The sequence below is a fragment of the Macaca fascicularis genome, chromosome 4 (assembly GCF_037993035.2).
Source record: "Macaca fascicularis isolate 582-1 chromosome 4, T2T-MFA8v1.1".
Taxonomy (NCBI): Eukaryota; Metazoa; Chordata; class Mammalia; order Primates; family Cercopithecidae; genus Macaca; species Macaca fascicularis.
The window spans coordinates 145987355-146058447 of NC_088378.1; the positions used below are offsets into that span (position 1 = coordinate 145987355).

Sequence of the window (71093 nt, forward strand, 5' to 3'; positions counted from 1 at the left end):
TGTGGCACGTATTTGCATAATGTTTAATTTAAAAAATTTATTCTTTAAAAATCTTCAGGATTATGTCTATTTTGCTGTGCATTTTCTTTCACTTTGCTTTATCTTTCCAGGGTTGAGGTTGGGTTAAAAGGTGTGTTGGTTTAGTACCTCTGTAAGACCTAACTAGAGTTCTTTCACTTTTCCAAGGTAAGAACATTCCTAATTAGAATTAGGAAGAAACTTTTATTTTTTTTTAAATAGGAAATTAAAGAAGATGTAAATAAAAGAAAAGGCATGTGTATTAGTGAAGGTTCTCCCCAGGAACAGAGCCAATAGGATGTGTGTGTGTGTGTGTGTGTGTGCATGTGTGAGTGTGTGTGTATATATGTATGTATACAGGAGGGGGGATTTATTTTCAGGAACTGATTTCTGCAACTGTGGAAACAAGTTTAAAATCTTCTTGGTAGGGCAGCAGGCTGGGGACCCAGGGAAGAATTGATGATACAGCTGGAGTCTGAAGGCATTCTGCTGACAGAATTCTTTTTTCCTTAGGAAACATCAGTTTTTTTCCTCTTCAGCTGATTGAATGAGGCCCATTCACATTATGGAGAGCAATCTGTTTGACTCAAAGTCTACAGATATAAGTGCTTATCCCACCCAAAAAATACCTCTACAGGAATATCTAGAATAGTATTTAACTAAATATTTGGGTACTGTGGTCTAGCCAAGTTGACACATAAAATTAACCATTACAATATCCCATGTTCAAAGATTGGAAGACTTAGTATTATTAAAATGGCAATTCTGCCCCAAAGCTATCTAAAGGTTTAATGCAATCCCTATTAATATCCTAATAACTTTTTTTTTTCAGAAATGGAAAGGCTGATTCTAAAATTCATATGTTTTTGCTATCAAAAGAAAAACAGGCTGGGCTTGGTGGCTCACGTCTGTAATCCTAGCATTTTGGGAGGCAGAGATGGGCAGATCACTTGAGGTCAGGAGTTCAAGACCAACCTGGCCAACGTGGTGAAACCTGTCTTTACTAAAAATACAAAAATTAGCCAGGCATGGTGGTGTGTACCTGTAGTCCCAGCTACTTGGGAGGTTGAGGCAGGAGAATCACTTGAACCCGGGAGGTGGAGGTTGCAATGAGCCAAGACCATGCCACTGTACTCCAGCTTGGGCGACCGAGTGAGACTCCATCTCAAAAAAAAAAAAAAAAAAAGAAAAACAAAGTTGGAGAACTTGTACTTTCTGATTTCTAAAGATACCATGAAACTACAATAATAAAAATAGTGCAGTGCTAGCATAAAGATAGACATATAGATCAATGAGAGTTCAGGAATAAAGTCATATACTTATGACCAATTAATTTTTGACAAGGGCCAGCAAGACAGTTCAATGAGAGAAAGAATAATCTCTTCAACAAATGGGGTTGGGATAACTGAAAATTCACATGCAAAACTTTGAAAGTGGATCCCTACCTTATACCATACAGAAAATCTAAATCAAAATGGATCAAAGACTTAAATGAAAGAGCTAGAACTACAAAATTCCTAGAAGAAAAAATAGGAATAAATCTTCATGACCTTCAATGTGACAATGGCTTCATAGATATGACACTAAAAGTGCCTGCAACAAAAAGAAAAATAGACACATTGGACTTCTTGAAATTAGAAACTTTTGTGGATCAGAGGACGTATCAGAAGAGTGAAAAGGCAACCTGAAGAATAACAGAAAGGCCGGGTATAGTGGCTCACACCTATAATCCCAGCACTTTGGGAGGCTGAGGTGGGCAGATCACGAGGTCAGGAGTTCAAGACCAGCCTGGCCAACGTAATGAAACCCCATCACTACTAAAAATACAAAAAATTAGCCGGGAGGCAGGAGAATCACTCGAACCTGGGAGGTGGAGGTTGCAGTTACAGTAGATCATGCCACTGTACTCCAGCCTGGGCGACAGTGCAGGACTCTGTCTCTTTTTTTTTTTTTTTTTTTTTGAGACGGAGTCTCGCTCTGTCACCCAGGCTGGAGTACAGTGGCCGGATCTCAGCTCACTGCAAGCTCCGCCTCCCGGGTTTACGCCATTCTCCTGCCTCAGCCTCCGGAGTAGCTGGGACTACAGGCGCCCGCCACCACGCCCGGCTAATTTTTTGTATTTTTAGTAGAGACGGGGTTTCACCGTGTTAGCCCGGATGGTCTTGATCTCCTGACCTCGTGATCCGCCCGTCTCGGCCTCCCAAAGTGCTGGGATTACAGGCTTGAGCCACCGCGCCCGGCAGGACTCTGTCTCAAAAAAAAAAAAAAAGAATGACAGAAAATATTTATAAATCATATATCTGGTAAGGGTCTAGCGTCCAGAGTATATTTTTAAATAAAAACTCTTACAACTCAACAACAAAAAGAAAACAAACCAATTAAAAATTGGGCAAAAGACTTGACTAGGAATTCCTTCAAAGAAGATATACAAATGACCAACAAGCACATGAAAAGATGATCAACATTATTAATTATTAGGGAAATGCAAATTAGTGAGATACCACTCCTTACCTACTTGGATGACTAGAATTAAAAAGTCAGGTAATAGCAAAGTGTTGGTGAGGATATGGAGCAACTGGAATCCTCATACATCGCTAACAGGAATGTAAAATGGAAAAGTTTAGTAGTTCCTTAAAAAGTTAAACATAGAATTACCATATGAACTCACAATTCCACCCTTATGCATATAATCAATAGATTTAAAAGTAGGTTTTCAAACAAATACTTGTACATGAATATTTATAGTATTGCTGTCACAATAGCCAAAAGGTGGAAGCAACACAAATATCCATCAACTGATAAAGGCACAAGGAAAATATAGTACATCTATACAGTGGAATATTATTCAGCATAAAAAGTAACGAAGTACTCATATATACACAACACGGATGAACCTCAAACATTATGCTAAGCAATAGAAGGCTGACAGTGTATGATTCCGTTTAATGAAATATCCAGAATAGGTAAATTCATACACACAGAACTTACATTAATGATTGCCAGGATCTGGGGAAAAGAACAATGGGGAGTGACTGCTTAATGAGTACACAGTTTGTTTTTGAGGTGATTAAAATGTTTGGAAGTGGATAGACATGATGATTGCACAGCATTGTAACCATACTAAATGCCACTGAATTGTATCATTTACAATGATTAATTTTATATTATGTAAATTTTTTCTCAATAAAATTAATGAATACAGATTAAGTATCTTATTTTGCTGATTCAGTGATGGAATCAGACAGATGTTGTAACCAGTTTAAAGGGAAAGTCAAAAAACACAAACTTATATGGAGTAGAAGAATTAGATTGGCAATGGAGAGAAAACTAGTTTTTCCACTGTGGGAGGAAAGTTGTGTTAGTTCATTTTGCGTTGCTATCAAGGAATATCTGAGGCTGGATAATTTATAAAGAAGAGAAGTTTATTTGGCTCATGGTTCTGCAGGCTGTACAAGCATGGCACCAGCATCTGCTCGGTTTCTGGTGAGGCCAAAAAGAGCTTTTACTCTTGGGGAAGTTGAAGCAGGAGCAGGCGCCTCATGGTGAGAGAGGGAACAAGAGAGAGAGAAGGAAAGCCCTAGTCTCTTTTTAAAGTCCAATCTGAGATTCCTTGTGAGAACGCTCAGGTTTAACAACCAGATCTCTCACATGAACTCATTACTGTGGAGAGTACACCAAGTCATTTATGAAGGATTTGCCCTCATGATTCAATATGGTAAAGTCTTTTGTTTATTTATTTTTGTTTGTCTATCTTGCTTCCTTGAATTCGTTTTAATCATTGTCTTTCTAAGAACATTTCATGTCACTCCTCTCTAAAAATTCTTCACTGAATCTCTGTTATTTTGCAAAGCTTTAAATAAGATTGACACCATATATTCTGTGTCATCTTCTGTCATTCCTCTTAATTTACTTCTCCCTTCTTTCCTAAATATAACAGGAGGAAGGGAGAATTCTACTTCCTCATCTTTCAAAACCAGGCTGTGAGACAGTCTGCAAATATGTTAATAATGGAGGAAGCTTCCTTTCTTTTTTTTTTTTCTTTTTCTTTTCTTTTCTTTCTCTCTCTCTCTTTTCTTTTTTTTTTTTTTTTTTTTTTGAGATGGAGTCTGGCTCTGTTGCCCAGACTGGTGTGCAGTGGCATGATCCCGGCTCATTGCAACCTCTGCCTCCTGGGTTCAAGTGATTCCCCTGTCTCAGCCTCCCGAGTAGCTGGCATTACAGGCACATGCCACCATGCCTGGCTAATTTTTGTATTTTTAGTAGACACGGGGTTTCACCATGTTGGTCAGGCTGGTCTTGAACTCCTGACCTCGTGATCCACCTGCCTCGGCCTCCCAAAGTGCTGGGATTACAGGTGTGAGCCACTGCACCTGACCTGAGGCTTCCTTTTAATGTGTAGGTTGAATCTGGAGTAACTGACAGGTGTAAGGTAGTGAGAGTTTGATAGCTGATTTGTGTGTTCCACTTAATATTTCAGACAGAGGTTGTTTAGGGCCACTTAACTAAAATGTACCTGAGAACATATTTGTTTCTCTCTGTGCTTTTGGTAAGCATAGAGCAAGAATAACACTATAACATGTAATATATAAATCTTCAGATATTTTCAGCCTTCATTGAATTTAGTTTGCAAGAAAGAGAGAATACTGTAGTATTCAAGTTTGTATTTTTAGATACTTAAACTTTGAAGACATAGCTTAATCAATTGTTTACAAATTTTTCAATAGCAGCATTCCAATTTGCAGGATCCTTTAAATATCAGTCTTCTGAGAAGTGAAGCAGAGGCTTGTGACAATCTTTTTTGCTCATATTCCTTTGAAAGTAGGTGGGAGAGAACTGCTATGAATAAAATGAGAAAGCAGAATTCAGATTTACTCTGAAGTATAAACGATTTCAGGCACAGTGCAGGACTACTTTTACAGCAGTGAAAAGACAATGACTCTGGTGGAACTCTGATAATAACCTTTGAAATCTCTTTAGATAAAACTGAGAAACCTAATGAGTCAGCCAGTGCTACAGAGGGTACACTTTAGTTTATGAACTGCAATGCCACTTAAGATTCAGGAAAGTCATTCATTTGTGATTTATTTCCTCAATATATAATTGAGTCCCTAGATCCTAGATGTACAAATAAGACAATTCTTAGAGTCATACAAAACCGAAATGGTGAGAAAATAAATTTCACCATTACTCTCTTATTTTCAAAAATCAAAGTGAATCAGACTCCAAGCAAAATGCCATGGCTTATTAATTATTTGCCTGACACTGATAATCAAAATCTATCATGTGCTGAAAATGATGGCTATCAAGGTTAAGAGGCTGGAGACTGAATGTCTATGACAGAATTTGAAATATTGCTCTCTACTATGTATTACAAGATTTTTTTTTTTTTTTTTTGGTACAACTTATACACCCCCAGTCTTACCTGTCATCAGCAAACCCATTGCTTTTTACCAACAGAAACTTTATTCATTTTTCCCTTCATCCCAACTCTTTCATATTGTGATGCAGTTACCTGGCAAGGGACTCCCCACAATTGTGCTAATCGCTCAATACAGATTTCACAACCTATAAATTCCTTAATGCATTTTCAACTTATGTATTTGCAACATACTATTGAAAATATAAAATTGAACAACTAAGGCCCCGCTGGGATTCGAACCCAGGATCTCCTGTTTACTAGACAGGCGCTTTGACCAGCTAAGCCACAGGGCCCCTCTTGGGCATATGTTCAGATATATCATATTTATAACATTTTTGACAAATTATCAGTTTGCCAAAAGTGTACTTAATTTTGTGACAAAGAAAGCACATCTGTGTTTCTGAACCAGCAACAAAGCAGAAATTCCAACACTTAAAAAAATACTTTTCTTCAATGCAGGGTTTTAGAATTTATTTCAAATTGAAATGAGTGAAATTACTATTTCGTGGTGACTATCTCCCCCTACAGGAAATATTGGATATCGCAACATATTTTAAACATTTCTCTATTCGTACATTCATTTTGTCTACAAATGTTGAGTACTGCATTTCAGGTAGTTTTCCAGGTATTGGAGATTTTATTCACTGAAAACAGTGAATAAAACAGCAAAATTTTCTTCCATTATTGAATTTATGTTCTACAGGGAGATAAAAAAGCAAAATTTTAAAAATTGGCCGAAAGCAACAACAAAAAACACCCCAAAACAAATAAACCAACTTAAAAAATCCAACAAGAAACAAAACACAAGGGATATGAAAACCAATCTCTTTATTGCTGGGTTATAGCACCCACCACACTACCTTCTGAACTAATTCACTGCAATTGAGAAAAAACCATTATGCTTCCATTTTATCTAATCTGGCACAAGAAAGTGAGCCTAGACCAGGACACAGTGATGCAGTGGAGATTTGTGGTCATGCTGATTCCCACTCACCCAAACTAGGCACTTTGAGATCCTCTGTTTCAAAGAGAGCTTTGGTCTCAACAGGAGATCTGCTGTTAGAAACAGTAAGTTAGGTGTAAACAGGGAGTTCTGCTGGATGGGTATCTTTGCTTCTGCCATAGTCTTGTTCTGCTCATTTGCCTGCTGGGTTAAAACAGACTCAATTTCTAGACCCACATAGACTGTAAAACTGCGTGGATGATACAGAGAATTAGAGAACAAAGTAGAGTACAATGTGATAGCCCTCACAGGACGCTGTGGGAACCTCTAACTTGGGCCTCACAGAGTTGCATGACCTTTTATCTCAGGTTCTATGTCGGTTTGATGAATGTAGAAGGAGTCATGGAATGTTTAGCTGAATGCAGCTTAGCATGGGGAAAAGCAGATGAAACCAATATCCTGAAATATTTAAATAACTGCCTGGTGCTTTGCATATGCATTGCTTAAGCATCCACAAAATGCAAGACCCTGGAAAGATGAGAAATTACTTAGGTTGAGGTTGAGTTTTTATTTTTTAACCAAGCCTGGTGTTGCTTCTGATTTATTTCCTGTAGGTCATGAGCTTCTACTCACTACCTAGCTAATCACAAGGCCAGGATATACAAATTTTTTGGCTTTCTTGGCTGAGGTTTTTTGTTAAGTTTAGTTATTTATTCCCTGACTTCTGTTTCTCACTGACACGTGTTTCATAAATCTTGCTATGGTGTAAAGCCCTGGAAGAAAAACCCTTTGTTTCTCCTTTTGGAAATCTTTCCAAGATATGAGCAGACATTTCAACATAAAGTAGGTGCTGGAATGGTGTGGCTACAGATAGATTGCTGCACCCTTGAGAGAAATTAACACTACCAAACCGCTGTTTAAAGTGTTTCATCTGGATTTCTGCTGACATTAGAAGGAAAGTTCTTTTCCTGATTCCCTGACTTTTGGGGCTATCCTTTCTAGAACCTACCTTTTCCCACAACATCTGTGTCTTTCCTAAACTTATGGCCTATCATAGCAAACATTTTGGCCAACATCTGCCTTATAAAAAGCCTTGCTCAAATCTTCAAATAAACCTCAATCCTGAGGACAGACAAAACCCTTCTTGTTATTGTTAGAACTACCTTATCAGCATCAAAGAAGCAGAGGATTGTGGTCAAGTTAAATAGATGCTGAGTCTGGTAAAAGTCTTCGCAATATTACTACTGTATGAAGGCCTTCCACCACTTAAGTAGCAATGATATTTATTTATTTAACTCCAAAATGGCTTATTTTATCATTTTGTTTGTTTGTTTGTTTGTACCTTACTAAGATAGTGCCATCATGCATTTAACACCCTTAAATCTTTAGAACAATTTTAGAAGGTGGTAACTTTCATTAACTTCCATTGAGAGATGAGAATGATAAGACATAGAAATGTTAAAAAGTAATTTCAAGACCATGGATGCCATAGGTAGAGTAAGACAATTTTCTTTCTGAAAATGTGGTTGGCAGATTGTATAAGATACTTCCATACCAATATTAGTGCATTCATAAAATGCAAGCTTTTAATCTCACAATTCCCCTGTTTAGTTAATACCAGATTTCTAGCAATGCTCACTCAAAGCTGCAAAACAATATTGTGAACCACAGAACTTTACACCTCTAAGATAAACACGTGCTTTGCACCGAGTATCATATGGTACACGTCAAGCAAGCTCTCTACTTTTCCAGCAAATCATACAGCACGGGTTTTGTTGATCCCTATTACTCACCTGTCACTATAATTTTATTCTGTGATAGATCTAGGACCCTAGCTCTCTCACTAAGAGGTAGCCAGCCTCTGAGTCAGAGTCCATAGATTTCTGCTACTCAGGCCAGTAAGATCTGAGGAAATGTGTTCTGGAGAATTGCAAGATCAAGATGTTTATTGCTTTAGCAGTTTTATCATTCACTTGTGGCAAGTAATTGACAAGAACTGATCCTTTGGGGTCAGTACATGCTTGGTCCCTGTCTTCACTCTTGTAAGACTGAGTCAAGATAAAATAGACTAAAAAGAAAATTGAAGTCGAGTGTGATACAAGTGAACATGAATAACCACTGTAAATGCTATTAAATTACTGTGAAGAGGCCTAGAACCTGACCTGTTGGAGAGATGATATCTGACAGTATAAGGCAGCTCAGCTTAATTACAATATCTCTGAGTTTCAGAATCCATGTCAGTGGACAGTTGGAGAATAAATGGGGGCTATTTTAGCCCCAAGAAGGAAAGAACAAATCTCTTTTGCTGAAATTTTGGTAAGTTGCTAAAAGTATGACAACGTTTTTTTTTTTTCTTTCTTTCTTTCTTTCTTTTTTTTTTTTTTTTTTTGACAGAGTCTCACCCTGTCACTCAGGCTGGAGTGCAGTGGTATGATCTTGGCTTACTGCAACCTCTATCGCCTGGGTTCAGGCAATTCTCATGCCTCAGCCTTCTGAGTAGCTGGGACTACAGGCCTATGCCACTAGGCCCAGCTAATTTTTGTATTTTTAGTAGAGACGAGGTTTCACCATGTTGGCCAGGCTGGTCTTGAACTCCTGACCTCAGGTGATCTGCCCACCTCCGCCTCCCACAGTGCTGGGATTATAGGCATGAGCCACCACGCCTGTTTGAATACTAGCCATCCACCAGGGCCAGGAGGGACGAAGTGCCATTAATGTGTTCTCAGAGTGCTGTGCTACTAACTAGAACTGGGCTCATGGAAGCTCCTCTGGGGATCTGCCTGTCTCTAGCCACCTCCTATTGGTCCCAGGTAGCACCAACTACTTCTTTCCAGCCACCTCCCTATCTCAGATCAACTCTCCTCCATTCCCACCTCACCCAACAGTGTACTTGGCCCTTTAGAACTCATTCTAGAAACTGAACAGGCTAGAAATGGGGGCTGTTCTTCTGGGCCGCCATTTCCCCTCCTCAAATTCCTTCAATTACTCAAATTTCTTTAATTTTCTCCAGACGATCAAAGGTTACAGTTTCTCAGCATTGGCCCAGCTAGGATACTTAGAAACGCGTGATTAATAATTTGTCTTTTGTGTTTTAAGAAAGATCTCCACAACAAACCTGGATCCCCTTTTGAACAGTCCTTTCCTCATGCCTACCAGTGTTTGAAAGTAAAAGTTTTCCATTAAAAAAAAAAAAAAAATGACCTCAGTTTCTTTACATACAGCCAATGCCAACAAAACTGTAGGGCTTGGGTAGGGGTGGGAAGAGAAACTTTGGAGAGGGAAAAAAAGAAAGTCAAGGTGACAACCATAGACACTCTCTGCTTGGCTGACTGGTTGGGGCACCACGATGAATACTAGCGTTTTTTTGTGTACAGATTAGATCATGAGTCAATTCAATTTTGCATGCGTTTTTCTGAGACTATCTCTACTCCAGCACGTTGCAAAAGTGAGCGCACACGACGTCAAGATACTGCCGTGACTCGGATTCGAACCGAGGTTGCTGCGGCCACAACGCAGAGTACTAACCACTATACGATCACGGCACGCCACCAGAGGCCGCTGCCTGGAGGGTTCTCCCTTTGCTCATTTCTCAGGAACTATTTTTGTCATCTAAAGAATGGTGCACTGTCTTCCGTCCTTATTTACACACCTACCCAGTTTACTTCCTTATCCACTCCCTGTCCCCAGTATTTTGCTTATGGCAAACAAGCCAAAGGTGACACGAATAGTTTCATTATACGGATTTTTCCCAGCGTGGTGGTTCTTTTTTGGGATTGGTAATATTGTGCTTGTAAACTTACTAGTCTCACTTCTATCGCCAACCCACGCATGTCTCTTGCTTAGTTTAGCAGTGTGGTCCTCAGATCTTTGGCAACAAAAGGAAGAGGGCGCTACTTTGAAGTGGACCTGCCGGATCCCATTTTTTGCCAAACTAGTCAGAATCTTTGGGGGCTTGGCATGGAATCTGGCATCTCGACAGGTGCCAGAAGTGAGTTTCTCGTCACGAGGAACTATGTAGCTTCGTCCTGACCCAGGCACCTGTGAGAAGCCCCTGAGGCGCTGGCGCACTCAGCCTGCCCACCTGAGCCGTCAGGAAATGTCCTGCGGCGCTCGCACCTCAGAGTGAAATTTCTTTCTCCCTCTCATACCTAGTTTGCCAGAAGGGTGAGATAAGAGAGTGCCTCTCCTGTGGCTCCAAAGCTCTATGGGACTTCCCTCCCGCCCCGCTTGCTGTTTTAGGAACGCAGCCTCTAGAGTCAAGGTCCTGTCGTGTTTTCCCCTTGATACTAAATGTTGTTTTTTCTGTAAAATCATTCTGGTCTTAAACTCCTGAACTCAACTGATCCGCTCCCCTAGGCCTCCCAAAGTGCTGGGATTACAGGAGTGAGCTACCGCGCCCGGCCTCTTCTCTTTACCTGGCTAAATTTGTTTAATGCTTCAGCTTCAACTCAAGGAAGCTTTTTCAAATCAAGGAAGCTTTTCTTGACCTCCCGTCTACACGCAACATATGGTTCCTTTTTTTTTTTTTCTTCCTTCCTTCCTTCTCTCTTTCTCCCCTTCTCTTCTTCTCTCCTTCTCTCTCTCTTCTTCTCTTTCTTTTCTTTCTTTCTTTCTTCCTCTTTCTTCTTTTTTTTTTTTTTTTTCTCAGAGTCTCGCTCTGTTGCCAGGCTGGAGTGCAATGGCACAATCTTGACTCATTGCAACCACCACCTCCCAGGTTCAGGCCATTCTCCTGCCTCAGCCTCCCGAGTAGCTGGGTTTACAGGCGTAAGCCACCACGCCGGGCTAATTTTTGTATTTTTAGTAGAGACGGGGTTTCACCATGTTGGCCAGGTTGGTCTCCAACTCCTGACCTCAAGTGATCCACCTGCTTCGGGCTCCCAAAGTGCTGGGATTGCAGGCGTGAGCCACCATGCCTGGCCACTTGATTATTTTTCACTTTTCCTTTAGTGCTCCTATATCAGTTTGTAATGTATAATACCAGAGTTATTTGATTAATGTCAGCCTCCCTCCTCCTTCTCCAGTATGCCCCAAGACGAGGTTTCCATTTTGTTCAATAGTCTATCATTAGGGCTCCCCATTTGGTAGGTTCTTTATCAATATAATTTGACTGCAGAATGAATGAATGGATGGGCAGAGATTACAATCCAAAGCTATATAAAAGCAACTTCATCCAGCAGCGTCTGGCCCAGTTCAGCAGGCTTGTCTTTTGACTTTTGATGGGAAAACATTGGTAATAATTTAAAGAAAGGTTGGGAGGTCAAGACAGGAGTATTGCTTGAGGCCATTAATTTGAATCAAGTTTGGACAACATAGTGAGACCCTGTCTCTATAAAAAAATAAAAAAAAATTTAGCCAGGCACAGAGGTGCATGCCTATAGTCCCCATTACAAGGGAGGCTGAGGCAGGAGGATCACGTGAACCCAGGAGTTTGAGGTTGCAGTGAGCTATGATTGTGCCTCTGCGCTGCAGCCTGGGCCACAGAGCAAGATCCTGCCTCTAAAATAATAATAAGAAATTTAAAAACGAAGGGAGTTCAAAACCACAGTTGCAGCTATCCATAATAAAGCTCAGCAAAGCCAAAATAACGTGCTTAATTTCCTAAAATTTTCTTTATCTCCTTTCCTCTGTCTGGAATACACAAAACTATTCTAATTACTAACAGCTTTACTGAATGAAGAATTACCTGTTTCCTAACAATTTTTTTTTTTTTTGAGACGGAGTCTAGTCGCCCAGGCTGGAGGGCAGTGGCGCAATCTTGGCTCACTGCAAACTCCGCCTCCCGGGTTCAAGTGATTCTCCTGCCTCAGCCTCTCGAGCAGCTAGGACTACAGGTGCATGCCACCATGCCTGGCTAATTTTGTCTGTTTTTAGTAGAGACGGGTTTTCACTGTTTTAGACAGTATGATCTCGATCTCCTGAGCTCGTGATCCACCTGCCTCGGCCTCCCAAAGTGTTGGGATTACAGGCGTGAGCCACTGTGCCTGGCCCTAACATTCATTTTTTTGATCAGGGAAGAGACCTAAGGGCTTTCTCAGTATCAAAGACATGAGCTCCATCAAAGAAAATGCAGCCAGTAAGAAGGAGAATGCAAGCTGCCTCTGTCTCAAGTCTCCTTGAATTGAATCTCTCTTTTTCCTTTGCTTAGGGCCTTCCTCAACCCCATTCAGAAAGCTGCTGTGAATGAAAGTGCTTTTCAGCATTTTCTGCTGGGATGTTTTTGGAAATTGGGTTGATCTGCATGTGCTTCTCCATAAAAAGACAGAAAAGCTGTATCTTTGATGTCACAGGCCTAGAAAAAGGCCTCTTTCCTCGTGCTTATTTTGAAAGGACGTTTTGAATATTTAATCTAACACATTCACTACAGTGATTCTGAGAAGAATAAGAGACAGGCTGGCACAGTTGAACCTACAGTTCTACCTTTATCAATGCCATGCAGTCTTCTACGTCTGAATTTCTAAACTTTCTGTAATAAATAATTTAAAACCCTCTTTCTTTCAAGGGAATAGTTCAGCAATATTTTCCTTCTTCTCCTGTATTATTTAAAAAAATTCTATTTGATCTCTATAGGATCTTTCATTTCAGCATTCAAAGCTTTTATTTCTTTCATCTGAAAGACATGTTCTCTTGCTTTCACTTTTCCTTTCAGCTATTGATAGTGCTGTCTTTCACTTTATAGCCGTATTTCCTCAAAGTGTCATCAAACCCCTATCTTATTTCTTTCATCTCATTTCTTTATTACGCTCCTTCATTTTGCTTTCTTCTCCAACATTCCACTTAAACTGATCTATTACATTTCACTAGTTGAAATGGCTATGTTAGTCCTCAACTTATATGATTTCTCAACACTATTTGATACACTGGATTTCTCCCGCCTCTTAGAAACTGCTATGGTCTGAATGTATTCCCCAAAATTCTTATGTTGATAGTTAATTGCCAATGTGATAGTATTAATAAGTATCAAAACAGTGGCCAATATGTAGAGCCATCTCTCTATATCCAGAATGCACATGTCCAGGAGTCAAGATGTAGAGGTGTGAGTATCGCCTCTCATTATTACTCAGTGATCCATTTGGACAATTTTGTATCTATCCCTGTGACCTTGATTGAGCTCTGAGGGAATGGGTGTCTTTATGCCCAGTGGATAAATGTTTCCACTAGAGAGCAATGTCACTTTTCAGATCAATTGAAACTTGAAAACTGCTTCTGGCCATTTTAGTCTTTTCATGCCACTGAACCAATATGCAGGGCAAAGTGTCCCTCTACTTGGAGTCATTGCTCCCAATTTCTAGGAGGTAGTTTGATGTCTGCTGTACAACGGAGGTTAAAGAATACAAAAAACAAAAAACAAACAGAGAAGTCTGTAAATGTTTTTTGCCCACAAGCTATGGTCAATTAAAAATTGTGACAATGAGATAAAGACCACAAGGACACAGATCCCACAGGAATAAAGGCATACTTTATACTACTGTGTAAAGAATTCAGCCAATGTGCTGACGGAAGTCAGGAAAACAAGAAATGAATTTTATTTTTATTTACTTATTTTTGAGATAGGGTCTCATTTCATTGCCCAGGCTGGAGTGTAGTGGCATGATCATGGCTCACTGCAGTCTCAACCTCCCGGGCTCAGGTGATTCTCCCACCTCAGCCTCCCCGATAGTTGGGAGTACAGGCATGCGCCACTATGCCTGGCTAATTTTTTGTATTTTCTGTAGAGTCAGAATCTTGCCATTTTGCCCAGTCTCATGTTGAACTCCTGGGCTCAAGTGATCTGCTCCCCTCGGCCTACCAAAGTGCTGGGATTACAGGCACGAGCCACCACACCTGGCCTAAGAAATGAATTTTAGAAGAAAGCTGTGATTACTAACCTAAGCCTCATGATTAGCTACAGAAGCAAGGTTCGTAACAGCTTGTATTATGTTAACTAAGTACTTCTCGCTTTTTACCCCAGTACATTCTAGGAAGGTGACAACTAACATTTTAGTTTTAAAGTAGGATTATGAACAAACTGGCATCACCCCCATGAGCTGGCTGTGATTTCACAAATTCCATGTTGGAATGCAATGTAGACTTTTCACTTGTGAAAAGGATAGTACATGCCAAAGGACAAAAGGGATGGACTGCGCTAGATATTTACTTTTGCCAGCCTAGATTCACTGTCCCCTTCTTTCATCCTGTGTTCCTAGGAGGTTGATCTATACATGAATTTGATCCTTGCCTTTTGGCTTCTGGTCGAATTTGGCTGATGGAAAGTAAAAATATGTCAGAGAGAGGAAGGAGTTCTTTCTGTTTCCAGATTTTCTTTCCTCCCATTGCCCCTTTGGGCCTAGGTGTGGTAATTACTTATATATGGTATTAGCTTCAAAATACTGCACTATCTCTTGTGGCTTCCTAACACCTTGCTCACTTCTTTGTCAATCTTCAAAGCACCCAGTTGGTTTTTTTCGTTGTTGTTATTGTTTGTTTTTTGAGACAGAGTCTCCCTCTGTCACCCAGGCTGGAGTGCAGTGGTGCAATCTCAGCTCACTGCAACCTCCGCCTCGCGAGTTCAAGGTCCTGCCTCAGCCTCCTGAGTAGCTGGGATTACAGGTGCCCACCACCACGCCTGGCTAATTATTTTGTATTTTTAGTAGAGACAGGGTTTCACCTTGTTGGCCAGGCTGGCCTCGAACTCTGGACCTCAAGAGTTCAAGTGATCTGCCTGCCTCGGCCTCCGAAAGTGTTGGGGTTACAGACATGAGTCACTGGGACCAGCCCAAAGTACCCAATTTGAATGACTCATCTTTTTCCTGATGGCTGACATATTGACCTCTTTTAGCTTATACGCTGCTGTGTTTACAGATATTAAATGAAAATACAAATAAGATATTTACTTTCAAAATATAGTCATTGATACAGAGTTTAAACTGATAAGAATGATGATCTTAGCCAAAAGGCTGAAAACACTTGATCTTAGTCAAAAGGCTGAGAAGCGATGATGATACGGAGTTTAAAAACCTGATCTGGGCTGGGTGCGGAGGCTCACGCCTATAATCTCAGCACTTTGGGAGGCTGAGGCAGGCAGGTCACCAGGTCAGGAAATCGAGACCGTCCTGGCTAACATGGTGAAACCCCATCTGTACAAAAAATACAAAAAAATTAGCAGGGCGTGGTGGCACGTGCCTGTAATCCCAGCTACTTGGGAGACTGAGGTACGAGAATCACTTGAACCCGGGAAGCAGAGGAGGCAGTGAGCCAAGATTGGACCACTGCACTCCAGCCTGGACTACTGAGCAAGACTCCATCTCAAAAAACAAAAACAAAACAAAACAAAACAAAACCTGATCTGGTAAACCCAGAAGGCATAATGTGAACTAGGAATAAGAGAATACCTCATTGAGGAGGTGCCATATTATGAAAATTGAAGAATGAATAGGAGTTACCCAAGGAGAGGCTGGTAGGACAAACACTCTGGGCCTAGGAAATAGCAAGTGCAAAGCTACAGGAGTACCAGATAGAATCAGACAGGCCAATCCCTGAATACACTTTCTAATTCTAGTCCGATAATTTTATAAAATCTTATAGCTTCAAGCAAATTACAAAATGCACTGGTTTCTTCACAAATAGCAATTTTGCTGTAAATAGAAAAAAGTTTAGCAATTCTGTTGTGAATAAAGTTAGTCTTTAATAAGTCAAGCAATATCAATGTACACCAGCAATTTTACCTCCTTTTTTTTTTTTTTTTTTGGTATTTTCCTTTGTGTGATTCCAAGGAATATTTGCGATCTCAAGTTGATTTACTGATGGCCAGTTCTGAGTCCAGATATCAGTCAGCGTTGTAAACAATCAGTATTCCTCCCAGGTGTTTACTATTACACACAGAATCTAGCTTCCCAGGTAAGTGAAGCCATGTCAATAGTTAGCCTGATATAAAATTATATTATTTTGACCTTAGTTAAGCACCCTTCATTATCCATAATCACATGTATTTCTCAGATTTTGTCATTGTTAATTATTTAAATCATGCAGCTCCTCTGGGGTATAAACCTTCACATATTTTTAGATGTGACTTTACTATTTTGATTTTATCAGAATTATTCCTTACAAGGAATGCATGACAACGACTCCATCTGTAATAGGTATGAAGATGAAGGGGAAGGGTGGAACCGAGGAAAAGCATGTATGTATGCGTTTTTAAAATTGTATGTGTCTTAAAAATATATTTTTAAAAAGTATATAAGTGTGATTCCCATTTTCAGGAATCTTTATTCACTTTAAACTATTGTAAACACTGTGTGAATAATTAAGTCTAGTTTTATTCTTTCTTATTCGGTATCTATTAATTCAAATACGATCATGATACTCTTCTGACAGACCTTTCAACATCTCCCTTTAACAATTCTTACCCAAGTTTCTATATACCTTAGACTAAAGCACATGAGACCCGATAGTTAAGAAAAGGCAGTTATGTGTGTGTTCCATGTTGAGTAGATAATATTCTGATATATAGCTTTCTCTCCTACTAATTGAGAATCTGATTGGATAAGTAACACTACACTTTCTTTTCCAAATTAGAGTCCAAACAATACCCACCTCAAAAGGTTGTGAGAATTAAATAAGCACATTCATATTGCATATGTAGCCCATAAGTTGTTGGCACCAAATATCTCTTCTATGTGATTTTTTGTTGTTGTTGTTTTTGAGATTGGAGTCTCACTCTGTCGCCCAGGCTAGAGTGCAGTGGCACAATCTCAGCTCACTGCAACCTCCGTCTCCCGGGCTCAAACGATTCTCCTGCCTCACCTCCCAAATAGCTGGGACTACAGGCAGCTGCCACCACGCCCGGCTAAGTTTTTGTGCTGGGATTACAGGCATGAACTACTGCACCTGGTAAATGTGTTTCCACCTGGTTTCAAACCAGGGACTTTTCACGTGTGAGGCAAACGTGATAACCACTATACTACAGAAACTCGTTCCATGTTTTTTTTTAAAGGCTCCTTCTCCTCTCCTTTGAGCCTCAAGTATTAATTCTGAAGTTTCTTCAGTATGGGGCTAAACTGGATTATTTCTCAGAACGGGAAAAGTGAAGAGATTTGCTGAATCTGGGGTAGGAAAAGTCAGTAGAAAAATCTCCCATTTCCTTTGTAATTGTTTTCTGTCACCTTCCATGTGCAATGATTGAGGCATTTAAAACTCTTACAGGAGTATACCAAACTAATAAAGATTTTTAGAAAGTCTGCACATTTTCTTATTTCTCTAAAAAGAAAAGACCCCACCCCCTTCACATTCCCTGATGAAAGTAATTACAGGCTCATGCCTGTAATCCCGGCACTTTGGGAGGCCAAGGCGGGCAGATCATCTGAGGTCAGGAGTTCCAGACCAGCCTGACCAACATGGTGAAACCCCGTCTCTACTAAAATTACAAAATTAGCCGGGAGTGGTGGCACACGCCTGTAATCCCAGCTACTCGGGAGTCTGAAGCAGGAGAATCGCTTGAATCTGGGAGGTGGAGGTTGCAGTGAGCCAAGATCAGGCCATTGCACTCCAGCCTGGGCAAGAAGAGCAAAACTCCATCTCAAAAACAAGAAAAAAGAAAAAGAAAAAAAGTCAAAGAGCAATACCAGCTATGCACTTATACATGCTAAAGTCAGTCTCACAGATACTATCATCGACCTTACTTAACATTGATATTTATATTCATGTTAATATATGTCATAGACATGGAAATACACTGCCCAGATCCTCCTTCAAGGAAGGGCTTGCAGCCCAACTGCAGAGAGCACAATTAGCAGATAGACACCAGCTGTGAGCTTCTTTAGTATTTGCCTCAGCTGCAGAGCTCCTCCCCACTCAAGGCTGCATCCTTCCCCAGGGCAGTCCTCACTCAGTGACCCACAAAGGAGTTAAAAAGGGTGGTCTAGAGCCCCTTTGGCCCAGTGTGGGGGCAACTTGACAGGCATACTGGCTGAGTATACAGAGACCTACATAGCTTTTTCTTCTACTAATTGAGAATCTGATTAGATAAGTAACACAACACTTTCGTTTCCAAATTAGAGTCCAAACAATACTCACCTCAAAAGGTTGTAAGAATTAAATAAGCACATTCATATTGCATATGTAGCCATAAGTGGTTGGCACCAAATATCTCTTCTGTGTGGTTTCTTTGTGTTGTTGTTTTTGAGATGGAGTCTCACTCTGTGAGACCTACATAGATTGAAAAAAAGTGAGAAAGGTAGCTATCAGGGAAGAGGGAATTTAAAGTGCAAAGGCCTTAAGACAGAAAATGTGTTTTGCATTTTGTAGGAATAGCCAGAAAGCCTTGAGGCTATGAAGTAAAAGCAGGCAAGTAATATCAAGTTGGGGGTCGGTGGGGAGGAAGGAAACTCATAGGGCTTCCTAGGGTAGGTAAATTAATGTGGACAAGCAATCAAAAGCAATAGCAATCCTGATCTAATAAATTTGATAATACAAATTAACTAGACAGAAAAAGCCATGTTGTATCCTGAGTTACTAAAAGAGTGCATTAATACACCTTCTCCAAAGAAATGGGGCTAAGGATTTACAAATATGGATTCAGGAAATTCTGTATCCCATATTCTCCTCTCATTGGAATCAAATTGTAATGCAAATGAGTCACTAGACTTTCATCACCTGGGTAAAGTTGCTCTTAAGAGTTAGACCACTTAAGAATTAGGCTGACCTTTCTTGCTTTTCAAGAATACTTAGAATTGCAAAATTTGCCTTTAAAGAGTGGCGAGTATATCCCATTTTTATGGCTGTTTGACAACACTATTAATGTAATATAATTATTACACTGGAGGCCTGGCGTGGTGGCTCGCGCCTGTAATCCCAGCACTTTGGGAGGCCGACACGGGCGGATCACCTGAGGTCAGGAGTTCGAGAGCAGCCAGGCCAGCATGGTGGAACCCCGTCTCTACTAAAAACACAAAAATTAGCTGAGGATGGTGGTGCATGCCTATAATCCCAGCTACTCGGGAGGCTCAGGCAGGAGAATCGCTTGAACCTGGGAGGTGGAGGTTGCAGTGAGCCGAGATCGCACCACTGCACTCCAGCCTGGGCAACAGGGAAAGACTCCATCTCAAAAACAAACATAAACTCTGGAATTGGTAAATAGACTTCAGGGATTTGCATATTTGATTTCACTTATTACTCCTGCTGAATAAGCTTCTCCGGTGTATCCTACAATAACTTGTGGGTCTTCATTGCCTTCCAGTGGATTAAGTTACATCAAAAAACATTGTAAAGAGTTACTCCAGCCCAACCGGGAAAGAAGCGCTTTACAATGTGATCTAATGAAACAAACATGACCGTGTCCAGCTTTCTCTAGGACAGTGTAGCGTGGCTCTGAAAAGAGCCTTTGTTTTTCAGTTTTCACAACCTCGCTCCTTATTTGGCCTTATGGTGGCTCTCAGTCTTCTTAGGCAGCAGCACGGCCTGGATATTGGGCAAGACACCACCCTGCGCGATGGTGACTTTGCCCAGCAGCTTGTTGAGCTCTTCATCGTTGCGGATAGCCAGCTGGAGGTGACGCGGGATGATGCGGGTCTTCTTGTTGTCGCGGGCCGCATTGCCGGCCAGCTCCAGGATCTCAGCAGTCAGGTACTCCAGCACCGCAGCCAGGTACACCGGCGCGCCGGCCCCAACCCGCTCTGCATAATTGCCCTTGCGGAGTAAGCGGTGCACTCGGCCCACAGGGAACTGCAGCCCAGCCCGAGAAGAACGGGTCTTGGCCTTAGCGCGAGCTTTACCGCCTTGCTTGCCACGTCCAGACATACTGGCCACAACTTACTTAAAGTACCCAGCGAAACGAAAGTGGAGAGGCAGCGCCTTTTATAAACACCATTGGGCGCGAAAAAGAAGATATGTCATTGGTTAGAGTTGCCACTTAATTTTAACCAATGGAAGTACATCTTTTGGATTTGCTGATTGGTTGATTAGGTATAACTAACCTCTGAGGTCACCCTGAATAACCACCAATCAGATACAGGACTTTAACTCTTCACCTCATTTGCATGAGAGGTACTATATAAAAACGACTCCTGGTGCCTTGCTCCCATTACTTCCCGTTTTCTCGATCTGCTGTTAGTCCGCCTCGACTCGTAGTTCGCCCTCGACATGCCGGAGCCAGCGAAGTCCGCTCCTGCGCCCAAGAAGGGCTCGAAGAAGGCAGTGACTAAGGCCCAGAAGAAAGACGGCAAGAAGCGCAAGCGCAGCCGCAAGGAGAGCTACTCCGTGTACGTGTACAAGGTGCTGAAGCAGGTCCACCCCGACACCGGCATCTCCTCTAAGGCCATGGGAATCATGAACTCCTTCGTCAACGACATCTTTGAGCGCATTGCGGGTGAGGCTTCCCGTCTGGCGCATTACAACAAGCGCTCGACCATCACCTCCAGGGAGATCCAGACGGCCGTGCGCCTGCTGCTGCCCGGGGAGTTGGCCAAGCACGCGGTGTCGGAGGGCACCAAGGCCGTCACCAAGTACACCAGCGCTAAGTAAACCTGCCAAGTAAGCGTCTTAAAGCCCAACCCCAAAGGCTCTTTTAAGAGCCACTTAAATTGTCGCTAATAGAGCTGCAAACACGTGTTCCTAATCCAGGTTTAAATAATGGCGATGTCTTTAAAGGGGTTGTTATGATCTCATTACATTGAGTAATGCGTACAGTGCTTGTAATCGAGTACAGGCTAAAGAAGCCATATGCACTTTCTTAGTACTGAGAGTACTGAGTAGGGAATATGGCGCCTAAAAAATTAAGGATGTGCAGGAAATTTGCGTTAACAGAAAGTGCTTCCTGGCTCTTGGCGCGAAAATGGATACTTCCGTTGTGTAGAGTGCTGTGACTTCCTGTTAGAACTTGTTGAAAGCCTATTGTGTCACGTGTACTTTCCACCATTTAAAGGAGTTCTAACTTGAGTTTATATATTTGTAAATTTGGTTCCCGATGGCCTACCAGTACGTATGGCTTTCGCGCGAGCAATTACCTTGTTTAACCCCTTCTAGGCTGTACCCAGCTCTGCCTTGCTTCCCTCTCACCCCCCCCCCGTTTCCACCTCTCCAGCCCACAAGACATCGGGAAGATGCCAGACCACCAGGCAGGATAGTCTGCAAGGGTAAGGGGAGGAGCACAGCTTTTCTCATGAGTGAAGAAACGGAACATGAGATCATCGCGGAGATTCTTGAATAGTTTGCTAGTTGTTAAGGCATGTTCAGCGTCAATTGGCTCAATCAGTAATTTTTCCCTTTGACAAAACTTATAGAAAAGGAAAAGCAACTGGATCCAGAGGGGAGACAACAGACTGAGACTAGAGACAGTCCGCCCCCAAGCAAGAAGTTGGAGTAGAGGAGAAGGGAACTTCCCCAGCAGCACAGGGTCTGAGCAGAGTTGGGTGGGTTTTATTGTGTAACTGGAGGCTAGAATGGCTATGCCGGTGATAAGCAGTGTGGAACTTTTTTGGAAGAACCAAGTGAAAGAAAGGGTCCACGAATTTTAAGCTAGGTTGTTACCTGGCTAAATTTGTGATTTAGAAATGCAGGCCAGTTTCACAGGGAAATTTTCAACGTATATGTGTCTGTATATATATTTAACATATTTGGCCATGCATTGTTCTAGTCTTTGGGGATATTGCCCGCCCTTGGGCATTTGGAGATTAGCAAGGTCATATTGGAAAACTTTAAATACATGCAAAGCATATGTTCACTGTTCATCTAAGTCTTATTTATCCTATCAGCAATTTTGGGGTTACACTAATATTCTAAGAAATGTATCAACAAATAATTATATTTATTGTTTACCTATATAGAAGGCACTGATCTATATCTATACCTATATAGGAGGCAATCACTTGAAGTTAGGAATTCGAAAGCAGCATGGCTAAAATAGTGAAACCCCGTCTCTACTAACAATACAAAAATTAGCTGGGTGTGGTGGCGTGTGCCTGTAGTCCCAGCTACTGGGGAAGCTGAGGCAGGAGAATTGCTGGAACCCAGGAGGCAAAGGTTGCAGTGAGCTGAGATCACCTGACTGCACTCCAGCCTGGGCAACAGAGCAAGACTCCGTCGCAAATAAAATTTAAAAACAAACTAAGATACACTATGCCAATGAATTCTACCTTCAGGTATACCTGACTACTCTTTACAGACTAAAATTTTTACTCTGAAGTTATCTGCTGTTATTACCTTTAGACTTACAAACTATTTTTGCAAATGGACATAACATCTTGATTTTATACAATTTACTTTCAGTCCTTTTTGCTTTTTATAAAATTCTGGAAGTGCATTTGTGTTTTAATAGAAATACTGGGTGGAAGTGGCCATAACTTTCTCCTGCTTTCACCCTCACCCCTTTTCTCACTCCCTTCAAAATGATCTCATTTTATTTCTCTCCATAGCACAGATATCCCCCCCCTTCCCCCCGCAAGACGGAGTCTAGCTCTGTTGCCCAGGCTGCAGTCCAATGGTGAGATCTTGGCTCACTGCAACCCTCCCCCTCCCAGGTTCAAGCGATTCTCTTGCCTCAGTTTCCCAAATGGCTGGTATTACAGGCGCCTGCCACCACGCCTGCCTAAATTTTGTATTTTTAGTAGAGATGGGGGTTTCAACATGTTGGCCAGGCTGGTCTCGAACTCCCGACCTCAGGCTATCTATACCGGCCTCGGCCTCCCAAAGTGCTAGGATTACAGGCGTGAGCAACCATTCCCGGTTGATAGCACAGAGTTTAACAGCTTGAAGGAATCAAAAAGTTCAGATCAATGTTATTTTACAAATAGCTAAATGGATGCAAAGCTTAATTTGCTCAGATCGTTAGAATCAGAACAAGATTCCATTATGCTCTTGTTTGTTCCCATTATACCACATATCTCTTTGTCATGTATTTTCTCATTAGCCATGTGTATTAATTTGACTTAATTTGAAACAAAAATAGGGCTCTTTTATTCATTTTTATATTTCATAATCTCTCTTAGATTGTTAAAAAGTTGAATGTGCTAAATTGTCTCCTGTCTCATAAAATAATTTTTTAAAGAGTAGTTCAGTGCTTTACAATAATTGCTGTGTGATTCTGGACCACAGCAATTTAATCTAACAATTGTTACAGCCTCCTGAAGAACACTTGCACAGAATAATTGCCTGCTTCAGATTTTCCCATTCTTTGGGAAACTGAGAGTAGCTCTGGGATTGAAAAGTGGAGGTTTATTTAACTGTGGTTAGGGACTTGGCAATCATATGTTTGGTCTGTGTTGTTATCTAGTATCTGAGCCTAGAAGTTGGAAGTAAAGAGGTCAATGGACCTAAGAAAATGGCATGGCTTTCTACCTTAGATGAGCTGGAAAAACTTAGTAATTCTTCAAGTCCTTAATACAAAGGAGTAATGTCACAACTCTATGCCCATGAAGTGTAATATATCATGTCACTGCTTTCTTGGTATTACCTGAGGTATAAGTACAGCTGGGAGAAGACCTTATCTCTGTCTTCAGGAATATACGTGAAGGAAAGGAAAAAAAAAATTTTTTTTTTGAGACAGTCTCACTGTCACTGAGGCTGGAGTGCAGTGGCACTGTGTCGGCTCAATGCAACCTCTGTCTCCTGGGTTCAAGCAATTCTCCTGCCTCAGCCTCCTGAATAGCTGGGATTACAGGCGCCCGTGACCATGCCCGGCTAGTTTTTATATTTTTAGTAGAGATGTGGTTTCACCATGTTGGCCAGGCTGGTCTTGAACTCCTGACGTCAGGTGATCCACCCACCTTGGCCTCCCAAAGTGCTGGCATGAACCGGGTGGGTGAGCCACCGTGCCCGGCCTGGGAAATTTGTTGTTCATTTGGTTTCTCCTACTTTCTCATTCTTTCTTGAACTAGGATTTTTCTGTCCTATTATAAGTGTCTGAAAACCAGTTTGTTACTCTTAAGACACTACTCAAATAGAAATATAATACGGCCAGGTGCGATGGCTCATGCCTGTAATCCCAGCACTTTGGGAGGCTGAGGTGGGTGGATCACAAGGTCAGGAGTTCAAGACCAGCCTGGCCAGTATGGTGAAACCCCGTCTCTACTAAAAATACAAAAATTAGTCGGGCATGGTTTCGACTAATGGGACGCCTGTAGTCCCAGCTGCTTGGGAGGCTGAGGCAGGAGAATGACTTGAACCTGGGAGGCAGAGGTTGCAGTGAGCCGAGATCATGCCACTGCACTAGAACCTGGGTGACAGAGCAAGACTCCATCTCAAAAAAAAAATAAAAGGGGGGGAGTGAATATAATACAAGTCATACATGTACTTCTTATCTTTCCAGTAACCATTTTTAAAAGTTAAAAAAAAATCAGGCGCAGTGGCTCATGCCTGCAATGCCAGCACTTTGGGAGGCCGAGGTGGGTGGATCACCTGAGGTCAGGAGTTCAAGACCAGCCTGGTCAACATGGTGAAACCCCGTCTCTACTTAAAATGCAAAAAATTAGCCAGGCGGGGTGGTACGCATCTGTATTCCCAGCTACTCGGGAGGCTGAGGCAGGAGAATCTCTTGAACCTGGGAGGCAGAGGTTGCAGTGAGCCGAGATGGCGCCATTGTACTCCAACCTGGGGGACAAGAGGGTCGAGACTTCGTTTCCAAAAAAAAAAAAAAAGTTACAATTAATTGTAATAATGTATCCTATTTGACAGAATGTATCAAAAATACAGTTTCAGCATATAGTCAATACAGAATGTATTAAATATCTTGCATTCTTTTTTCATTTCAAATCTTCAAAATCTAGTGTGTATTTTACACTTTTACAGTATATCAAAATAAATTTTCATGGGGAATTCTTCATCTGTAATTAGAATAAGAAGATTCTGATTCATGTCCCTAAGGTGTTCCAAGCATACTTGGATGTTATCTAATTGAATCCAGCACCAGTTTTTAAATGTAAACTAATTAAAATATAATTAAACACTCCCTCAGTCACATGCCACATTGTAAGTGCTCAAACTCCATGCATGGCTAGTGCTATACCATAAGACACTCAATGAGCAGAACTTGACCTAAAACCCACTAGGGCACTATGCAAAGGATTACAATTCCTTCTGGCATCACCACTTACTACAGTTTTTCCCAAGGGAGTGTTTAATCCATTGGGCTTGGAACATGAAAAATGACAGGGAAGGACATGTTACATGCTGCAGATTTCTTTAACAATAACATAACTATATAGACACAAAATGAAAACGACTTTCTCAGGTAGGCCCACAAACTGACACATGAAAATAATTCATTCCTATTGGGATAAGTGACAGGCAGGTTTTGTACCTGTCCTGACACATTTCCCCAAATTCTCCCTTATAGGACTAGCACCACTACTACTCTCTGTGATGGCTTCTCTATCTACTAAGAGAGTATGATTAAGAATATTACAGGTTTGCCGGGCGCGGTGGCTCAAGCCTGTAATCCCAGCACTTTGGGAGGCCGAGACGGGCGGATCACGAGGTCGGGAGATCGAGACCATCCTGGTTAACACGGTGAAACCCCGTCTCTACTAAAAAATACAAAAAACTAGCCGGGCGAGGTGGCGGGCGCCTGTAGTCCCAGCTACTCGGGAGGCTGAGGCAGGAGAATGGCGTGAGAATGGCGTGAACCCGGGAGGCGGAGCTTGCAGTGAGCTGAGATCCGGCCACTGCACTCCAGCCTGGGTGACAGAGCGAGACTCCGTCTCAAAAAAAAAAAAAAAAAAAAAAAAAAAAGAATATTACAGGTTTGAGTGAGTGTATGTTCAGGGCAATTTGAATCTATGCTCCTGGAAGAATAAAAATTTAAAAATTACAAGTTTGGGTCACAGACTCTAACATTTGTGAATTGGTTATTTGATTTGACCTCTATTTTGTCATTTTAAAATAAGAGTAGTAAAATCTATCATGAAAATATGAGATATGAGATAATCCATGTAAAGCGTTTAACACAATTTTCAACAAACTTTCAGTGTATCTTAGGAATTACTTTCCTCTTTCACTGTTTCTTTTGTCCCTTTTGTAATACTTTGAAAATTTTAGGTGTTGTTAATCATTGCTTATTTAGAGAGTAAGATCAATCTTTTGTGAGGTCTTCCCTTAGCTTGCTCTTAAAGCTACTCTTAGAGCTATTTTAGAAAAGCCTTACTATCCAATTCAAGCCAAATCAGGAGATAAGCAGCCTAAATACTTTTTTTTTTCTCCCCAGATTGATGCCTGCAGCTCCTGGGGAAAGTGGAAGGCAGATAACTCCTTTATGAAAAGGCAGCATTCAAAAACTATAAAAAATATAAATCCAACATTATTAAAATTCTGTACATCCAAAGATATCACGAACAGTTAAAAACGAACCCACAAGGTGACAGAATATATTTGTCACATACTGACAAAAAGTTAAAACTCAAATATATAAATATTTACAAATCAAAACTCATAAAATAAAAACTGTAGAGAATCTGGATAGACCAAAATTCCCAGAAAAGTGGGAAAATCTCCAAATAGCCAAAAATCTCATTGAAAAAACTCCAATCTGACATAAGGAAATGCTGATAAACAATAATTCTGAAGCACTGCTGGTGGAATATGGGAGTGTAAATTTTAAAATACTATCCTGGAAAGCAAATTGTTCATTTTTACTCATGTTTAATATGCACATACTTTTACCAAATAATTCCACTTTCATGTAACCAGAAAATGCACAGGTGTGTACAGTGCTGTTTTGTAATGAGGAAAAAAAAAATCAACAGAAATGAATAAAGTATTTACTGACACATTAGAAAACTAGATTAATGGTGAAAATAACGTAGAACTGCACATTTCAACACGGATATATTTCAAGAGCAAATGTAAAAATTCATGAAGATGTTTAAAATAGATTTAGGGGTATGTGCATCTAAAGTTAAAAATGCGTAGGAACAGTAAACACCAAATTCAGAATATCAGTTTATCCTAGAATATTAGTTAATTCTAGGATAGGAAAAAGGGAGGGCTGTGCTACTGAGAAGGGACATGAGGATTTTAACTGTAGTTGTTGAATAAGTGGTGTGGTCACCAGCGCATTTTGTATACTTGATATATTTCAGTATTTAAAAATCGTATCAGAAGGCAAACATATAAAGGAATATTATTACTAAGACTCTTAAGACTGCCCAGCTGTCTTCTACAGTAGTAAAAGTATGGTCTGCTCCCCACTCCAAATCCTGAAGGCTCCAGCATTTAATGGAGCCCCCATCAAACCCCTCATCTCTCCCGAGACGTATTTGAAGGGCCAGAGGGAAGTTAAGTGTCTAGCCCGCCCCTAATCCGAGCGGTAAACCGGCTGCAGGCAATTTGCAAGCAGCCGCCAGAAGTTACTGGCCAGCAGAGGCTCTTCTAGCCTTGGGAAATCTCGGCCCAGGGCCATCTGTAGTCATCAGTCCACTTTCGACATCCCGAGTTAATCTTGTAAAACAGGATAAGAGAACTCACTGACAAGGACCCTATTAAGAGACTCAGTTTGCTGTCATTTTAACTCTTTTGTTGAAAGCTTAGGGGCCCTAAAAAGGGCCTTTTTAGAGAACGACAGGGCTTCAAAATGCTGTTTAGCCGCCGAAGCCATAAAGCGTGCGGCCCTGGCGCTTCAGCGCATAGACTACGTCCATGGCGGTGACCGTCTTGCGCTTGGCGTGCTCCGTGTAGGTCACGGCGTCCCGGATCACGTTCTCCAGGAAGACCTTCAGCACCCCGCGGGTCTCCTCATAGATGAGGCCGGAGATGCGCTTCACACCGCCGCGGCGGGCAAGGCGCCGGATGGCTGGCTTGGTGATGCCCTGGATGTTGTCGCGCAGCACTTTGCGGTGGCGCTTGGCACCCCCTTTCCCCAGACCCTTACCTCCTTTGCCGCGTCCTGACATTATCAAGTGATCAGAGAACAAAGATCTGCTGCCTGTGATGGCAGCTTTCTTTTATGGGTAAACCCTGCGGACCAGACTGAAAACCGGAAGAGCTTTGGCGGGAAGTCCCTCCCCGTCGGGGGAGGGGACCTAAAAGGGAAACAGGCCTGCTGTGCACTACTCCCTTTTGTTCTCCTTCAGTCCTTTTTAATCCTCGAGACCTAGGCTGTTTTTCTTCCTTTTTTCACTTAACATGATTCCTGCCTCATAACAAAAATGTTAACATTATAGAAGATACATAAAGCAAAAAGAATAAAATATTATCTCTACATATATACATGTTTTCTTTATTTGTGTGGAACTATGCTATTTTGTGGCATTTTTCTCCTTAATATACCATGGAAATATACTCCATATGCTAAATTCCTAGCAATACAAGATAGACTCATATAGAATTTAAAGATCTTTCAGGTATATTGCTAAGTTATCTTCTACTTATTTTAATTTCCAGTGTTTGGGGTGTAGAATTATCCCCCCAGATACCGAGCTTGGTAATCCTGGGTGCTTTGGAAAATTGAAGGTTCTCAGAAACAAGTCTAAGAATCAAGATCCCTCTAACTTTGTCTTGTTTCTCTTCCAGGGAGGGACTTTCTCTGGAATTTCCTGATATGACCAAGAAAGCTTCTTACCAAAAGAAGCACAATTGCCTTCGGTTACCTCATTATCTACTGCATGCAGAAAAGACGACTGAAGAATGCAACTATACCTAGATGAACTTTCCCACAAGATAAAGCTGGCCTCTTGATCTCATTCAGATTCCAAAGAGAATCATTTACAAGTTAATTTCTTTCTCCTTGGTGCATTCCTTCTCCCTAATAATCATTTACTGTTCCTCAAAAAATTGTCTACATTACCCATCTCCTCTTTTGCCTCTGAGAAAGGGTATATAAGCTTCTGTACCCCACTGAGGCGTTGAGGTAGTTATTCTGTGGTCCCCAGCCCTGTACCTTAATAAATTTGTATGCCTTTTCTCTTATTAATATTCTCTTATCAGTTGATTTTCAGTAAACTTTCAGAGGGCAAAAGGGAGGTTTTCTCTTGGCCCCTACACCAGTAGCAGTTTCTGATATGCCTACAACCTTAACTAATGCTGGGTAGAACCATTTTAAATAATCCAACTGTACTAATAAGGATTTGATTTCTTGTTTATAGAAATAACTTTTCAAAAAGTTAATCAGCTGGTTAGTCAGTACAATACATGACCTATTTCCCCCACTGATTTGAGGAACTTATCATATACTGAATATATGAGCCACTGCACCCGGCCTATTTGGTGATTTTCTTGCTACTCTTTATTTCAATGAGTTCCTTACAGCAATGCTTGAAGTATTTTCAAAGTACTCCACTTAAATGTCATAAAGTAAATGAAGATAAACTTTTCATTAAAATACTTTTAAAATTTTTGCATTTATGTTGCAATAAAAGAAAACTTGCCATACATCTTTGGAAAACAAAACAAAACAAAATTGATATGACTGGCTGTAACTTGCTGTAGCTGAATTCAGTATATGTTGTAAAGAGGGTAAGGGAGCATAGATTAATTGAATACTTAATCTAAGGGTAAATACAAATTAAAAATAACAGGCTTAATTATCTGTTGTAAACAAGAGACTTCCTTTCCCATCACTTTCAAGATGTCTTTCTCTGTCCTTTTAAAATGTATGCAAATCCTTTTAATGACTAAACAGGCCTTATAACTGAGAATATTTTCTCAATGCCTGGAGAGCTATCTCTTTGAAATGTTCATCATTAAAAAAGATAGTGCTCTGTCTCCCAGTTTCCAGTGAGAAAATAGGCCAAATTTTAGCTGTCACCTAACTTCGAATTGCAAAACCTATCCAACATGGCTATTCCTAATAAGAAAGCAAGATTTCTTTCTGGTTTTGCAATCTCTTCGTAAGATTGCCTGTGATAAGCAACTCTCTGGTTTAATGCTTATTCAATAATAAAATTATTTCCTTTCTATTCTTTGGGAGATTTCAAAATTGTATTTTCCCCAACATTACTTAACAAATATATTTCTCTGCTTGAGCTTCTCACCAATCAGAAGCCATTTTCTGTATCTGATTTCATGAGTTTTCACATAGCAATTAGTGACAATAAGGATAGCAATGAATGGTAAAATGTGGCAGAATATGCCATCCCAAAATATGCCATTTTGGAATAAGATTTTGAGATAAAGGCAATTTAAAAGAGTAGGTACAAGAAAGGCAGAAAGGCACTCTCACTGTTCCCTTTTTCCTCCCTAAAAGCAGGAATTAAAATTCCCATGTCCGTGTGAAGAGACCACCAAACAGGTTTTGTGTGAGCAACAAGGCTGTTTATTTCACCTGGGTACAGGCGGGCTGAGTTCGAAAAAAGAGTCAGCGAAGGGTGGTGGGATTATCATTAGTTCTTACAGGTTTTGGGATAGGTGGTGGAGTTTAAAGCAATATTTTGGGGGTAGGGGGTGGATCTCACAAAGTACATTCTCAAGGGTGGGGAGAATTACAAAGTACATTGATCAGTTAGGGTGGGGCAGAAACAAATCACAATGGTGGAATGTCATCGGTCAAGGCTATTTTCACTTCTGTGGATCTTCAGTTGCTTCAGGCCATCTGGATGTATATGTGCATATCACAGGCTTAGCTTGGGCTCAGAGGCCTGGTGTGGAAGATGTCCTCCTTGTACCAAAAGGAAAAGAACATTTTCATCAAGGACAGGAAGTTGAAACCAAGAAAATTCTGTACAAGCAGATCTCCTTAAAATAATTGTTTTCCTTTAGCCTTCCTACATAGTTACATTTTCACAATTTACTCTGTTCAACCTACTATAAAAGCATTTAGGTTTTGCTACTTCTTTGGGGTAATTAGAGCTCCCATGTCCCATGCCACATAAAATTTATATTAAATAAAGTTATATGCTTTTCTCCTCTTAATCTGTCTTATGTCAGTTTAATTATCAGGCCCAGCCATAAAAACTCAAGAGGATAGTGGTAAAATTTTGCCTCCCCTACAAGGATATTTGAGTTTGTCAGACTCTTTAGTTTCTGAAATTGACGGTAAATTTAGTCCTGAAATCAATAGTAAACATACACACAGTATAACATTTTTTAAAATGTGATGCTAATCAGTCTCTTTTCTAATAGGATAACTGACTATCAAGATAAACTTAGTTCAAACAGAGTAACTCTGAGTACTCACATTCTTTCACACTACAAAACAAATCTAGCAGCAAACTTTATTATGTCAGGCGTTTAAATCAGAGCAACTCCATCTTGAATAGGAGCTGGGTAAAATAAGGCTGAGGCCTACTGGGCTGCATTCCCAGAAGCTTAAGGCATTTGTATTCACAGAATGAGTCACAGAAGAGGTTGGCACAAGGTACAGGTCATAAAGACTGCTAATAAAAGCATGAGGTAAAGAAGCCAGCCAAAACCTACCAAAATCAAGATGGCGAGGAAATTGACCTCTGGTTATCCTCACTGCTCATTATACACACTTATAATGCATCAGCATGCTAAAAGACACTCCCACCAGTGCCATGACCATTTACAGATGCCATGGCAACGTAGGAAAGTTACCCTATATGGTCTAAAAGGGGAAGGAACTCTCAGTTGGGGAATTGCCCACCCCTTTCCCAGAAAACTCATGAAGAATCCACCCCTTGTTTAGCATGTAATCAAGAAATAACTATAAATATCCTTAGAATAGAACAAAAGAACAATTTTCTTTACTTCTCTAATAAACTTGCTTTCACTGTACTCTATGGATTTGCCTCGAATTCTTTCTTGAGAGAGACCCAAGAACCCTCTCTTGGTGTCTGGATTGGGACCCCTTTCCAGTGACAGTTACACTTGCAAAATACATCCTGTGTCCAACCACTATACATTTGTGAAATTTATTAAATATTAATTTAAATAAGTTGAAAGACCTTTAAAGACGAACAACTCAAAAATGAATAAAATTATTATTTGGGTTACCCAGTATAAAAATCCATCAAAAAGCCAAATATTTTACAATTTTGCTCAAGTACCTATTTTTGCTAATTGTCAGCACTTATTTCTGTTCCAGAACATCATATTTATACTAGGATTGGAAGTAGTTATATTTTAAGAACAAGAAACAGAAACAATAAAAGGTTACGAGATGTCAATAGACTAAGTGCTAAAGAAATTCCAGATAGGAAGAGGAGGTATCTAGAGAAAAGGAGCTGAAAAGAAATGGGGTAGGTCGACCAAATTTTAGAGCAAGAGTTTTTAACCTGAGGTCCATACTTATATGTCACAACGCCCCTAAGGATAAAATTCAGCAATTGGAAGGTGCTGAAGGGGAAGTCTGTGAGTTTGGGTAGTAAAATATCTATTTTTAAAAAGTTAACCTTGACTGAACTTGAACATTTCACTTTATTATGAATTTAGGCCACAAATCTCAGTACCTGTTACTTTGTAACCCAAAAGACATTAGATGTTTCATTTCTCGTTACAATTGCTGAGTTATCTTGAAACATTTATACTCCTCTAATTAGTAACAGCAATTAGGCTCACCAAATTATATAATGTGTTAACTATATTAACAACATAACTATATAGGCCCATTTATCACTATCAAGTTTCAAAAATACTCTGATAACTGTAATTTAACTTTGTTTGGCATTTTATATACTTAAAACATCATTCTGAGATTTTCCATGTTACCAGACAGCCAAAAGTGTGTACAATACGCAAGAAAACTGTTAATGTCTTTTTCTCAAGATTACATCTGAGTGGGCCAGGCGCTGTGGCTTACGCCTGTAATCCCAGCACTTTGGGAGGCCAAGGCGGGCGGATCACGAGGTCAGGAGATTGAGACCATCCTGGCTAACACGGTGAAACCCCGTCTCTACTAAAAATACAAAAAATTAGCCGGGCATGGTGGTGGGCGCCTGCAGTCCCAGCTACTCGGGAGGCTGAGGCAGGAGAATGGTGTGAACCCGGGAGGCGGAGCTTGCAGTGAGCCGAAATCACGCCACTGCACTTCAGCCTGGGCGACAGAGCGAGACCCCGTCTCAAAAAAATAAAATAAAATAAAATAAAATAAAATAAATAAATAAATTACATCAGAGTTCAGTGAACAGAGGTAGGAGGCAAGATTGTGCAATCTTGGTATGAATATTCCTTATTTAGCTACAACACCAAAAGTTATTTGCACTATCGTACTAAATAACCCTCCTCCACAGAAATCTGCCAGTCTTGCTAGGAGGCCTCAGTTTGTGTCAGGAACGCCCAACACTGTACTTTTCTAATACTCATAAACATTTCTAATACTCATTTCTAAAGTGCATTTCTAATACTCATCATTTGTTAACCATATGATAATCCTCTATATATTTTCCCCCGTATTTGTGAGGAAGACGTTTTAACAGTCTGTGTGCTAACACTTTACCTCAAATTTCCTGAAAGGGTTTTAAGGTTTATTAGAAATAACTATCCTGTCAAGTTCTTCTGGGTAAGCAACTTAGGATATTAGGCCTTTCCAAATGAGAAATATTTCTTGGGCTCCAGATAACGTCATCCCAGTGTTTTACTCACTTCATTTTAAAGGAATACTTTGAAACATGCAGTGGGGTGGGTAAGAGAATGCTTCACAGCTATCCATCAGGAAAGATGTGTCTCTGAGAGAGCCTTTGCAGGGAGGTGGACTATCGTGTCACAAAAGTCCTGCAGCCTCGCTCTCCTGCAGCGGCGTCACCAACGAGCTCTCGCAGGAGACAGCTTGCTGATCAGCAGCTCGGAGTTCTGGTAGCGCCGTACGTCGCGCAGGGTCACCGTGCAGGGCACATAGCGGGGAGACTTCTTGCCGCCCTTGGCCTGCGTGGAATAGCTGTCTGCTAAATTCTAGCCAGGGCAATAACCCTTGTGCCAAAGTGCTTCAAAAACTCACGAAGCCACTGGCACTCTGTGGACACACGCTAAGTTTAAAATTAAGTAGTGGCCTAATACATCTGTTCACATCCTAACTTTTAAACGTGGTAGAATCTGGACCACCTCCCCTCTAGTTTTTTTTTAAATCTGCGGTGTTCGCTACACTGTCTTAGAAAGGTATAAGGATGGGTAACTTATGACTTAAGTTTTCCCCATGTCTCATTTTCTTCCACGTGGAAATGTTAAGTTCTTTTAGAGAAGACGTGGGTGGCCCTTAAAAGAGCCGTTTGTTTGGACTCGTTTTACTCCAGTTGCCACAAACTAGTCCAGGTAGTTACTTGCCCTTCGCCTTGTGGTGGCTCTCAGTCTTTTTGGGCAGCAGCACTGCCTGGATGTTGGGCAGGACACCGCCCTGTGCGATGGTGACTTTGCCCAGCAGCTTGTTGAGTTCCTCGTCGTTGCGGATGGCCAGTTGGAGATGACGGGGGATGATGCGAGTCTTCTTGTTGTCGCGGGCCGCATTGCCCGCCAGTTCCAGGATCTCCGCTGTCAGGTACTCCAGCACCGCTGCCAGATACACCGGCGCGCCGGCCCCAACCCTCTCGGCATAATTGCCTTTGCGAAGCAGGCGGTGCACTCGGCCCACGGGGAACTGGAGCCCAGCCCTAGAGGAGCGAGTCTTAGCCTTAGCGCGAGCCTTGCCTCCCTGCTTGCCACGTCCAGACATTGCGAGCGCAACTAACTCACCACAAGCAACTACGAAACAAACAGGACAGGCGGCGCTTTTTATAAACACTACTGGGCGCGAAAAAGAAGACGTGTTGTTGGTTAGGACTGCAGTTTAATTCCAACCAATGGCAGTACGTCTTCTGGATTTGCGAATCCTGATTGGGCAGAACTGACCTCTGACGTTACCCTGAATAACTACCAATCAGACACAAGACTTCAACTCTTCACCTTATTTGCATAAGCGATTCTATATAAAAGCGCCTTGTCGTACCTTGCTCACCGTGTTTTTCTTTTTCCTTGGAGCTTTGTAGCTAGTGTTCGCTATGCCAGAGCCCGCGAAGTCCGCTCCCGCCCCGAAAAAGGGCTCCAAGAAGGCGGTGACTAAGGCGCAGAAGAAAGACGGCAAAAAGCGCAAGCGCAGCCGCAAGGAGAGTTATTCCATCTATGTGTACAAGGTGTTGAAGCAGGTCCATCCTGACACCGGCATTTCGTCCAAGGCCATGGGCATCATGAATTCGTTTGTGAACGACATTTTCGAGCGCATTGCTGGTGAGGCTTCCCGCCTGGCGCATTACAACAAGCGCTCGACCATCACCTCCAGGGAGATCCAGACGGCTGTGCGCCTGCTGCTGCCCGGGGAGTTGGCCAAGCACGCCGTGTCCGAGGGCACCAAGGCCGTCACCAAGTACACCAGCGCTAAGTAAACAGTGAGTTGGTTGCAAACTCGACCCTAACGGCTCTTTTAAGAGCCACCCATCTTCTCAAAGAGAGAGCTGGTGCTTGTATTCCTCCTGTGCTGGCCATTGACATAGTACTTGTAACTCACTACTGTTTTTTTAGTCTGAACTAATTCTTAATGATTTTTTTTAGATCTGCCATTCTAATCCCCTTGGAGTTAAGTAAGGAGATGGGGAGACTTTCTATTACACGTTCGAAACTGATTAAAATACTCGTCGGTCCCCCAGCGGATAGTGAGTTGGAACAGTGCCAAGTTGCAGCGGTTATCAGTTTGAATTTGTCCGGGCAGCGCCCACCCTTCCTGTCTGCATCCTGATTAGTTGCTGTATCCAGGAAGTCCACGGCCGGTTTGGGTGCGCCAAAGGAATTCAAACCCCGCCTTTATTTGGCCTGCCTTAACAAACTCAGTAAACTGTCAGTTTGTGTTTCTCATTCTTTAGTATTTTATCGCTTTCGGGAAGGAGATTGATTTCTTCTCAGTTTTCATTGGATACAGCGATTTTTTAAAAAAGGGACCCTTTATGGCAACATAATCAGTTTTTTTTTTGTTTTTTTTTTTGAGAGGGAGACTTTCTCTGTCACCCAGACTGGAGTGCAGTGGCGTGATCTCAGCTCACTGCAACTTCCGCCTCCCGGGTTCCAGCGATTCTCCTGCCTCAGCCTTCCGGGTAGCTGGGATTAGAGGCATGCGCCACCATGCCCGGATAATTTTTGTATTTTTAGTAGGGACGGGATTTCACCATGTTGGCCAGGCTGGTCTCGAACTCCTGACTTCAGGTGATCCACCAGCCTCAGCCTCCCAAAGTGCTGATTACAGGCGTGAGCCATCCAGTCCGGCTGCAATGGAATTTGAAGGCGGTAGTTTTCAGCCTGATCAATGCTTTATCTCTAATTAGAATACTATTTTCCCTTTATGGCATATCTATATAAGCAAAGGCATTAGAAGCCTAAACAGGACAATTCGGGGTGTTAAGGCAGAAAACTTGAGGACGTTTATCCCAAACTCTTTTCTGAAATAAGTCAATTTCAATTTTAAAACTCCTTTCTTTAGTATTTTAAATACTGTTTTTGACTGCCTAGAAGAAGTGAGGAAAAACAAGTTCCCCCTTATTCAGGTTGTCACAAATGAGAACCAGTCATCCAACAAACGATGTTGCTCTAGGTTGTAACTATTCAGTCATGTGTCTCTTAGGTAAAAATCCAAGGTCTATAAAGCATTTGGAAGCTCCCACTATGACTGGCTTTTGGTTTCAAAGGTAGTAATTGTATATAAACGAGTTACTATCTAGTTTATTTAAAATGGATCTAAATTTAGCACAGTAATAGCATCTAAAGCAATTAGTATTTTTGTTAAATCCACTATGAAATACACACTTTTGTTGACTCATGTCCTATTTTTTTCAAAGCCCAGTTAAATATTGTCTGCTTTATGAAATTTCTTTTTTGAGCTTTTTCTCGGACACTTGTCCAGCCTTTGAAAACTGTCTCTGTAGAGTTTCTAAAACATATCTCTTTGAATTGCTATCTGGTTTGTTGTATATATTTCTATGTAGAAAATACACACTCAAGTTCTTTTACTTCACCATAATCCCATACTAATGATAACTGAACTGTTATCAATTCTGTGAATAAACAGAACTTAAATTACTTTTATGACATTATTGTTATGTTACAGGGGCCTCTGACCCTCTCTATTAATCCAAATAGTCAGATGATAATTTCCAAGCTAAATAACTTGCTTCTTTGTCTTACAAGATATAGAAATCAGAATAAAAAGCAGAGTTTGTAAGAAAAGGAGGATTGCGACTGACTCATGGGCATATCGTCCAGCCACAGGTGAAAATTTGTAAAGGCTAGGTTTTCGAAAACTACACAAAGTTAAGTTGAAAAGAACCCAGCTAATTCTGTTACTCAGAAGACTAACCTGCCTAAGAGGTAATGAAACAAATGATCACCTTATGGGTTATTTTCATCTTGCTAGTATCCCCTTAAGAATAAGGACAAAAAGTTAATACTTTGCTTGAAAAACTGAATGGGACTGGGCGGGGTGGCTCATGCCTGTAATCCCAGCACTTTGGGAGGCCGAGGCTGGTGGATCAGTTGAGGTCAGGAGTTCGAGATCAGCCTGGCCAACATGGTGAAACCCCATCCCTACTAAAAATACAAAAATTAGCCCGTGAGCTGGCAGGACCCTGTAATCTCAGCTACTCAGGAGGCTCAGGCAGGAGAATCACTTGACCCCAGGAGGCGGAGGTTGCAGTGAGCCGAGATTGTGTCACTGTACTCCAGACTGGGCAACAGAGGCGTTTCCGTCTCCAAAAAAAACAAAAAACAAAAAAAACTGAATGCTACAAGTTCAACCCATTACTAACCAGTTCCTGAAGAATTGGCTTTTTTCTCTTTTTTTTCCTCTGGCTTTTCCCTTCATTTTAAAATGTAATAGGGGATGTAATAGTGCCTCTTGAGCAAATAGTTTTGGTATACTTACAACAATGTCCTGTACATAGTGAGCATTCAATATAAGCTGGCTAATAGTACTGACGCCAGTTGTAACAGTAGCATTAGAAGCTGTAACTCAAGTATGTCCATAAATGACAATAGGAAAAAGAATTGCTGCCACTCAGCACAATTTGGAGTACTGAATGCCATTGTTTACTTTTTCTAGAAGGAGAGTGATCTAAACTGAATGTACACGGCTAATGGTTTGGATAGACAGAGATTTTAAGTGGGCAAAAGTGGAGGCTGTGTTGACAAGAAGCTTTGGGGAATGGTGATATGGACGAATTTCCCAGAATGGTCCCAGAGTATGAGAATAATGTCCCATATGAATACTAACCTAAATTCTCACTCTTCAGAGGAGGCTATCAACAATCAGGTACACATCAACCATATGGCTGTTACGTAGTCTCTTTTCCTATCACCCCACTGATTGCCCAAGTGATTTATTTGTAAACAATGTGACCAGGATGGCAGGCAATGGTAGAGGTGATACTTGAGCTCTGTAGTATAGACTTAGCTCACCAAGGCTGACCTCTGGATACTGATGCTGCTAAGTGCCCCATATGTCAGGGGAAGTATTCTTGTATTCTTGCAAGTATTTTGTGATGGATAAGGCAGGGATTTGTCTTCACTGAGATAAACCCTCTAAATTTGGATATGCTTCACTTTGCTATTGCTAGCAGGACCACCTATGAACTTACTGAACACTTTATACCTCATATCTCAACATTTTTTGGACCCATTATACAGAAAGGGTAAGGTAATGAATGGATGACCATGGGACTCAGTAGTCCTAATGTGTACCACATTCCTTATAAGCAGAAGTCTCAGTTTTTGGAAGACTCAGTTAAAGTGGCATGTAGTCATTTAGCACCCTCTTGGAGTACTGTTCAATTTTGGATGTTGTAGATGTGCTGAATAGTGGCTAAGAAAAGGCATAATTTCTTCTGTAGCCAAAATGCATTGGTTAAAGAAAAGAGATGTAGGAATGGAGTGGTCCGTCTCATATTACACTTAATAATAGCCAACTCAAAAAAGTTATGCTTTCCATGTTTCCAACTCAGGGCTCTCTGCTGTTTTTTTTTGTTTTAGAAAAGGAGGAGTACATACTCCCACCAGTAGTCATGGAGATGCCTCTTTGTTTATTGATTTACCAAAAATGATTTATTTTTATATGAAGTTTGAAGCAGTTTAAATTACATTCATTTGCTGGCTTAAAGAACTGTGGGAAGTCTTGACTTAATGGGAGTTGGGCTTTTGGACTCCTCCTCTGTCAGTTTTCTTTTTATTTCTGTTTCCACCCCCCGCTTCCCCCACCCCTCCCCTCTCTTTTTAGGGGCATAGGCAAGGAACCGTGACAGATAATTTGAGTATTTTTAAAAATACTCTCATAAAAAGTACACCTTTGGCCGGGCGCGGTGGCTCACGCCTGTAATCCCAGCACTTTGGGAGGCTGAGGCGGGGGGATCACGTAAGGTCAGGAAGGAGATCAGCCTGGCCAACATGGTGAAACCCGGTCTTTACTAAAAATACAAAAATAAGCCAGGCGTGGTGGTGCGTGCCTGTAGTCCCAGCTACTTGGGAGGCTGAGGCAGGAGAATCGCTTGAACTCGGGAGGCGGAGATTGCAATGAGCCCAGATCGTGCCACTGCACTCCAGCCTGGGCGACAGATCTCAAAAAAAAAAAAAAAAAAAAGAAAGAAAACCATTTTTTCCACAACACTTTTCAAAGAATGTTTTAAAAGCAATGACAATCCATAATCAGTGAGAATTCCCACCCAGATTATGGTCTCAATTCCTTTTTCAAAGAGCAGTCAGGCTACTTGGAGACCTGGGTAAATTTACGGATTTTAATACATTCAAGAGGAACAGCAACCAAATGCCGTATTTGGATCTGGTGGGATCTCATTCAGACAAAATCAGTATAAAAAATACTTGAGACAATTCAGGATTTTCTTTCTTTAAGGGCTAGGTATTGGATAATGTTCCACATCATTTTTAAAATTTTCTTAGGTGTAAAATCTCAGTGTATTTTCTTTATATCCGTATCTGTTAGGATATTTGTGAAAATATTCATAATTAAAATCACATATATGGGATTTCATGTTTCGGATATTTTTTAGACTCCCTCATCTGTCAGTGTGGGTGCGGATAATGAAACAAAATGGGCAAGATGTTGGTAACTGTTGAAGCCTCCGCGACGAGCCTTGGGAAGTGCAGGATTCTCTGTATTTTTGTGTCTACTTCGGGATGTCCATGACCACTCCCTTTCCCCTCCAAAAAAAAAAGTTTAAAAAAAAAAAAAAAAGCTGGCCAAATCAGTGAACGTATTTCTTTTTTGGTCAACAAAGGGCTACCCTGAGAGGAATCTACATGCAGAAAAGCTCAGGCGACTGAACTAACGAAACGCTGCAGTTGGCACAGAGAGGAGTTCTCGGGGCCGCACCCTCCTCTGTCCCGCAGGCGAATTGAGAAGCGCTATCGCCATCTTGTGGCGATAATGGATAGGATAATGTAGCTAAAACTTTGTTTCGTTTTATTATTTCGATTAGGTATTTCATTGCTACGGTTTAATAATTGAATATGCAAAAAATACTATAAACCATCCCATCCCCAACAGTCCCCAGCCGCCCAGTTCCCTCATCTACTTGGCAACGATTCTCTTTTTGACCAAACTGTAGGCGGATTCTTCTGAGCCCTCTTCTGGACTAGGTGGCCACCTTGGCCTATAAAGACCTGAACAAACCCGAACGTAGTTTCTAATAGGCCCAATCTCCTCAAGTGCCTGCCTGAGAAAACTCAATTGATGCTGCCAAAGGAATTTACCATTTGTTTCAGTCAACGTCTGAAGATAGGGCCCTCGTCTCCCAGGCTTCGTGGAGCCTGATTTTGATATGTGCCAGTTATGAAACCCAGATGGTTTCCCACTGTCAGTGGTTACTAAATAAAATCTGTTTTTGTCATTTAAACTAAGGCCTGGCTGTGTTTTGTCTTTGATATACTACAGTGAACCACTTTTCGTTTCCTGTGTACCTGTCTGGAATACCTTTATACAAACACAAATAAACAAATGTGTCCCCTTTCATTCAAATTTGTCCCCTTTCATTCAAATGATTGATGGTCACATGTTCTTCACAGGTTCTGTCTCTTGCTTTTCTCATTAACTATCTGTCTTATTGCAGGTGGAATGGCTGAAACTTCTCAGCAGGTGCACCTACACTAGTGACCTGAGGAGAGAAACCCTAACCCCACAATGGCTGCATCTTCTCTGAAGACGACACTGATGCTCACCTTTGAAATGAAGGGCAGTTTGTGCATTTCTCCATGAAGGTATCCAGAAGCAGCCCTGCCACAGCTGCTGTGGGGCGGCTGAACTGCTATTCCTTTTCTAGGGTGGGATCCCCACCCTTTGTAAGGAAGGATATTGGGGTCCTAACACTGGGAACTTATCTTGTCAGTGAGGCCTTCTTTAACTGCCATCTTGTAATTCAGCACCCCATCTGTGTTTCCTGTTCCAATTTAGGCCTTTTTTTTTTTTTTTTTTTTTGTCATAATATACAGATCTGAAATGCTATGTTTTACTTATTTATTGGCTTATTATCTTTACTGTACCATCCTCCACACTAAAAGTTTTTTGGAGCTGGATTTGAGAGTTGTGGAGTAGGTTATATTTTGATCACTTGTATTTCCCATCTTCTAGAACAGTGCCCAGCAAAGTACTTCTCTGAATAAATGAATAAAGTAATATTCCTCTGCTCCGCTGTTGCCAACTGGAATATCCTGAGGGAACTTTCTTTGCTTTCCTCAGGGGATGATCCAGAAGATGAAAAACAAATTGTCATTCCATATAGTCCTCTTCTGAGTGTTTTTCAGTTTTGTTAAAACTCAGATTTCTTCTTTTTACCTGAATGTTTTTTTGTTAATGTTTATTAGCATATACAGTATTTTCTTTTATCTACCAAAAAAGGCAGTTGATACAGTGCATGACTTGAAAATATACGTGCCTTCTCTGAGGCTCAAACTCAGGACTGTTATTATTTGGAAAGCCTCATAGCCTGGTTGGGTTGTGGCTCCCAAGAAATCATACCTAATTTCCCTTTGAGAGCACTGATTTCCGAGTTTCCATTTCTCCCAGAAGAGAAACACTGTCTCGTAAGAATTTATGTGTCATGAAGGCTTCCTTTTTCATCTTGCACTTAGAAGGACCCAAGACTTGAGGGCTGCGCTGTCAACACTATTCGTTGTTCACCCTCTCTTTTGTTCTAATTATTTATATCTTCCTGCCTTCAGAAATATCAGTTGCTCTTTCACCAGCCATTGTTTCCTCTCTGGCCCTAGTACAGAGTAGGTGACGTAGTACAGCTGAATGGCTGAATGCTGGCAAACTTGTCTCCAGCCTAGATTTCTCCTTATTTTAAATCTGCACTTGCAAGCACATGGCCTGAGATACTCCTCTCGAAAATGCCACCAAAAGGACCTTATCATAAAAAATCGCCACAGTCTATTCAGGGCTATGTATTAAGGGACAATAAAATGTGAGTCATGGCCAGGCGCGGTGACTCATGCCTGTAATCCCAGCACTTTGGGAGACCGAGGTGGGCGAATCACGAGGTCAGGGGATCTAGACCATTCTGGCTAACATGGTGAAACTCCATCTCTACTAAAAATACAAAAAATTAGCCTGGTGTGGTGGCGGGAGCCTGTAGTCCCAGCTAATTGGGAGGCTGAGGCAGGAGAATGGCGTGAACCCAGGAGGTGGAGTTTGCAGTGAGCCGAGGTGGTGCCACTGCACTCCAGCCTGGGTAACAGAGCAAGACTGTCTCAAAACAAAACAAAACATGAGTCATTTACATTGTTTTATTTTATCCAACTTAATTTTTTTCACAAACACGTATCATTATCCTCATTTTAGAGATGAAGCTGAGACTTAGAGTAGAAAACATCCTTAAGTCACAAGACTGATAAAAGTGGCAAAGCCAGTACTAGAAAGCAGAATAATTTTGATTCTGAAATGTGCTCCTTCTCGTATCAGCTCATGTTCCCTCCACATTCCTTTTCCGCATGTACCCAACGGTTCACTTGACACGTATTTACAGATTTGTGCATTCCCACGCATTAGACGTACATCTCCACCTCCAATGACTTGCCAACTCTTATAGATTATTCCCGCACATTTGCTTTCTTTTCATTCATTCCTTCATGGATTCGTGGCACATAGCACGAACACATGCTGTGTCACATGTATTCACTGCTGACTTCAGAGGCTGAAGGAACATAGCCTAGCATCTGGGGACCTTATTTGAAAAGTTTCTGGTTTCTCCACTTCTAAGCTCTCTATCTTCCAACCTTCCTGACAGATAAGAAATACACTTCAAAGCTTAGTTTGAGAAAGCAACTTCTCAAAAAGTTTTTCAAAAGAGCTTCTATCCTTTTAGTCTGAGTTTTAAACCATTACTTGTTGCTATATACATTTTTCCAGCTAAGTTTTGAAAAATTATTTCTACCGGGCCGGGCGTGGTGGCTCATGCCTGTAATTCCAGCACTTTGGGAGGCTGAGGCAGGCGGATCACGAGGTCAGGAGTTCACGACCAGCCTGGCCAACACAGTGAAACCCCGTCTCTACTAAAAATACAAAAATTAGCTAGGCGTGGTGGCAGGCGCCTGTAATCCCAGCTACTCGGAGGCTGAGGCAGGAGAATCGCTTGAATCTGGGAGGCGGAGGTTGCAGTAAACCAAGATTGTGCCACTGAACTCCAACCTGGGTGACTGAGCTAGATGTCGTCTCAAGAAAAAAAAAATTATTTCTACCTAGAATGTGTGTTTCATGCCTAACTAAACAAGTTCTTCCCTTTTCCTCACAGAGAATGTCCTGTTTCCATGCCTGGAACCTACTCCCTATTCTGTCTTCAGTTTCATCTTCTAATGCCCATTCTTGATCCCTTTGATCTATTGCTTTTTTCTAAACTCAGGGTTCTTTAAGCCTGTTTTGCATTTTTGCTCTTCTGCCATGTACTTTGTGTGGCTTCTTTTCTGAACATTTCCATCTCCTCAAGAATAGTAAGTATCACATTGTAACCTCACACACTGTCAACACAAGTAAACTTCAGTCTGTTGATTTGTTCTGAAAACAGTGGAAATAACTGGTTCTCTTCTCTTCTCTTCTCTCTTCTCTTTTTTCTTCTCTTCTCTCTCTTCTCTTCTGTGTTGCTCTGTCACCTAGGCTGGAGGGCCGTGGCGCAATCTCGACTCACTGCAACCTCCATCTCCCTGATTCAAGCAGTTCTGCCTCAGCCTCCTGAGAGCTGGGACTATAGGCGAGCACCACCACACCCCACTAATTTTTGTATTTGTAGTAGAGACAGGGTTTCACCATGTTGGCCAGGCTTGGTCACAAACTCCTGACCTCAAGTGATCCACCTGCCCTGGTGTCCCAAAGTGCTGGAATTACAGGTGTGAGCTACCATGCCTGGCCAGAGCTGGTTCTTTTTCTTTAGAGCAACTTTTTATAGATGTCAAGGTAGAAAACAGAGAATTTCTTTGTAACTTGCAATTTCTACAGTTGGCAGCCTCCTCTGCTCAGGCCTTGTCAATGTCTGGTTTTCCCACCCTCCCAGAAATGGGGTCTTGATCTGTCACCTAGGCTGGAGTGCAGTGGCGTGATCATGGTTCACTGCAGCCTCAAACTCCTAGGCTCAAGTTGTCCTCCTACCTCAGCCTCCCAGGTAACTAGAACTATAGGTGTGTGCTACTACAATGACTAATTTATTTTCTTAGAGACAAGGTCTCGCTATGTTGTCTAGACTAATCTCAAATTCCTGGCCTGAAGTGGTCCTCCTGCTTGGGCCTCCTGAGTCACTGGGATTACAATAATGTCTTGTATGAAGTAAGTTTGTCTTGATATGTTTCCTGCTCAAAACAAAATGCAACTTGTCATTTTCAAACTCTAAAATTCTTCTGGTGTATTTTTAAATGTCTAACTATAATATCAAATAAATTAACTTTTATGACAGGGAATTGTTGCTTTGTCATTCAGCTTACTTGTCTGGTAAGCAAAATGCCTTGGGTTCAAGTCCACACAGAATTTTGTTTTTGCATTATGTAGCCTTCCCTGATACTCATGTCTTTCCACAAAACTGTCACCCCTAGATAAAGCCTCATTTGCTTCATCTTGTAGGTTTCACACCTGACCCACAAGCTTTTGGATAGTTGAAAGAAGCTATAATGGCATAGCATTTGTTTTATAATAGTATGTAAGATTGATAATAGACAAGTCAATAGCTTCCACATTGTGTTTAGGCTTTCCAGCAAAATTGGATTTCAATAACATATTTAAATATTTATATTTATAAACTTTAAAAAGTCAATTTTATGTAAAAAGTTATATTGGAGTTTATCAAACTAATATACATATATATTTTCTTTTTAAGACAGGGTCTGGCACTATTCAGGCTGGAGTACAGTGACGCATTCTTGGCTCACTGAAACCTCTGCCTCCCAGACTCAAGCGATCCTCCCACCTCAGCCTCCCAAGTACCTGGGACTATACCTGGCCAATTTTTTTTTTTTTTTTTTTTTGGTAAAGACAGGGTTTATCCATGTTGTTGAGGCTGGTTTCAACAAACTCGTGATCTGCCCACCTCAGCCTCCCAAATGCTGGGAATACAGATGTGAGCCACCATGCCAGGCACAAACTCATATATTTTAATTTACTTTTAAATTAGTCATGTTACAAAGTCAATACTTTAAAGTTTATAGATTTGAATTCTAAAATTTCTTTGTTTTATTGAGATTTATACATACATGGTAAAGTATTTGGTTAACTCACCATATTCTGTAAATGATGTTCAAGTAGCAGATATCACCCTTAAGCAAGCTGGTGGAGGACTGTCACATTATAAGGCAGAAAAAGCATTTGACATAATTCAACATTCATTATTGATGAAAACTCTCAGTAAACTAGAAATAGAGGAGAACTTCCTTATATGATAAAGGGTATTTACAAAAAATCTACAACTAACATTATACTTAAAGACTGAATGTTTTCCCCCTAAGGTCGTAAACAAGATAGTCATGTTCCCTTTCACTTCTATTCAATGTTGTATTGGAAATTCTAGCTAGTGAAATTAGGGGCAAAAAGAAAGAGGAAAGAAAAGAAGGAAGGAAAAATGGAAGGAAAGAAGTAAGAATCATCCAAATTGTAAAGATAGCACTTAACCATTATTCTCAAATGACATAGCCATGTCATGTAGAAAATCAGACCGAATGTACAAAAAGCTACTAGAGTTTAATGCTTGAGTTCAGAAAGGCTGTGGGATGCAAGATCAATATAAAAAAACTGAACTGCATTTGTATATACTAGCAACAATCAGAAATAAAATGTTTAAAAATGTTATAATAAAATTAAAATATGAAATACTTAGGGATAAGTTTGAGACAAGATGTGAAATATCTATACACTGAAAACTACAAAATACTTCTGAGAGAAATCGAAGAAGACGTTAATACTTGGAGGGATAAAACTTGCTTTTAGGCCAGAAAACTCAGTATTGTTATGGTAACAATTATTCCCAAACTAATATACAAATTCAACACTAACCTAGTCAAAACCCAGGAGGTTTATTTGCAGAAATTGATAATCCGATTCCAAAATTAATATGGAACTGAAAAGGATCTACAGTTGCCAAAACAACTCTGAAAAAGAAGAACAAAGCTGGATGGCTATCAACTACTCATTTCACAGAATTATCATAAAGCTTCAGAAAGCCAGACAGCATGGTATGGTTGTAAGATAGGCAAGTAGGTCAATGGAGCACAATAGAGAATCCAGAAGCAAACCAACATGTATATAAACAACGGATGTTTGAAAGAGGCCCAAAGGCATCCTGGTGGAAAAAGGATAGTCTTTTTAACAAATAGTGTTAGAAAAATTGAATATCCACATGCAAAATATAGATATATAATATGTAATATATATATATATATAAGAACTTGTGTCTATACCTTGTGAAAATTAAAATGGTTCATACATCTAAGCATAAAACCTAAAACTACAAGACGTCTACAAGAAAATATAAGAGAAATTTTTGTGACACTGGATTAGGCAAAGATTTCTTAGATATGACACCAGAATCCATAAAAGAACAAACTGATGCATTGGATTTCTTCAAAATTAAAAATAGCTCTTTGAAAGTCAGTGTTAAGAAAATGAAAAATCAGGCCACAAACTCGGGGAAATACTTGTAGATGCACTTACCTGATAAAGGACTAATATCCAGAATGAACAATACTTAATATAGTACTCTCAACACTAAGAGGATAAACAACCCAAATAAGTGGGCAACAGATATGAACAGACACTTCAAAGAAACTGTATTGTTAGCAAATAAGCACAGGAAAATACTTTAAATATCATTAGTCGTTTGGGAAATGTAAACTAAAATCACAATCAAATACCACTACACACCTATTAGAATGCCTAAAATTTAAAAGACTGAGGGTGAAGTATTGGAAAGGACACAGAGGAACTGGAACTCTCATAAATTTATCCTATGCATGTAAAAATTATTATGGAAAACATTTTGATAGGTTCTTAAAAAGTTAATCATATAACTAACTACCATACGATTTAGCCATGGCACTTCTAGGTATCTACTCAAGAGAAAAGGAAATATGTGTCCATATAAAGATTTGTACAAAAATACTCATAGTAGCTTTATTTGTATTAGTTAAATCTGGAAATAATCCAAATGTTTATCAATAGATGAATGGCTAAACTATTGTGGTATATCCTGCAAAGAAATACTACTAAGCAACAAAAGAAACAAACTGGATTCAAAATGTCACTCTTTCTTTTTCTTTTTGTTTGAGATGGAGTCTCACTTTGTCACCCAGGCTAGGGCACAGTGGTGCAATCATAGCTCACTGTAGCCTCGAACTCCTGGGTTCAAACCATCCTCCTACCTCAGCCTCCTGAGCAGCTGGGACTATAAGTGTGTGCCACCAAACCCAGCTAATTTTTAAATTTTTTTTTTGTGGAGACAAAGGGTTGGGGGTGGGGGAGTGCAGTTTCTCACTGTATTGCCCAGGCTGGTCTTGAACTCCTGGCGGCAAGTGATCCTCCCACCTAGGGCTCCCAAAGCACTGGGATTACAGTGTTAGCCACTGTGCCCAGCCTAAAATATGCTAGTTTTTTATTGCTGCAAAATACATTAGCACAAACTTCAGGGTCTCAAAATAACACACATTTATTATCTCAGGATAATAAATGATCAGGAGTCGGCATGACTTAGCTAGGTCCTTTGCTTAGGGTCTCACAAGACTAATCAAAGTGTCCCACCAGGATGCATTCTCATCTAGACACTTGACTGGGGAAGAATCCATGTCCAAGCTCACTCAGGTTGTTGGAAGAATTCATTTCCTCGCAGGTTTAGGTATGAGGATACCAGCTTCTTGCTGGTTGCTGACTGGAAGATGCCTTTAATTCTGAGAGGCTGCCTGTACTTCCTAGAGAACCTTGAAGCTCCTGGCCATGTGGACGTTCCCCACACGACCAGTTAAGTCATGAAACCAGCAAGGATTGCTGAGTAAATAATTTTGCTGAATAAAAGAAACTGATCAAAATAGAGTACATACTGGATTCTATTTTTACAAAACTGTAGAAAGTATAAACTACAGTGACAAAGGTTAGATCAGTGATTCCTTTGAGATGGGGGATAAAGTGAGACAGGAGAAAGGTATTACAAAGGGGCACAAGTCCATTTTAGAGGTGATGGATAAGTTCACTGTCTTTTTTTTTTTTTTTTTTTTTTTTTTTTTTTTTTTTTTTGAGACGGAGTGTTGCTCTATTGTCCAGGCTAGAGTGCAATGGCGTGATCTCGGCTCCCTGCAATCTCTGCCTCCCAGGTTCAAGTGGTTCTCCTGCTTTAGCCTCCCGAGTTGTTGGGATTACAGGCATGTGCCACCATGCCTGGCTAATTTTTGTATTTTTAGTAGAGACAGGGTTTCACCATGTTAGTCAGGCTGGTCTCGAACTCCTGACGTCAGGTGATTCGCCCACCTTGGCCTCCTAAAGTGCTGGGATTACAGGCGTGAGCCACCGCGTCCAGCAAGTTCAGTGTCTTGATTGGGGTGATGGGTTCATATGAATACTTATGTCACACTCATTAACATGTATACTTTATGTGCAGTTTATCATATGCCAATTATACTTTAGCAAAACTAGTTTTAAAAGCAAAAATGTAAAAAAAGTAGTAATTCTAAAAAAAAAGATAAAACAAAATTATACCCACTGCCCATTCTGTTGTTCCTTCTACTTCTGTTAGAATAGTAGCAGCAGAGGGGAAGCAAGAGGACCCCAGGTCACAAGCAGCAGAGATGAATATATCTCAGTGGTTTATGGTGGTCTGGTCTTGTCTGAATGGACTCACATCTGACACTCCATAGATCACAAAAGAATATGAAGTCATTGGCCATAACTGGATGCAGACTCATAGTCACTGTGAAAATATAACAATATGGGATACAGAATAATGAAAAGAATAAAAAAATTTAATAATAACACTAACAAAAGTAAAGCAATTTTAAATAATTGATCATTGGTTTCAGTCACTGTACTAAGCTCTTTATAAATAGTCATATACTTAATCTCTAAAAGAGTTTTCCAAAGTGAGGTAGGAGATCAGCTTTTCCAAGCACCAGTAATGACCATGCTGATTAAAACCAGGATGCAGTTAAAAAAAAAAAAAAAAAAAAACCAAAACCTCCGCGGAGTGGTGGCTCACACCTATAATCCCAGCACTTTGGGAGGCTGAGATGGGAGGATCCCTTGAGCCTAGGAGTTAGATATCAGCTGGGCAACATAGTGAGAACTCCATCCCTAAAAATGTAAGTTAAAAAAAATTAGCGAGGCGTGGTGACCCACACCTGTAGTCTCAGCTGCTTGGGAGGCTGAGGTGGGAGGATTGCTTGAGCCTGGGAGATCAAGGCAGCAGTGAGTTATGATTGTGGCACTGCACTCCACTGGGGTGACAGAGCAAGACCTTGTCTCAAAAACAAAAACCTGGGCTGGGCGCAGTGGCTCACACCTGTAATTGCAACACTTCAGGAGGCTGATGCGGGCAGATCACCTAAGGTCAGGAGTTCTAGACCAGCCTGGCCAATATGGTGAAACCCCATCTCTACTAAAAATACAGAAATTAGCTGGGTGTGGTGGCGCACACCTGTAATACCAGCTACTCGGGAGGCCGAGGCGCAAGAATTGCTTGAACCCGGGAGGTGGAGGTTGCAGTGAGCCACTGCACTCCAGCCTGGGCGGTAGAGCCAGACTCAGTCTCAAACAAAACAAAACAAAACAAAAAACCCGGCTGAAACCAGCAGATGGTGACAAAGCAACCTCTAGTTGCCCGCATGGCTCATTAGAACAATGACACTCCCACCAGCGCCATGACAGTTTACAAATGCCATGGACATGACTCAGAAGTTACCTTATAGGGTTCTGGGAGCGCCCCACTGCCCCTTTTCTAGAAAATTCTGAATAACACGCCACTTAATTAGCATATAATTAATAGTGGGTATAAATATAGCTAGCCTGTGTGCTTCACTGTGGCTGTTTCTTCAGTTCTGGCTCCTGCTCTGACTCCTGCTCTGGACTGCTCCTGTTGCTAAACACTGCTCCTCCCCTTCCTGTCTGTTCTACTGGTGGAGCATCCACTTTGCTGTACACTGCTATTCTGGGCTGTTCTGCCTGTGAGTTAGTTGTGCTTTCTGCAGCATCCACCTTGCTGTACACGGTTGCTGTAGGCTTCTCTGCCTATGGGTTAGCCTTGCTTTATGGAGCACCCACTTTGCTGTACTATGCTGCTACTCTGGGATGCTCTGTCTATGGGCGAGCCTTGCTCTGTGGAGCACCCATTATGCTGCATGCTGCTACTCTGGGCTGCTCTCCCTGTGGGTGAGCTGTGCTCTGTGGAGCACCCACTTTGCTGTACACTACTACTCCGGGCTGTTCTGCCTGTGGGTTAGCTTGTGCTGTGTGGAGCGCCCACTTTGCTGCATGATGCTACTTGGCTGCTCTGCCTGTGGGTTATCTTGTGCTCTGTGGAGCATTCACTTTTCTGTACACTGCTACTCCAGGCTGTGCTGCCTGTGGGTTAGCACACAGGTTGCCGTTTGTTTATAGAGCAGTTCGCTGCTTCCTATTGGTCTAGAAAGTGTTTTTAAGTTAACTCTGAAGCCACAAACCCTCCAAAATTGGGTAAGTCCCCATTTTGGGGCTCACCTGTGTCAGCCTGGTGACCATGAAGGAAGGAACCATCAAAATGAGGAGACCACAAAGGGAGCATCAAGATGAGGGGGTTGACCATCAAGATAAAGTTTGGAGTTGTGATGCTGTAATGCTGTATACTAGCCAAAGGCTCTTTTCAGAACCATGTTTTCTTGGTGACTGACTGGTTGTACACCAAAGCTTTGGAAACCTTTGCCTGGACCCAAATTAATGGCCAATTGGCACCATGTGGTTTCTGTGATTTCCTTGCCATACTGACCTTTCTGGGTAAACCAGGAAATGAAAATGGGGCCTCCAGCTAGTCCCATATTCAGATTACGTACCCATTGCCCCCTCTTTGACCATTGTCTATTAAATCTATAATGACTGGCTACTTGATATTACCATTCAGTTCCTAAATGCGTGGTTGTATGCCAGAGCCACGTTCCTTCTAGGACTGGTTAGAGTCCCACTCTAGGGGGAATTTATTGGGTTATTGTCAGTCCCACTCTACATGGCATTAGAATTGAGAGTTCCGCCCTAGGGGCTTTGTTTTTTGGTCACCTTTCTAAGATCGTGGTTTAAATTTCCACTAAGGGTTCTTAATTTGGTCAGCATTTTTTTACTTCCATACTTAAAGTGCCTTCTTTGTAACATTCCATTGGCTAGTGATGGTAGTTGCCAGCCCACTGCCCACTCATCTTTCACTTTTGTGGCACCTAATTCTTGATACCCATGTTCTTTTGGCAGGAGTCAGTGGTAATTGCCCTACTGCTCTTGAAGAAAAGGGAGGTGGAAATTTGAAAGGGAAAGTAACTGGACTCTCTGGACTTAGAAGATTTCTGGGTTTAGTAGTATCTCTGATAGACATAACAACAGTGAGCATCCTGAAACACTTTTTCAGGATGCCTTTTAGGCGATTAAAGAAAATTCAAATTTGATGTCTTAAAAACTCATCTTCTATGCTAACACTGTTTAGTACAAATTAATTTCCCAAGAAATTTGGCCTAAAAATGGTTCACTGTCCCTGGAGCCACCTTGGTGCCTTGATATGAGGAAGGGGGTCTTGCCAGTTCTCCAGTATAGGATTCCATCCCAAGTTCATCAGGTACCCCTCTGCTTTAACCAACTAACTACAGCCTATGTGCCATACTGCCTGAGGAAATAAGTCCAACCAGTCTCACCAGGAATGAGGCCCTTTATCAGCCCTTAAAATCAAACTTACATGTGTTGTGAGAGACTGAGACATTGCTAATGGCGGGAATAGTACTTGTGCCTTTTTCCATGTCTAATTTAGCTTTATGCACGGGAAATGTTGGTTGGTATCAGAGGATCCAGGGAAGCTTGTAGTTTGATGTAACTCAGCATGGCTTGCAAATAGTGTCCACCTGCTGTGCTGTAGAGGAGAAACAAGGGATTTTTGAATACTGCCTGAGAATATGCTGATGGAATGGCTGCTTGTAACCAGGATCATGCCATTTACTGTATGTGGGGAGTGCACTCCCAGATTTGGACCCCCAGTGGGATTACCAGAGGGGTTCCTGAGATCTCAAATGTAGAAATCATAGGTAACTTGTTTAATAGAAGATATGAAAATGTGCTTAATCCAGTTAATTATGACAAGGTTAGAGAAGTAACTCTAGGGGAGGATAAAAATCCTATTCTAGTCAGGGCTATTTGGTTGAGGCACTCAGGAAATATTGCCGGATAGACTCCCCAGGAAGGCAAACTCTTTTATCACTCAATCTGTCCTTGATGTTAGGAGGAAGCTGTGAAAGTCAGAAATGGGAAACTCAAACTCCTATAAGCCAATTTTTAAATATGGCCTTTACAGTTTACAACAATAGGGACAGATCAAAACGGGCAGAGAGAACCAAAAGAAATAATAGCCAAAATGCAATTGTTAATGACTACTTTAAGCACCCTCTCCCACCTCAGGGTTAGCCAGCCTGAGGAAATTTGAGATCAGCATCCCAGATGCCCATATGAGAGTCCCAAACTTGCTGAGCTCTGTGCCTTCTGTAAGCAAGAGGGCCATTGAAAAAGGGACTGTTCTAAGCTTCAGAGGGAGCCTAGGTTACCCAAACCCATAATGGCTGAGAAAACAAGACCGATGGGGCCCAAGATTCCCCACAGCTCCCACTGGACACCTTCCCATCTCCATGGAAGAGTGTTAGGTAACTTTTGAAGTGCTAAATACAAATATTTAGTTCAAATGTGTTCTTAATGAGATAATTTTGTCAAATTCAGAAACTATCTAAAGGTTGATTCAAATTATGGATTAGAAAAGGTTATGAAATAAGGAATCTTTAAGTAGGAGAGAGATGTGAAGAAAGTTATGGATGTGGAGATGTATTTTTGGTAAGGAAGGTTATAAAGAATAATTGTATAAAGGAAAGTTATAAAGAAAAGAGTATAACTGTATATGAAAAAGGATCTTCAATTAAAAAAAATCAATATGAGAGGACTATTGCAGTAGGAAAGGAAATCTTATATGATAAACTCTTGTTCTAGAGTCAAACAACTAGGTATTTAAGGAAGAGGTAGTATAGGACAAGTCAGAAAGTCCAAGCATGTCACAGATGGTCTCTGTAAGTTGCGACAAGGTTTGTGAAGGGGAATATATAAAAGGAATTTTGTATATGATTCTTAGGAATAATTAAAAGGGAACTGTTTATAATAGTTTTTCTAAAGAATGGTTCCCTCTGTTAAAACAAGGTTTTCTGGTCAGGCACAGTGGCTCACGCCTGTAATCCCAGCACTTTGGGAGGACAAGGCAGATGGATCACAAGGTCAGGAGTTTGAGACCAGCCTGGTCAATATGATGAAACCCCATCTCTACTAAAAATATAAAAATTAGCAGGGTATGATGGTGAGAAAGAAGACACAGTGGACGATGAGTCCACCATGAGGATCCACATCTTCAGACTCCTTTCACAAACACCTTGTCTCTCTATGTCTTTCTATAAAGCAAAGGGAGTTAAGGAGGAGGTTTATGTAAGAACAGCTAGGGAATCATCACGTCTGAGAAAGTTCTAAGGAAAAATCCTACATAAAAAGGAGCTAGTGCCCACTTGCTAAGAGAGCAAAGGTAAAAAGCATTGATCTATTTGCTTATCTAGAAATATCTGTGAACATTCTCCCTGCAAATCTGTAAAAATGCCAGTTCCTGCACCCAATTCAAGCAGTTACATGGATTTCCTGAACCACAGCCATAGAAATACTTATTGTATTTCTACATTGAAGGTATACATTTAAAAACAACTATACGAGGCCGGGCACGGTGGCTCATGCCTGTAATCTCAGCACTTTGGGAGGCCAAGGTGGGTGGATCATGAGGTCAGGGGTTCGAGACCAGCCTGGCCGACATGGTGAAACCTGTCTCTACTAAAGATACAAAAAAAAAAAAAATTTAACTGGGCCTGGTGGCACACGCCTGTAATCCCAGCTACTTGGGAGGCTAAGGCAGGAGAATTGCTTGAACCTGGGAGGCGGAGGTTGCAGTGAGCTGAGATTGCACCATTGCACTCCAGCCAGGGCGAGAGGGCAAGACTCCATCGCAGAAAAAAGAAAAAGAAAAAGAAAAACCCAAGCAACCAAACAAAAAAAACACAACTATATGAAAAACTCCATAGATGGGTTGACTGTGATGGAGAGGGTTGCCACATAAAATATAGGATGTCCTGTTACATTTGAATTTCAAATAAACAATGAATATAAGTATTTAATATAAGTAACTCTCAAATAATACATGAGATATGTTAAAAATCTAAGTTCGAATTTAAGTGGGCATTTTGTATTTTTATATGCTATATCTGGCAATCCTAGATGAAGGAAGTCTCTCTTGCCTAACTCTTGGAAGGGCAAGCAGCTATACAAAAGTAGAAGATAATAAATACTTCCAAATAGTCATGGGTTCTAAAACACAATGAAGCAAGGCAATGTTGGCTCTTTAACTGTGGAATCTTGAAAGGCTTCTTAGACCTGAAATCTGAAGAAAGAGAAGAAACCAGCCTCATTATAACTTAGGGAAGGGGACACTTCAGAGTAGTAATTAAGGTCAAAGACAGACAGGTAAAATTCCTACCCTGACCCCAATTTATCATTTGATGACCTTGGGAAAATTATATTTTTGTGCCTTGGATTTATACACTTTTAAGTGGAAATTATTTGTACCTGTCTCATAATTTTTTATGAAAATGTCATGTGAATTTGACTAGGAAGTGCATAGCACAGTGTCTGGTACATGTTGGCCCTGAATGCCTTATCGTAATGTGTGGGGGTGTGATTGTGTCTGTTTCATGGCATATCTGTTTCTCACATGGTGTGTCTCTAGGTGCTAATCTGTCTCTGTGTCACTCTAGGTCTCTGTTAGTGTTTTTAAATATTCTGTTAGTATTATATTTGATTCAAGTTGTGTCTAATAGCAAGAGTTTGTTCCTATGGCCCCAGGATAGGTTGCATTAAAGCTGTGTAGTGGAGAATGTATAGACGAGAAAGAGAACACCACAGTGTATAAGTATACAATTAAGTGGAGCCATCTTGGCTCACTGCAACCTCCACCTCCCAGGTTCAAGCGATTCTCCTGCCTCAGTCTCCTGAGTAGCTGGGATTACAGGCACCTGCTACCATGCCTGGATAATTTTTGTATTTTTAGTCGAGACGGGGTTTCACCATGTTGGCCAGGCTGGTCTCAAACTCCAGCTCCTGATCTCAAGTGATCTGCCTACCTTGGCCTCCCAAAGTGCTGGGTTTACAGACATGAGCCACCACGCCCAGCCTACAATTGATTTTGGTTGGTATATGTTGTAGTCAGTGTAGGCTGCTATAACAAAGAGTCATAGACTGGGTGGTTTATAAACCATAGGAATTTATTTCTCTCTGTTCTGGAGGCTAAAAGTTTGAGATCAGGGTGCCAGTGTGGTCAGGTTCTGGTGGGGGCCCTCTTCCAGGTTGCAGACTTCTCATTGTATTCTCACCTGGCAGAAAAAGGTAAGAGAGTCTTCTGGGGTCTCTTTTACAAAGACGCTAATCCCATTCAAGAGGACTCCACCCTCATGGTCTAATTACCTCCCAAAGGCCCCACCTCCTAATACCATGATATTGGAGGTTAGGATTTCAATGTGCGAATTTGGGGGCAACACAAACATGCAAATCATATAACATATTTTCTGTTTGAAGAAAAACTTCCTGAGTTCTCATTTTATCAGAAGATACCACATGGGGAACAAATTATTATTCAGTGATATCATGTGCTAGAAAAAGAGATCTACATATTTCTGTATATATTTGACAGAAGCAGATCAACTCTACCCAAGCAAGTGGGGTAGTTTGAGAACTATCATCCAAAAGAAGGTAAACATGGGCAAATGTCCTATTAGCTGGATATATGAGGAAGCATCACATATCAGAGTTGAGAGAAGCAAATAATCACTTTTCTCTATAGTCTATGTAGAAGGATACACCTGGAAATAGTCTTTGAAGAAGTATACATTAGTCAAAGCTAAAGGTGCAGGGTAGGTTACATAAAGATCCTAAGACATGTACTGGAGATAGGAATTCATATGACATGGGTGAGCGAGACTGAAACTTCACTCTAAGGAGCAGTAAGGTAAGTAGAGGGCATGGAGGGTCTTGAGTGTCAGCAAAGGAGTTGGGTATTGATCCAAAAGAGACTAAAATTGTCATTTGATATATTTTCTCTATATATATGTGTATATATTAATATATATCATAGTGTATCAGGGTTTCTCAACTTTGAAGCTATTGACGTTTTGGACTGGAAAATTATTTGTCGTGGAGAGCTGTCCTTTGCATTGGACGATGTTTGGGAGCATCCCTGGCCTTTAGAGGATGCCAGTAGCATCTCCTCTCCAGTTGTGACAACAAAAAATGTCTCTATGCATTGTCAAAAGTCTCCCAATGGGGCAAAGTCACCGTGGGTTGAGAACCACTGCTTAGATCCTTCATTCATGAAAGAGGCATGCTGGTTGAGCAGGGAAGCCTCAGTCATAACTTAGACTGAGTTTTTTAGGTAGTCTATTGTCTTGTACACATATGTGTATCCTGCATCACCTGATGTGAGGCTAACCCTTCCTAATACAGCGTTTCAAATTGCATGCCTGTTTCTCCTTATATCAGCATCCACACAATGAACCAATATCAGGCTTTCTATAACAGATATAAAAAATGAGTTAAATTGTAATGTATTAATAAAATGAAAATAAAAAAATAATATCACATGTATTAGCACAAAAACCAAAAGATATCTGAAATATACCTAGTAAAATGTTGGCCATATTTCTATGTAGAAAAATAGTGTGATGCTATTGAGATAAACTAGAGAAAACCTAAATAATGGAAAGGTAATATATAGATTGTAAGATTTCATCATTTTATTTTATTTTATTATTGTGTTATTATTATTATTTTTGAGATAGAATCTCACTCTGTCACCTAGGCTGGAGTGCAGTGGTGCGGTCTCAGCTCACTGCAACCTCTGCCTTTCAAGTTCAAGCGATTCTCGTGCCTCAGCCTCCCAAGTAGCTGGGATTACAGGCATGTGGCACCATGCCCAGCTGATTTTTGTATTTTTATTAGAGATAGAATTTCACCATGTTGGCCAGGCTGGTCTCGAACTCCTGGCCTCAAGTGATCTGCCCACCTCTGCCTCCCAAAGTGCTGAGATTACAGACGTGAGCCACCATGCCCGGCCAGATCTCATAATTTTAAAGATACCTATTATAATCAAACTGATCTACAGATTCAAGAAATATTATCCAAAATCACAGCAGCTTACTTTTTTTTTTGGCAGAAATTTACAAAATAATTCCAAAATGTACATGTAAGTATAGAGAGGCAATACAGAACAAGCAAATCTTGAAGGAGAAGAATAGGTCAAGTTTTCTGTTACCACATATCAAGACTTATAAAGCTATAGTAAATAAGAGCGTGGGGGATTATAAAGTTAGACAAATAGACAAGAGGAAGAGAGTCAGAAATGAAAAGGACCACATATATGGGCATCTGGTGTATAGAAAAAGTAGGTCTGCAGAATAAAGAGGGAAAAGATGGGGTTTATTTTCAACAAATGATGATTGGTCTTTTTCTTTTTCTTTTTATTTGAGTCAGAGTTTCGCTCTATCGCCCAGGCTGGAACAGAGTGGCACAATCTCGGCTCACTGCAACCTCTGCCCCCTGGGGTTCAAGCAGTTCTCGAGCCTCAGCCTCCTGGGTAGCTGGGGCTACAGGTGTGTGCCACCAAGCCCAGCTAATTTTTTGTATTTTTAGTAGAGATGTGCTTTCACCGTGTCAGGCAGGCTGGTCTCGAACTCCTGACCTCAAGTGATCCACCTGCCTTGTCCTCCCAAAGTGCTGGGATTACAGGCATGAGCCACTGCCCCCCACCAAGTGCTTGGTCATTTTAATACCAAAATGAATATACTTATCTCTAGATAAATGAATTTAGATAGATAGATAGATAGATAGATAGATAGATAGATAGATAGATAGATAGATAGATATTCCAGGTGATTTTCCCTCCCACTATACATAAATATCAGTTCTAGGTGCATTTTAGATCTAAATGTGAAAGGTAGAACAAGATAGCCTCTAAATGTTAATAAAGGGAAATATCTTTGTGACTCCTAGGGAGCAGAAGATTTGTAAAACAAAACCCACAAAACACTAACACATATGTACATATATAATATATGACAAATACACACATACGCACACATATAAATAAATCTGGATTCATTAAAACTAAAATCTTTTGTTCCTCAAGTTGTTAAGAGATTCAGAGGTTCAAATGGCAAGTTACAGTGTAGGGGAATTGTGTTTGTAACACATGGAATCAACAAAGAGCTTGTAGTCAAAATATAGAAAGAGCTACTACACATCAGTAAGAAAGGAACAGAAAAACAAAAATCAAGTGATTTGAAGAGGAATTTCACAAAATGGAATACTGAATAGTAATAATAGTATAAAAAGGACTTAACGACATTACTAATCAGCTATTTACAGAATAAATAAGCAATTTTGACCGATTAACATCCAGGAAAATAGTGAAATTAAAAAGCCTGATCATATTAAATTTTGGAAAGAATTTGAAGCAACAGGAATTTAATGTATACTGCAGGTGCATGATACTATCTCAGAAAATTTTGGGGGTATCTAATAAAATTATCTAATAAATTATGCATATCATAGGACTCAACATTACACTTCTGTATGTATAACCAGTGCAAATGTGCACTGAGATATGTGGAAAAAATATCCAAAAATGTAGTTTATAATAGGCAAAACTTGAAAAAAAGGTCAATTGACAGTAGGATGGATAAATAAACTATGGGTATCCAAACCGTGGAACAGTACAGCACAATGAAAATGAACTACAACTACATGGATCTATCTCACCAACATCATATTGAACAAAGCCAGACCCATGACATATCCATAATGTATAACTCAGCAATGTGAGCATATATGCATCAGAAGAAATGTACAAGAAGGGCCCTAGAAGTAAACGGAATCACAAATTTTCATTAACCTAAAATGTGTGTTAGGCAGGTTTTAAGAGAGCCCCCCACGATACCCAGCTCCTGTTAATCATGCCCTTGTATAATTCCATCCCCTTGAATGGTGGGCTGGGCCTACTTAAACATTTTCAATGAACAGCATCAGCAAACGTGATAGGATGTCACTTCCAAAATTAGGTTATAAAAGATTGTCACTTTTGCTTGTACTCTGGCTCTTCTGAATTGCTTGTTCTGATGAAACAAGTTGCTATGTTGTCAGCAGTGCTGTGAAGACTTCAAATGGCAAGGAACTTAGAGTGGCCTCCAGACAATAGTTGGTGAGTACTTACATCCTCAGTTTAACATGCTGTTAACAACCATATCAGTGATCATGAAAGCCAGTCCTTCACCAGTCTAACCTCGAGACGACTGAAGCTCCTGCTGGCACCTTGATTGTAGCTTTGTGAGGGACTCTGAGCCAGAGAACCCAGCTAAGCCACTCCCAGAATCCTCCCCCACAGAAATTAGAAGCCAATTTTTTTTTTTTTTTTTTTTTTTTGAGATAGAGTCTTGCTCTGTTGTCAGGCTGGAGTGCAGTGGTGCGACCTTGGCTCGCTGCAACCTCTGCCTCCTGGATTCAAGCGATTCTCCTGCCTTCGCCTCCTGAGTAGCTGGGACTACAGGTGCGCGTCACCACACCCAGCTAATTTTTGTATTTTTGGTAAAGACGGGGTTTTACCACATTGGCCAGGACGATCTCGATCCCTTAACCTTGTGATCCACCAGCCTCGGACTCCCAAAGTGCTGGGATTACAGTCGTAAGCCACCGCACCCAGCCGCCAACAAATGTTTTAAGCAACAACGTTTTAGGGAAATATTTTACACAGCAATGGAAAATGAATACAAAGGATAAATATGTTGCAGTATGTTTATGTTGTGACGTACTATATAAAAACAGGGATAAACTACAACAAGAATGAAATGTATAGAATATTATTTCAAGGAAAAATGTAGAAAATATACTGGAGATGTGATTCTATTTATATAACGTTCAGACATAGGTAAACGATGGTGTTTAAGAATAAAATAATTGGTGATAAAATAATTCTTAAAAATGCAGAAAGTACCATTAAAGTCAGGTTGGTTTTCATATATATGATATATAACATATGATATATGACATATAACATATTATATATAACACATGATATATAACATGTTATAGAACATATATGATATATAATACATGATATATATTTTTGGGGAAGAGAGGAGACAGTGACTGGGAGGTTTCCCTTATTAGATGCTTGCCATGTTCTACTGCTTGGCCTTTGTCACAATTCTGCAGGTGCTTGCTTTGTAATTACTTAAGTTGGCATACATATTTTATACACTTTTCTGTACATAAAGTTAAGTTTGCATATATATTTTATGTACTTTTCTGCATGGGTGATAATATTCACAAAAAAGTTTAAAAATGAAAAAAGTGCTATTTTGTAGAACAAGAATTTTCAAAAATGGATAAAATGGAAGTTCTGAGATAGATACATGGGTATTTTATAACTAATATAAATTTCAATGTATTTAAATTTTTTCTATGAATTGTTTTAAAAATCTATTTGAAAAGTTAAAGGAAATATATTTGAGGTAAACGATTCTAAGGACTAATAGATTTATAGCAAGTAAATGCATAAAGAACAGAATATGGAAAAATTCTTGCCATTCTACTTGATATATCCAATATATATATGTAACATATATGATTTTATATAAATATAAAGTATATAAATAATTGTTGACCAGGCATGGTGGCTCATGCCTGTAATCCCAGCACTTCGGGAGGCCGAGACGGGTGGAGTGCTAGAGGTCAGGAGTTCGAAACCAGCCTGGCCAACATGGTGAAACCCGGTCTCTACAAAAAAAAAATTAGCCGGGAGTGGTGTTGGGTGCCTACAGTCCCAGCTACTTGGGAGACCGAGGCAGAATAATTGCTTGAACCCGGGAGGCAGAAGTTGCAGTGAGCCGAGATTGGGCCACTGTACTCCAGCCTAGGTGACAGAGGGAGACTCCGTCTCAAATAAATAATAAATAAAATAAAATAAATAAATAATGTAATTCAGCTTGTCAAGTTGTTGATGGCTGTTGTAAGACCTCGGATCGTGTGTGTGTGTGTTTGTGTGTGTGTGTGTTTCAACAAAGTGTTACTCTGTTGCCTAGGCTGGAGTGCAGTGACAGGATCTTGGCTCATTGCAGCCTCCGCCTCCCAAGTTCAAGCGATTCTCCTGCTTCAGCCACCCGAGTAACTGCGATTTCAGGCGTGCGCCACCATGCCCGGCTAATTTTTGTATTTGTAGCGGAGATGGGGTTTCACCATGTTGACCAGGCTGGTCTCAAACTCCTGACATGAAGTGAACAGCCCACCTCAGACCCCCAAAATGCTAGCATTACAGGCGTGAGCCGCCGTGCCCGGCGGTTCTTGTCTTATTAGTTTAAAATAATTTAAACCAGAGTCACACAGCAAAAGAAGTGCAGCGTAGATTAATTTATTGCAAAGGAAAAAGAATATTTTGTAAGTTAGGTGCAGAATAGACAACGCACCCTGAGAGAGAACCCAGGGCAGACTGTTCCTAAGGATGAGACAGCAAAGATTGGCGCTAGGGAGGCTCCCTTTATAGGGGCCTTACATGACTATTTAGAAGGAGGTGAGAAGAAGTGTTACTAGTAAGCATCTTCTGGGTGGTCCTCTGCGTGCACATGCGCAGTAGCTGTACATGCTTGTTCATACATGGGATGTCTCATTGGCATCTTAAATCTCCAGTCAGAGGTGTGTTTTTTACTATTGTAATGAGCAAAGGCTCAGTCTAAGTACAGGTAAAGTCAAAATGCGCATGCTCTCTCTAGGGGAAATTTCCTCTTGATAGCTGTTGAATGAGCTCAATTTCAGTGTGAATGCTGAGGCTTATTGTGTTGACTGTACGGTCACCACCGTTGCTGTGTCCCAAGAACATGGTTACCTCCTTGAATACCTATCCTGCGTCAAAGTGTCAGTAGGGTAACTGGGTCCCTCTTTCACTGTTGATTGCAAAGAGAAACAACATACACTGAAATAGAAATCACTAATTACCAGCAATAACCAGAAGACGTTCAAAGCCTTTGACCTATTTTTGCAACAATCCTTTGACTCATTAATTTTCCTATAATACATTTTGAAAACAGAAGAATTGCTAAAGTATATCAACTCCTGTGACTATAATGCAGCTATTAAGATGATCATGAAGAAGACTTGAAAATAACTTACCTTCAAATTTCATAACTTGTTTTGTTTTTTGAGACAGAGTCTCTTTCTCTTGCCCAGGCTGGAGAGCAGTGGCGCCATCTCACCTCACTGCAACCTCTGCCTCCTGGGTTCAAGCGATTCTCGCGCCTCAGCCTCCCGAGTCGCTGGGATTACAGGCGCCCACCACGCCCTGCTAAAGTTTTGTATTTTTTAGTAGAGATGGGGTTTTGCCAAGTTGGCCAGCCTGGTCTTGAACTCCTGACCTCAGGTGATCCACCCACCTCGGCCTCCCAAAGTTCTGGGATTACAGGCCTGAGCTACAGAGCCCAGCTTGCTTTTTTCTTTCTCTTTTTCTCTTTCTTCTCCCCTTCCTTCCTTCCTTCCTTCCTTCCTTCCTTCCTTCCTTCCTTCCTTCCCTCCCTCCTTCCTTCCTTTTTTAACAAAACAAAACAAAAATCTTGTGGCCATGTCAGTGCTACGTGTTTCTTCAATGTTGGTCCCTTGATTTGTCTTGAGAATCTAGTAATTGAATTTCTGTCTTGGTGTATTTGTCGTGCTGGGTTTTTTTTTTTAATGAATTTATTTTAACTCTCACAGTAGTAATGATTTCTAAAAGAAGGGGTTGGGGTAACCACACCTCGAGTTTTTCCCCCTTTTTGGCAGCTTCATCTCTCTCTCTAGCCCCACTGTCACCTTCCTCTACTCTATTCCCCTCTCCCCTTTCTCTCAGGCTCTAACGCGTTTTTACAGTCATCAGGTAGGAAGCCCACCAGAAGAATATTCATTAAACTGATCACGCGAACAATATTGACAATCAATACCGAATCAACCATTAAAGTTAGAAAACCCAGCAACACCATTGTAATACTGATGGTACAGAATTACGACAGCTGCTTTTTCCTCTCCAAGGCCAGGGTCCCGAATTCCAGGAGAGTCTAAAGGAAAGTTGGCTGGACTTGGGTATTGTTTTCTCGTATTAAAAGACCTCACCCGACGAGGGTGGGATTCGAACCCACGCGTGCAGAGCACAATGGATTAGCAGTCCATCGCCTTAACCACTCGGCCACCTCGTCTCGATACACTTCATTTCCTGAGTATTTTATTTCAGACTTTGTGATCGGAACCCACTGGCGGCCTTAGAAGACTTAGGACATGGTTCGAAGACGTTTGGGAGACGTGGAAATGGCTCGTTTTCACATGAATGAACAAGAACTGAATGGAAACGCTTCGAGGGGGGAAAAACGGGCTTAACTTTCATGGGACTCACACAAATGTTCGAGACATGATAGTAACGTAGTTGCCGGGCGGGTCTCTCCCTTTCTTCCGCTTCCTGGTCCCGAGGCAGGAGGTGCCTGAGCAGGCTGCGGGCGTGACCGGGCCGACGGGGCGCACCGGGTTTGCCTTCGACCTGGGGCGGCAGGTGAGCCGGTCAGCCCTTCTGTCGGCTCACCGCGTCTCGTCGCGTCGGGACAGCGCACCTGGGAGCCAGCAGGAGACGGAGATTCCCAAACCGTTCACACCGGAGTCGATTTCTCTTCAGAGAAGCCCACGCAAATCAATCACAGGCCGAGCAACAGGGAACAGGGGAAATCCTGCAGGAATGGACCCCTGCTGTATTTTCACACTCTCACTGTGAGGATATTTTACGTTAATTGCACTAACATCTTGAGTGAAGACCACCTTTGCTTGTTTCTGTGAATTCATAAAAAATTATCCTTTTCTTTTTCCCCGGAAGAGCCCTTATGTTGTAGTGTTTGCTGCATTGACGTGCCTGAAATCTTCAACCTCAACTCTACCCACTTCCTTACCTCTTGTTTTCCATGCTCAGTCCCATTTGGGTTTTTGCATCAAGACAGATCTAGTTTTCCTCTTCCAACAAGCGATTTTCCCTCATGGAATGCTCTTTCCCTTTCTCACTTTAGCCTGGCTGAATTATTGATCCATACTTTGGTTCTTAAAGCTTTTTTTTTTTTTATTAACAAAATTTTTAATCAAAGTTAACTACACATGTTTTAAAAGCTCAATTACTTCAAAAAAATATGTGTATGCGAAACAGTGGTCTCTCCTATCTTATTCCTCATAGTAGAGGCATTTTCAGCCATTTGGCATTTTGTGTTGCTGTTTTTACCTGCATATCTCCAAATATCATGCTATTGCAGAGATGGCTAGTTGTCCATTCATTATTTCTGTTTTTTCCAATAAATGGAAAATTAGCTGAACTCATAGCCACCCATGAAAAGATTACAGTGACTTCCCTTGAGAGTCAGCATCATCACGTGACCAACTTCTAAGTAAAGGCATAAGAGAGAAAATGTATGTAAAGCTTCCAGGTTATGTCCATAAGAGAAGGAAATAACCTCTATTTATCTCTTCCTCATGTTTCTGCTTTTGAGAATGAAGGCTTCATGAAACAGTGATTGAACCCAGCACACTGTAGGAAGGAGGGAGCCATGACATAGAAGACTGGAACCAACACCATGTAGCCAAAGCATCACTCTGGCATTGATTACACCCTCAGACAGTCACAGTAATGTCTGCTTCTTTTAAGCTATGGTTCTTTTGGGTCTTTGTTACAAAGACAAAATTGTACTCTAATACATATGCTACATATTAATTTTAAGCTTAGTATTTTCCATTGATTTCCCATGATACAAATAGAAGATTCACTTCTCTTCCTCACCATAAACACCTCCACAGACACCCTTCTTAGCAATTTTTCCTTCAAATATAGTTATATCAGAATTTTTATTGAATGAGTAATCACCCTTTATATAATTATGTTTGGCAATATTATTTACCTATCTTTCGTGTTTTGTTTCCTGAACATTATTTTTAGAAAAAAATCACAAATAACCATAAAAGCTTTGCCAAAACAATAAACTGAGTGATTTCTAAACTTGATATTTGGTTTTCATCCTGATGTCTTCCTTCACCATTGTACTATACATTTTATTTCCCTGCCACTGGTGCTGTATTCCCAATTTCTCGTGTATTTTCTATCTTAATATACCTTCACATTTTGGTGGAGTACATTGTAAAGCAGCTTCCTGAGAAAAAGTTTATTGTAGATGGAGACTTTTTAATACTTCTCCAGCAACTTGATTGAATGTTTGTCTGGGAAATATTTTTCAAGCTTTTGAAATTCGTTTCAGGATTTTGAGGGAGTTCTCTATTTCCTTCTAGCTTCCAGTATTCATTTTGAGAAGTACAAAGTCATTCTAATTACAGAGTCTACATTTGCAGTTGGCTTTTATTTATCTATTTCAGGATAATTTCCTTGTCCTCAATGTTCTGCAATGTCTGAAAGATATGCTTCAGTGTGTTTCCATTTCTATTCCTTGTTTTGGGAACTCTGTTACATCATTAAATCATGTATGTCAGTTAGGGATATTAGCTTGTTTTTTGTTGTTGCTGGTTTTCTGATTTCTGTGTTCTCTGTCCCTTTTTTTTTTTTTTTTTTTTTTTTTTTTTTTTTTTTTTGAGACAGAGTCTTGCTCTGTTGCCCAGGCTGGAGTGGAGTGGAGCAATCTCAGCTCACTGCAATCTCCACCTCCTCAGTTCAAGTGATTCTCTGCCTCAGCCTCCCAAGTAGCTGGGACTACAGCATGTGCTACCACACTCGGCTAATTTTTTTTCTTTTCTTTTCTTTTCCTTTCTTTCTTTTTTCTTTTCTTTCTCTCTCTCCCTCCCTCCGTCTCCTCCCTCCCTTCCTCCCTTCCTTCCTTCCTTCTTTCCTTCCTTCCTTCCTTCCTTCCTTCCTTTCTTTCTTTCTTCCTTCCTTCCTTCCTTCCTTCCTTTCTTCCTTCCTTCCTTCCTTCTCTTCCTTTACTTGGATTTTAAATCTCCAGTATGCTTCCTCTACTTTTGGTTTTGTTTTTACTGCTCTTTCCTGGTTACATTCTTTATACTTTTAAAAAATTAATAGACATTTTAGGCAGTTTTTTATTTACAGAAAAATTGATGAGAAAGCACAAACAGTTCCCATATATCTCCTCTCCTTCCTATAGCTTCCCTTGTTATTAAATCTTATACGATTGTGGTCCATTTGTTACAACTGATGAACCAATATTGATACATTAATATTAACTAAAATTTGTAGTTTATTTTAGGTTCATTCCTCCTTGTTGTAACTCTTATGGGTTATGTTGTAACTCTTTCCTCTTTGATAAATGTATAATGACATGTGTCCATCATTGCTGTATCATGTATAATAGTATCTCCACTCTAAACATTCCCTGTGCTTCACCTCTTCACCCTCCTAGCAATGACTGCTCTTTTTTGCTGTTTACATATTTTTATGTTTTTCACTATGATGTATAGTTGGAATCATATATACAGTATGTGGCCTTTTCAGATTGACTTCTTTCACTTAGCAATATGCTTTTAAGATTCCTCCATGTCTTTTCCTGTCTTGATAGCTCTTTTCTTTTCTTTTTCTTCTTCTTTTTTTTTTTTTTTTGCAGTTATTTCAACTCAGGTTTTATTAAAGTTGTTTCTGAATATTTTTTCTCAGTGATCCTTGTTCTGATGAATATTACATTTTATCCTTAGTTTTGCTCATTTGATTTTGCTTTAGTGTTTTAAGAACTTATTTATCAAATCCTTTACCATGAATGAGAGCACCAAATAATGTATCAATACTCAACTGCCTGATTCCTTTATAGCAGTAAGAAAAGTCAGTAAAACATTTGTACAGTCCAAGTACTAAAACATTAAGATCCCCTCTTCAAGTAAGAGTGAGCCAAAGCTTCCTTAGCATCATCTGCAAGCCAATGTCTTTTCACTATACCATTAAGATGAAAATAACTAAGAGCACTGACACAATTTTCTTGCTCTTTCCATCTAAAAATGTGGGTTTCTTGTGGTGTGGCTAATTTTTAAAAAACCAGAAAATGGAAGGAAAATAAGTCAGTGAATGATTAGCTTACAAGTTTTTCTACTCATCATTAACCGGTCTTCCCTTTTCCCTAAAGTTTAGACAGCCATAAAGGCAGGAAAAACAATGTACATAATAAAAAAATAAAAATAAATATCTGAGAGCCTACTGTAGTAGGCATTTAACACATTTCACTTAATCCTCACAACGCTGTGAAAGAATTATTATAATCATTTTACAAATAAAGAAACAGGCTCAGAAGGGTGAAATGACTGGTGCCTAAAGTCACGCAGGTGACTGAGCTGGGATTTAAGTTCAAGCCTATGCTCTAATATGCTGCTTAGACTCCCCAAAGGCCTTCAACTTGAGATTCTTACTATTATAGCTTCATCTTCTAATTCTAAATTTATACTTTTAAGTCTGCAAAACTACTGAATAATAAAAGAACCTAAAATTATTCTCAATTTACTTGCCAAAATGGGAGGTATTAGAGTATTAGAAAATTCTTCTAGCCTGGGCAATATCGTGAGATCCCACCTGTAAAAAACAAACAAACAAACAAAAAAACAACAAAAAAAAACTAGCCAGGCGTGGTGGTGCACTTGCCTGTAGTCCTGGCTACCTGGTAGGCTGAGGTGGGAGGATCACTTGAGCTCGTTAGGTACAGACATCTCTTTAGGTAATCATAACATTCCATACCTAAAATTGTTGTTAATTGTAATTAATGCTAATGGCAATGATAGCTAGCAATAAAAAACACAGAGTAATTACAATCAGCTCATTTTCTTATTGTCACCATGTGTCAGTCTCGTAGAAAGGAAGGTAAAAGACAACTTCCTATTGTGAATCTTGATTGTTCATTAAATTTACAATATACACTTAGCGGAATGCCAAAAGATGTTCTGGTTTTAAAAGTTTATCCACCAGTCTTTTGATTGCATTTTATTTTATTTTATTTTTTATTTATTTATTTTTTTTTGAGACGGAGTCTCCCTCTGTCTCCCAGGCTGGAGTGCAGTGGCGCGATCTCCACTCACTGCAAGCTCCGCCTCCCGGGTTCACGCCATTCTCCTGCCTCAGCCTCCCGTGTGGCTGGGACTACAGGCGCCCGCCACCGCGCCCGGCTAATTTTTGTATTTTTAGTAGAGACGGGGTTTCACCGTGTTAGTCAGGATGGTCTCGATCTCCTGACCTCGTGATCCGCCCATCTCGGCCTCCCAAAGTGCTGGGATTACAGGCGTGAGCCACCGCGCCCGGCCTTGATTGCCATTTAGAAGTGCATATTTGTTTTTTAAGGGTCTAAATCCGATGAAGATCGTAGGGCCCACAAGGAGATGGCTTTACTGATACATTTGTGTGCTGTCTTAGAATTATCTATAATGTATATAAGAGGATAACTTTTCACCACTCCACTGAATGCCATAGAGTTCCAGTGGAAAATGGATTTATTTTATGAGTAATAACTTCAATCTAAACCTATATAATCTAGACATCCAACAACATCTCATTGTCTGCTGGAGACTTAATTGCATGCCCATTAATCTTAAATAATTGACATTAATATCTAGTTGTTCTTTATTCATATTCTCACTGCAATTTAGTCAACAGAGATTATTTTCCTTGTGTCCAGTCCTAAAAAGACTAGATTTCCATACTTCAGAAGCAGAAAGGGTGAGATTTGATCATTAAGGCTCCTTCCAACATTAAAATATCCATAATTGACTGCCTTCCTAAAATCTGACTGATATATCATTCATTAAGTCATTTATTGGACAACTCTTTTACAGAACACCAGCTATAAGACTGAAGAAAAACCACATAGGCCCATTAATTCTAGGAGGTTAATATATAAAAGGTGAGCTCAATGTTTACAAAAATGTGACTTAACAGATACAAAGAATAGGAAATAAAGCTTGTCAGTATAACGGAGGTAGTGATTTGTGAGTACCAACTTAAAAAAAAAAAAAACAAAAAAACCTTTGTGGGCGCAGTGGTGAATGCCTGTAGTCCTAGCTACTTGGCAGGCTGAGGCAGGATTGCTTGGGCTCAGGAGTTGGAGGTCAGCCTGGGCAACACAGGAAAAAAAAAAAAAAATTGCTAAGAGGAGAGAATACTTATGTTAAGTGTTCTTATCACAAAAAATAACATAAACAGAGCTGGAGGAAACTTAAAAAAAAATATTCAGCGTAACTATTAATAAATGAAATGAGAAATCATGGGAACCTAACACTTTTGTACTGATCACCACCTCCCATCATTTAGTAAAGGATTATAAGGCAAAACTGACAAAGGGGAAGAGGAATAAGGGCTGGTGGAGTTAAATTGTAGGTAAATTACCCAAATAGAGCCATCTGGGTCATTAGCTGTTAGTGCTGCCTCAATTTGCCTGAAATGATTATATGACAGGGAGGCTGAAAATAATTTGAAGATAACTCAGAGCAAAGAGAGCACAAGGCTTTTTGGCCATTCTTGCTTGAAAGGGTCCTGGGTATCTCAAATTTCAATGTTCCTTGCCTTCCAAGTCTCACCTAGACCTTTAGCTCCTGCAAATGGGAATGAGAAAGGGTTGTGGTATGGGACAATGATGTGAGCATAAAGCCTATCTAGCTGGGATTACAAGAACAAAAGATGGCTAAAAGGAAAAAACAAAACAAAAGGTAAAGTCCTGAAAACCTATGTGTATAAAAATCAATCCAAATGATCTAAATTTATACAACCATGAAGCTTTATCCTCTACATACCCAAATGTTGAACCAATCCCCACCATCTCCTTTTCCCACAAAATACACAATACTATACAATTCCTATTATAGGGACCGATAGGAAGAAACACATAGTTGAAAACACCTAGTTAAAAGGATTTTGGATTCAAATTTATCACAGTACCAATTTTCCTAAACATGTTTTGATAAAGGCCATCGGAACACTTGTCACACTGTTCAAATGCCCAATGGTAAGACTTCTGATGAGACCAAACAGGTCACATTAAATCAATAGAATATCTTAGAAATAAAGCCAATATGACTAAATCCAAAATATA

General features: G+C 40.6%; 5 protein-coding genes and 3 non-coding genes across 10 annotated transcripts; 2 read left to right on the forward strand and 6 right to left on the reverse strand.

Moving 5' to 3' along the window:
* Positions 1-5656: 5656 nt before the first annotated feature.
* TRNAT-AGU (transfer RNA threonine (anticodon AGU)) lies at positions 5657-5730 on the reverse strand. Its single transcript has one exon. It is a non-coding gene; the product is annotated as a tRNA-Thr (tRNA).
* A 4120-nt stretch (positions 5731-9850) lies between these two features.
* TRNAH-GUG (transfer RNA histidin (anticodon GUG)) lies at positions 9851-9922 on the reverse strand. Its single transcript has one exon. It is a non-coding gene; the product is annotated as a tRNA-His (tRNA).
* A 9792-nt stretch (positions 9923-19714) lies between these two features.
* Positions 19715-20183, reverse strand: H2AC12 (H2A clustered histone 12). The gene has a single exon (XM_005553786.4). The coding sequence runs from the start codon at positions 20151-20153 to the stop codon at positions 19767-19769; it is 387 nt and encodes a 128-aa protein (XP_005553843.1). The 5' UTR covers positions 20154-20183; the 3' UTR covers positions 19715-19766.
* A 251-nt stretch (positions 20184-20434) lies between these two features.
* H2BC12 (H2B clustered histone 12) lies at positions 20435-31190 on the forward strand. Of its 3 annotated transcripts, XR_010586481.2 has the most exons (3): positions 20435-20885; positions 21436-21487; positions 28854-31190. XR_010586481.2 is itself a non-coding variant. In XM_005553806.5 (2 exons), the coding sequence occupies exon 1, from the start codon at positions 20496-20498 to the stop codon at positions 20874-20876; it is 381 nt and encodes a 126-aa protein (XP_005553863.1). In that variant the 5' UTR covers positions 20435-20495; the 3' UTR covers positions 20877-20885; positions 28854-31190. The 3 variants fall into 3 exon arrangements, 2 of the variants coding, with proteins under 2 accessions (XP_005553863.1, XP_065400372.1); XM_005553806.5 differs by lacking the exon at positions 21436-21487; XM_065544300.2 differs by lacking the exons at positions 21436-21487; positions 28854-31190 and adding an exon at positions 26551-26689.
* Positions 26968-28261, reverse strand: H4C9 (H4 clustered histone 9). The gene has a single exon (XM_045390019.3). It carries the CDS (start codon positions 28232-28234, stop codon positions 27923-27925), a length of 312 nt encoding a protein of 103 aa, XP_045245954.1. The 5' UTR covers positions 28235-28261; the 3' UTR covers positions 26968-27922.
* Positions 31191-34206: 3016 nt separating the features above from the next.
* Positions 34207-34914, reverse strand: LOC102119981 (histone H2A type 1). The gene has a single exon (XM_045390015.3). The coding sequence runs from the start codon at positions 34879-34881 to the stop codon at positions 34489-34491; it is 393 nt and encodes a 130-aa protein (XP_045245950.1). The 5' UTR covers positions 34882-34914; the 3' UTR covers positions 34207-34488.
* Positions 34915-35161: 247 nt separating this feature from the next.
* Positions 35162-42141, forward strand: LOC102116507 (histone H2B type 1-J). Its single transcript, XM_005553805.5, has 2 exons — positions 35162-35590; positions 41303-42141. Exon 1 carries the CDS (start codon positions 35207-35209, stop codon positions 35585-35587), a length of 381 nt encoding a protein of 126 aa, XP_005553862.1. The 5' UTR covers positions 35162-35206; the 3' UTR covers positions 35588-35590; positions 41303-42141.
* A 22027-nt stretch (positions 42142-64168) lies between these two features.
* Positions 64169-64250, reverse strand: TRNAS-GCU (transfer RNA serine (anticodon GCU)). The gene has a single exon. It is a non-coding gene; the product is annotated as a tRNA-Ser (tRNA).
* Between the last annotated feature and the right edge of the window lie 6843 nt (positions 64251-71093).

Coding starts and splice junctions, on each gene's coding strand:
- H2AC12 (XM_005553786.4), bottom strand. CDS start 20,153: ATGTCTGGACGTGGCAAGCAAGGCGGTAAAGCTCGCGCTAAGGCCAAG.
- H2BC12 (XM_005553806.5), top strand. CDS start 20,496: ATGCCGGAGCCAGCGAAGTCCGCTCCTGCGCCCAAGAAGGGCTCGAAG.
- H4C9 (XM_045390019.3), bottom strand. CDS start 28,234: ATGTCAGGACGCGGCAAAGGAGGTAAGGGTCTGGGGAAAGGGGGTGCC.
- LOC102119981 (XM_045390015.3), bottom strand. CDS start 34,881: ATGTCTGGACGTGGCAAGCAGGGAGGCAAGGCTCGCGCTAAGGCTAAG.
- LOC102116507 (XM_005553805.5), top strand. CDS start 35,207: ATGCCAGAGCCCGCGAAGTCCGCTCCCGCCCCGAAAAAGGGCTCCAAG.